We start from the raw sequence: 72089 nt of genomic DNA, 5'->3' as shown, positions 1-72089 counted from the left end.
CCTGTGCAAGAGCACCTCTCTGTTCACGTATGAGAAAACCACTGCTGACCCGCCGACTGGAGGGTGTTAAGGGTCGTTTAAGGGTCGAAACACCCAGAGAAGGTCGGGCACCGTGTGACGACATCAGCTTCAGGCTGAAGGCCACAGTTGTTCTAAAGTGCGACTGAATATTTAGCAGTCTTAGATGTATTAAGCAAGTTATCCATGCAGGGCAACATTTATGCTGTCAGTTAACACACTCACTCCACAAATGTGAAATCATTAAAGCTCCACTAGGTAGGATTGAGATTTTGTGCTCATGGGCTCCCCCTACAGTGGCAGAGTGTAATAAATGTTTCAGGCGGATTAGTTTCTCTTTCTCGTTTTCTGGCTTTCACAGACATATTCGGTCTCTTTCCAGCTTCTGCCAGAGTGTCTGTATGTTAGTTTGTAAAGAATGAACCAGTAGTCCTTGTAGAACTGTTAGAACTAAAGGTTGGAAAGAAGGTCGCAGTTTACAGAGTCTGGTTTGAGCTCAGAGGAGCTCCAGTACAGACACGAGAGGACCGCTATTCCTCCTATTACACCTCAATGCAGCGCTGCAGTGAGTTTAAAGCTGTAATTTCACTTCTTTAAAAAATTCAAAAAGCAAGGAAATTCTACCTAGTGCTACTTCAAAGAACCCTAACTTTAGGCTTAACAAAGTATGACTTTTAATTAAGCATTAAATATTATTAATTAATGCAAAGTTAAATAATCCCAGTTGGCACACAACCGACCTTTAACGTTGAAATGTGGTTGAAATATGTTTAAAGAAACGTATATGGTTGTTTAAACTTTTAAATTTTAATGTTGAATCAACATTTAATTTTTAGTGGTTGTGTTAACGTTGAAATTTTAACGTTGAATCAACATAATGTCCTCAACCTTCTGCCTTTTACATTTCATCACCATATAATTTCTAAAAAGGGTTGGATGGCGGAATGAAAAAGTGTTTTACTTCTATTTGCAGTAACTGGTTTTTAATTTAACATCATGTTCATGTTCTAATAGTTTTACTGTTTTAGTGTTTTTAAGATCAGATGTTCAGTAATCGGATTGGTAGTGGTGGGTAACTTTCGTTATACTCAGATTTACTGCAGTGATGTAAGTTTATTGTTAACACTTTGTTAACCATAGGATTTTCTAGTTTTAGTGAGCTATGGTTTATTAAAGGTTGAATGTACGTTGCTATATCAACATTGATTCACTTTTTTAAATCAACACCAATAACATCAGTTTGAACAACGTTGTTTCAACATTGATTCAATGTTGATTTAGCACTGAAATGACAGCTGGGATGGGATAAGTGGAAGTGTCTCATTATAAATTTAAACAATGACCACACCACAAACTCATACCCAGTCTTGAAAAAAAAAGACTAGTGTGAAAATGGATATATATCAGATTGTTTAGATATTTCTGATGCATCAGCTCATCACTCATCGTTTGTCCTGATAAAAGCTGCAGCTGAACTCTGTTGGCTTTTCTGTTATCAGTATCTGTGCTGAAATCCTCAGGGGTGCTGTTTGTTTCTCCAGCTGGGACTCAGATGTTTAACACACAGAAAGCCACACTTTCGTTTACCTGACGGCTACAGCTGGAACACACCAGCAGGCACTGTGAGTGTCTGAGAGCTGAGGCTATTTTATCTCTTTTATCAGATACTCTTATCCTAAATGTGAGTTACTCTGGAGGAAAGGACATCAGCAGTGTGTGTTTTTGTGTGTTTGTGTGAATCTAATACATTTCAGCTTCTCTGATCTATCCTTTCACCTAACTTCAATCACGAGGCATTCCAGGTGAGATCCAGCATATCCTCCCCATTTCCATATTGTTCATAAAATAAGGATTGATCATATTACAATTGTTGGTAACACTTTATAATAACTTTCATCAATATACTTTAAACTAATGATCAGTAGATGTTAACAAAGCATTAGTTAATCAGAATATGAATATCAACAAATGTTTACACATGAGAATTAGATATTTGCATTAATATTTATAAATGGTAACAAATTATTAGCTCATCAGAAATTGAACATTAATAAATCACTAGTCATTTTTAAAGGTTTAAAGATTTTTAAACCTGACAAATGTTTATCAATTGTAATTAATTTTGCCAATGCATTTCTTAGTATTTACAAATATGCTCATTCCTTAATTTGATCATTCCTTAAAATGTGAAAAGTAATTGTTATTAATCATTAGTTAATGATATATTAATGAAAGTTATTATAAAGTGTTACCCAAAAATCACATATATTTTAAAAGGGCAATGATTATTGATACTACTTACTTATTTTACAGTGTTCATGTTACGTAATATTTATTTACATATTTAATTTTTCTCAAAAATAAGTAGACTGAATTTACACTGTAAATAGAGAAAGGACTTCTTCTTATTTCCTTAGCTGGAGTAAATGGGGTTTCATACAAAACATTATATCCCAAAGAGTACTTTTTTATTGAGTTTTTATACAGAGGTTTTATTTATTAAAACATCTTAGTTCTTAGTAAAAAAATAAATAAATAAAAAGAGAAATAGGTCACACCAGTGCTTTAAGCGGAAAAAAAGTGCCAGTATTCCCACTATTTACGTGCAGAAACCATGTCACACATCCCTTGGGTAATGCAGTTTACATCGTTTATGTAGTTATAGATACTGTATAGTATATATGGGTTTTCAGGTAAGAGGCCACTAGGGTATAAAGGAAGCCCACCACAGTAAGGGGTGTTGTAGTAACACTGATTTAATGACTGATTCAAAACTTAACTTTTTTGATCCTTTCAGATAGTTTGTTAAACATATTAGTGTATTTTTCTTAGAGTTCAGTCCATCAGCATCTCTCGCTCTCTCTGTCTCTGTCTATTTGGAATGGAGACTTACCAATTGCTGATGTAAAGTAGATACATAGTAGATACTGGTACACAAATAGTGTTAGTGAAAAGACTTGGGTGAAGCGTTTTTACACCAGCACTATGTGGTCCAGTTAAACTAGACTCTGGTTCATATATACTGTTAATACAGTTTGTTTCTGCAGGTGTGAAAACAGTAATAACACTTGGGTGTGGACCAAGACAACAACATCAAGACTTGTGAAAGAAGGTGGTCTTCATAGCAGTTCATTTGTGCTGAGAGTGAGAATGTGATCCAGCCATGCTCTAACCTAACTATCAAATGTACTCCTCATTTGGCAGCTAAATGGCTGTTCATGTGCAGTTAAATCTGATATATTAGCCATACAGTATAATCACTACAGCTATGAATAAACACTGTTTCTGTGGCTGCTCCATGCTAAGCTCATATCTGCTCAAATCTATGCAATCTTTTGTACTGACGTGACTGTACAGACAGCTGCGCCAAACATTTAATTGAAAATAGCATGTTTAAAAGCGCAGCGGCACATTTTCTGCGTTCAGTGTGAACACAGCTTTGCTGTGCAAACTTATACGCAGGTCTGAAACACAGGACCTTCTTGCTGTATTTACTTTCTTGCTCCCACCCCACACAGTTCTGGAAAACATGCTCATGGTTTGATGCGGCGCAATTTGATGTGTTTTGGTTCTTGACTCCAATTAAATTAACTCCAATTAACTCAAACGACTTCAATTAAACTAACCCATTAACTGAGTCAGACTAGAAAAGAACAACAGGTGTAAAAACACCTTTAGACAGCTGCTCCTAAAACATGTGAAAATATGCACACAAAATATTGCATGTTTAAATGTATACACACACATTTATTCACAGTTAAGGCTCATCAGTGCAGACAGGCACCGCTGGGGGGTTTGGGTTGTGCCATGGGGGTGGGTCCTGGTTTCCCCTCCTCCTCACTGTTACTAATGACATTATGATCTGGCCAGATCCTGATACAGAGAGGATCAAAAACAACACCAGCAGATTGTGAGAAGTCTCAGTGCCCTGATAAAAGTCATGGTGTAGCTAAGACTAATATGTTATATTGCCTATACCACAGATCATTGCACTAGGCCACTTTCTTGGAGTATTAGTGGCACATTTTAGTGAATCTGCATAGAAATTTGATTATTTGTCATTTATATAATATTCTGTAGCAATTTGATTTGTATTACCCAGAATTATTAATTATGCTAACTTCAGGTATTCATATAATTTTTTCCATCAAATTTATTTATTTATTTATTTTTTTAAAGTTCCTTTGCTACATCATCCAGTACAGTACGCTTTAAGCAAACATAAAGCATATTAAGCAAACATTCCTGACTGTCAACCTTTGTTATAAATAAGGGTATTTTCTAGAGCAAAAGCAATGGTTCTATGGTTCAGATTGCATAGAACTATAGGAAACATAGAACTTAAAGGGTTATGATTGAAAGCCTCATGTTCTGCATATGCTCTCTCCAAAGTTGAGGTTTAAGAAATTCCTTGTAGATGCATCATCAGAAATATTTTCCTAGACCTTTAACCAGAACATTTCACTTTAGAGGCTAACACTGCTTTGCTATAGGAGCGCTGAATGAAGAAGCTTCAAAAGGGCGATCAATATGCAGCTTTTAAAGTTGTAAAGATGACCACCGCCGGTTGTAGTGCAGCACAAAGTGACTCTGCTGTTTGGCCTTGCCTGTGTGAATACCCAGAATAGGGAAAACGTATAACCATTTCATGTTATAAGTACCTCTAAACCATCCATTTAATAGAGAAAAAGAAAGAAAAGTCAAAACATCAATTTTCAACTTTCACTATGTTCAGAAGGTAGGATGAGTGTGTTCTGTTGTTTTCTTTCTCTCCAGAGTCACTCTTTTATACAGACCTTTGGTGTAGAAACGCTTTCATTTCATCTCCATAGCCTCCAGGGTAAAGGTGAGGTTATTTCACCCTTTGATTTACAGTTTGGCACTTTTAGGTGCTTTACAGCTTGCTGTATAATTACACCACCCATAATGTGCTGTATCTTAGCAGAGTAATATTCTTCATTTCTCTGTGTAGAAGCTCCATAACAGTGTAAAACAGGATGAATGTAGATACAGGGACACTAGTTTCACAGTTCTTCTTCAAGTACGTGGCAGACAGGTTCTAGTAAAACCAGAATCAGCAACAGCAGTGGATTGTAGCTGTAGTGTAAATCATGCAGTTCCTTGTTTGGAATATCTGTGCAAATGTTATGACTTTCTTGAGGTACTATTTTAGTTGGAATCTAAAAGATAGCTTAGATAAAGTAGTTGAACAAAGTACACTGACTGGTCAAAAATGTCGGCACCTGGATTTAAGTAAGTAAAAGATGTGGGGTTGATGCTGCAGTTGGTCTGCAGGTCTAGATTCAGCAACAGTATGTGCTGAAAGAATGAGGTCAGCTGACTACATGAGTATACTGAATATACACCAGGTTAGTCCATCAATAGATTTTTTCTTCCCTGATGGCACGGGTATATCCCAAGATGACAATGTCAGGATTCATGGGGCTGGAATTGTGAAAGGGTGATTCAGGGAGCATGAGATCATCATTTACACATGGATTGTTCACCACAGATTCCAGACTTTAACCTCATTGAGAATCTTTGGGATGTGCTGGAGAAGACTTTGTGCAAAGGTCAGACTCTACCAGCATCCATCTTGGTGAAAAATTAATGCAACACTGGATTGAATTAAATCTTGTGACATTGCAGAAGCTTATTGAAACAATGCCACAATGAATGTGTCCACCAATCAAAGCTAAAGGTGGTCCAACCTAATCTTAGAGTGTGTGACCTTTTTTTGTCCATTTTTCAGGCAGTATATATAAGACCCAGATAGCATACAGATGTGGGACACATCTGGCAGTGATACGGCACTATTGGCTCATTCCCCGCATTGGCAAACTTCATATAGCCAAAAGTGGTCCACATGTTTCAAAATGTTTCTGGGCCACTTGTGAAAAATGCATTCTACCACTGATCAACTCTTACATTTGAAGTGAACCAATGGTTAAAGTCATATTATAAAAGATTAATGTGCATTAACCTAAAATAATAATGCCACAATTTGCAAAGAAAATAAAAACTAATACACACTAAGAAAAAAATTATAGATTTGTACTTAAAAGAGTACAATGCAAGTTTTTGGGGGTGTACCTTATATTAAGAGTACCTTTCAGTGAAAGTCTTTTTTGTACTAATTTTTTGTGTAATATTTTTTTGTAAAGATTATTAAGATTAGCGTTAACTAAATATGTGTCAGAAACTTGATGATGCAAAATTGTCTGTCTTTCAAATGAAAAATGGATAGTTAAAAATATTTATATTTTTTTAGTACAGTGATACAGATTAAAGAATGTACATTTTGGCTGGTTGAATGATAAAAATCTGTACTTCCTGCTGTTAGGAAGGAGTTTGTACTTTAGAAGGAACACCTTTGACCCTGTAAAGACTAATATTATACCTTTTAAGGGTACAATTATGAAAAGCGTACCTATGACTACCTCTGTTTTTTAGTGTGTAGTATATAGCTAACACTGACCCAATTCAGATAATAATGAAGAATTAGTATTAATAATGATATTAATAATAATAAAGATATGATAAGTTAATAATAGTGAGTGTTGGTGGTAATTTCTGACATGGTTCATATGTGGCTCTTTCATGGCTGAATCCTGGCTGAGCTCCAGTAATCACATCTGGCCCTCTCCTGTGCCATCATTCCATGTGCTATGTTGGCTGTAAGTAAATTCCAGATGTGGCCCAGGTTTAAGCCAAATCAAATTGGCACTCTGGGGAATAGGATGAGGAAGATGATTGGCACTGGATGGAAATTGCCGCTGCTAGCTATTCTACCACACTACGGTAGTTTGGTAGCTTGGTGGAAAAAGTGTGCAAATTTTAGTTATTTCTATTTGGCACAGCTGGAATCTTAACTGGAAATTACAGCATGTGGTTATGAGGAGCTTTTCTTTGCAGAAAATAAGGGCTCACAATATTACAGATTATTGTTCATGACTCACAGAGTGTTGGATGCATTTGTTTACTATAGTAAACAGGTGTTGGATTCAACAGAACAAATGGAGCCCAGAAGACAACGACAAGATATATTTTGGAGGATCCTTCCATCTAAATGCTGGATGGATGCTCACTGTTCTTCCAGACTGGTAACAGTGATGAAATAAGGAACAGGAGAAGGATGAGTGCCAGAGAGAAGAATAGAGCTGGCTGGCTCTAAAAGGACCCGTTTAGCAGATCTAACAGCGACAGAAAAATTAACCCATCATCATTCAGACTGGAGCTGAGGGGTGAGGATGTGATAATGACAGAGATGTGTGAGGAGAGCAAAAGAACTGGCAGATCCTGAGGAGAAACCATTTCTCACTTCTACTGCAGAGAAAAAGAGAGAGAGAGAGAGAGAGGGGAAGGGGGAGACCATTAGGACAAGGTTGGATGGGGAGAAAAGAGAGAGAGAGTGGGGATAGAACAAGTGAAATAAAAGATAGAAAAAAGAGTAAAAGAACGTGAGAGAGAAGAGTGTTAGACAAATGGATGAGGAATAAACAGAAAAAGAATGAAAATGGCGAACAAGAGGGACAGAGGGCAAATTGTAGGAGGGGGTGAAACAAAGATGGAAGACAGAGTGGAAGAGAGCGAATGAAAAAAAGAGAGAAGGTGGGGAAAGAAGGAGATAAAGTAAGGAAAATAAGTAATGGTAAAAGAGCTTTAGACAGAAATCGAGTAGAAAAGAAAAACAATAGAGAAGGAAATTATTAGAGAGGAGTAGAGAAAGAGAGAGATATATAGAAAGAGAGAGAGCAAGAGAAAGAAAGGATGTAAATTTGGAAAAAGTGGAAGAGAAAAAAAAGAGATAAAAGAAAGATAACAAGATGGGGAAGGGGGGTCAGAAGGCGGAGAGAGAGAGAGAGAGAGAGAGAGAGAGAGAGAGAGAGTAGGTTGGGAAAGTAGGAGATGATAAATAGCTTGAATAGCTTGAGATGATAAAAGAAGGAGAGAGAGGGAGAGCTGTGATCTTCCTCAGCTCTGAAAATGCTAAATATACTTCCCATGAATTTCTTTATTTGTCATACACTCATCCTCCACCTTTACAGAACTCCCGACTACAAGCAAGCAAAGCAAACTCCATCCGCTCGGCTGATTCTTCTCTGATGCAGAGCCGACAAAATTACACACCGGCAGCACGATCCGCTCTCACGCTCAGTCAGGAGCTCAGCGGAAGCAGAAGATTACTGTTCAGGTGTTGGGAGAAACAGAGCTGCATCCTCAAATTGCAGAAAATTGCAAATGTATTTACAATCAAAAAGGTGTCAAAAGTATTTTTATTCATTACTCAGGTAGAGGTATAGATACTAGGTGTTTAAAATACTGTAGATTCTATATAAGTTAAAGTATAAGTTTAAGCTTTTTACTTTTTACAAAGTTCAGGATGTGCCACAGGACCCTACAGTGCACTAACCTCCCCTCTCCAAAACTAGGCTCCCTGTTTTAAGCTGCATATATGCCCATTTAAAATGAATGTATTTTAGTACATTACATTTGGCAGACGCTTTTGTCCAAAGCGTGTCAGAATGGTACATGTTTATACTTCTCTATATAATTCACTCTATCTAAAAGGAGAGATTTATCTGGATGGGTTTTTTTATCGATGGGAATAAAAACAAGACATTTTAAAAATGTTTTAAAGGGTTAGAAAGTTTGTATAATTGTGGGAAAATATAACAAGTAGATAAGTATAAAGTCATCTAATCAATAATTTAAGATAACTTTAAATTAGCCTTCTTAAATAAGGTAACAAAGTATTTCATCAAAGTACTTCATTACTTGACACCTCTCTACAGTTTTAAAAAATGAGCTCTGCATTTTTCCAAAAAACAAATGGTATATTTTTGACATAGAAAAAAACAGGAACAAAGAGTTTTCATGTGGATTTTCATTAGTTTTCATTTTGTCTTAGTCTTAGTCGAGTCTTTTCCAGCTGTCTCAGGTTTAAATGGTACATTCTCCAGAATTCTTGTTTCCAATTTTTCCAAGTGTTCCATAGCTCATGAGAATGGTCCAATTTTTTTGTTTTTTCTTAGTCTTAGAAAAACATTTTTTTCTTTTAGCTGTGTGTCTGTTGGAAAATCTTGGGCCTTTTGATAGAAAAGCACCTTTTGATACTTGGCAATATATTTCACTCTAAAATGCTGTGATAGTCCTAAGATAAGCAGGTAGGATATTCTTTGCAATGCAAGCTTCATTTTTTTTATCATTAAACATGGAGTTATATCTCTATATATCTCTATATATCAATGTAGTCTTATCTGTCCAAAGAACTTTCTCCCTGCAGCATTGATGCTTGTCAATTTGTATTTTAGCATTGTTGGCTATTTTATTTTAGTTGTTGTGGAGTAATTCTGGGTCTTCTTCCCCTGAGCCACCGTGGCTTATAAAGCATTTGGATGGTACAATGACACATTGATTGACCTTGGAGTTCAGCTTGTATCTTTTTGGCATTTTTATTTGGCTCTCTGCCAATTTGCACTATCCTTCTGTTCAGTTTGGGGTCAATTTTCCTCTTGCAGCTTCGTCCAGGAGGTTGGCTACAGTCCCACAGACCTTAAACTACTCAATAGTATTTGCAACTATAGTCCCTCAGACATCAAGCTCCTAGGAGATGGTAATATATTGCTTGCATGCTTGATTTATATGTGAATTTTAATCAAGTAAATTCAGTGTGACACTAAAAAAAACATTCACCATTTTCTTTTTTACTATGGCTCGTTTAAAGACAGTTCACTTTGCTAACAAATCTGAAAAACACAGTGTATCTAACACTCACTTTGACTTTTCTGTAAAACTTTATAATAACTTTCATTAATAAACCATTAACTAATGATTAATAACTGTTATTTTTCACATTTTAAGTTGCTATCACATTTGTAAATACTAATGAACGCACTGGCAACGTGAACTGCAATTGATAAACATTTGCCCGGTTTTAAATTCACATTTACTAGTGATTTATAAATGTTCAAATTCTGATGAGCTAATGATTTGCTAATATTTAATGCTAATATGAATAGCAATGCTGATAAATAAGTGCCTTGTGTGAGTATTTGTTAATATTCAAATTCTGATGAACTACTGCTTTGTTCACATCTACAGATCATTAGTTTATATTCAGTTATATATTAATGAAAGTTATCATAAAGTGTTGCAGACTTTAATATGATTGCAGACGTATGAACCATATATATTTCATGTTTTGGCCACTCAATTTTATTATTATTTTTTTTATATATACACCCATCCCTTTATTTCAGGCCTGCATTACATAAAACAAGGTTGTAATGTGGTAATTTTATGAAAAGTAAGAAGGTGAAACAAAACAAAAAAAACTAAATAGGTATGTGACTTTAAACCGGTGGTGTTACCAGAAGATTACAGTGCTGTGTAAAAGTTTGGGCACCCCTGATACTTCATGATTTTCCTTTTTAAATCATTGGTTGTTTGGATCAGCAATTTCAGTGTAATATATCATATAGCAGATCAACAAAGTGATATTTCAGGAGTGTATAAATTAAGTTTATAGAATTTACAGAAAGTGGTTATTCCAGAACATTGTATGTTGTTCCTCTGCATGAATGCTTTAGTAGATTGTGAGCAGTGTTTAGTGTTTAGAGTTGTTGTCTTGCTGAAGTATCCAGCCCCAACGCTTTAACTTCAACTTTCTCACTGATTCTTAATCATTGTTCTCAGGAATCTGCTGATATTGACTGAAATCCAGGCGACCCTCAACTTTAACAAGATTCCTGTACCTGTAGTACCTGCACTGATCACACAGCCCCACAGCATGATGGACCCACCTCCAGTTTGTACCAGTTATTGACCATTTTAAAAACTATATTGCTCAACAAAAGAAGATTGTCAGGTATTTGAATAATATCATTAAACCATTATGAGCCTTTATACTGTTAAACTGCAGCATTAATGCATAAAAGTACATTGACATCTTAGGGCAACAAATGCTGCCTTCAAGATGGCATCTTTTTCCAGAGATGTCTATAAATACCTCAACAAGACAATATAAAACTATATGCTGCAAACATTACAGAGGCATGCAACACTGTCCTGCCTGCAATCCTGATGTCTTTCCAATAGAGAATGTGTGTAGAACAATGGGACAAAACCTAAAAAAACACCTAAAATATTTAGTAAACGTTTTACTATCCCACCTTTTGGAATGTGTTGCAGGGCTGAAATGCAGAAAGGGATGTACAGAAATCCAACATATATTTAAGAAATCCTGCATTTCCTTATATGCATTTTCCATCCTGCCCCAACTTTATTTCTGATTGTGGTGATTTTGATACGGTGAAATGCTTCCATTGTGAATTCACACTGTCTTCAGTTCCTCCACACCTCTCTATAAAATCTTGGCTGTCATGGCATAGGAGGGTTTAATTAAATGTAATTAGTTGTTTTGTCACACCTAATCAGGCTGGGTAGACCAATAAATAGTGAAAACAAGAGACGAGAATGCCAGCGAATCAGCTAAGATGATTGACAGCCCGGCAGAGAGAGAGGGAGAGAGAGGGAAGGAGAGAGAGAGGGAAGGAGAGAGGAAGGATGGAGAACAAAAGAAGCTTTGGCAGCACAGACCGATCCGAACACTGAGTTCAGAACTGATGGTTACAGCTGCCAAAGCAAGATGGGCCAAAACACACAAACACACACACATACACACACAGTATGCATAGCAGTTGTCCAAAAGTGTGTTGAGATTTCAGTAAATTTACGTCAACATAAACTACCAGGCAAAATTTGGACACACCTCTTCTCATTCAAATGTCCTTTTTTTTTACATTGTAAATGTAATATTGTATACATTGAAGCTATACAGGAAAGTGATAAACAGAGCAGAATATGTTTTATATTTTAGATTCCTCCAAGTATCACATTTATCTTTGAGGAAAGATCTGCACACTCTTGGTATTTTAATCTCAGTGTCTTTATGAGGGAGAGTCACCTGGAATAGTTTTCTCAGCATCTTGAAGGAGTTTCTGGAGGTGCTGAACAATAGTTTCTGCTTTTCCTTCACGCTGTGAAGCTTCAGCCCATCCCAAATCACCTCAAATCACAATCTCAGTTGGGTTTAATTGGCTTAATTGTTTTAATGTCCTTAATATTAATCCCCCAGGTAGAAAATAAATTAAATACAGTATTGTACATGGGAAATGAAGGATTTATTTTTTCCTTTATGGATTACATTATATTTGTAACGCGGGGAACAGACGGGAGGCGGATTTAAACGCGGGTAAGATAGACTTTAATAAATAACAGGTAAACAAATAAACAAACATGGGAATAACGAATATAAATATGTACATAAACAAACAAACAGGGAGTAATGATAAACAGAATATAACTAAACAGATAATAAACAAACAGGGCTAGGGATATATATATATATATATATACAAGGATAAATACGTAAATAAGTACAAAATAAACAAAGAAACAAACAGGAAATAAACGTAACTAGAAATAAACAAAAGCGAGAAAATACAAATAACCAAGGAACGAGAAATGAGCTATAACGTGAACGTGGTGAGACAGACAACACGGGAAGGTGCAAAGACCGACGGATAAACATGGACAAAAGTGTACTATATATAGGAACATGAAACACTGAACACCTGGGGAAGGGGCGGAGCTACAAATTACACACACTTGACGGAAAAGTACTGGAGAAACACACTACGAAAAAGGGGAAAACACAGGAAAACATAGCGAGAGCGTAACACTATTTACAAAATAGTATAAGACAGATACAATGTAATGTTCTGTTTGTGGATGATATGTGAGTTTCTGTATGTATGAATGTAAGCACATATTTATTCATATTTTAGTTACAATGTCTGTGTACATATCTAATCTTTTCATGTCGTTTGACATATTTGTTTTTTAAGCTTATAATTAAAAAATATTTTTGTCTGCATTCTCTATTGTATGTTATTGTTTCATGTATTGGGTCAGTCATTAAAGCATTTTACTCCTAATATTACTATTACTATTCCTATTACTACATATGTGACAAATAAACTTCGAAACTTGTAGTAATAATAATAGACTCTATGTATGTCAGGATCCTCTTGTTGGCCCTGTAGCAGTGCTCCTCTCTCTCTCTCTCTCTCTCTTATTCTCTTTTCTTCCTCCCTCCCTCACACACTCACTCACATCTGCCTGTATAAACTAGTTCTAGTCTTAGATTTAGAACGTATAGCTGCTGCTCAAGTTTTGCAGAAAGGATTATAGTTTATGAAAGACTTTATGAGCGAGGGTTATTTTTAAATCCCGCACTCTGCTACTCTTTCAATTACTGTTTGTGAGCCAGGCGAGGGGATTAGAGAACCGTGGCGTGTTATTGCTCCCCAACATGCTGAAATACATCAGATAACACCCAGCTGGAGAGGCAGTGCTAATTGTTCTTCTGCACCGCTCTCCATCTCTGTAGGCCAGAAGCTTCTGTTTCCTTCATTAGGTCCTTGACCCAGTTAGAGCGGCGATAGGAACAAAGCCAAAGGAAAGCATTCCTTTTGAAGGTTCAACAAACACGCGATTTACTCCACCACTGCGCTCTCCTCCGATCTAAAACAATTCAATTAGAAAACCCCACAGAGACAGCTTAAGTGGATCAGAGAAGGATCTGTGTGTGCATCAGGGATGGGCAGGTAAAGCCCGATAAAGCCAAACTCAATCCCTCAGTAATGTGAATATAAAACAGTTACTGTGTGTAGGAGGAGTCCTAGGAATAAAATAACAGTAATTCACTGACATACGGTATTTATTGCAGAATCATTCAGCTTTACACATCAGCTAAAACACTTTACACATTTTCAATAACTCAACACTTCCAAAATCAAAACGTTGAGACAAAAAGTACAATATTAAAATATTTAGATGCTGTAAGTGCTGACTACCTATCTGTAGAACATTGTAACATGTTGGAAATGCAGACCTTTCTCTTACTAAAAATAAAATACATCTGTTTTCAGGTTAAATCCGCTATATTTGAAAACATTATGTTATGTATAGACCACAATTTAAAGTCTTATTTTAGAAGAAAATCAACGTGTTATGAAACAAAACTACTTGTGTCTTGAAGAACACTTTCAATAGTGATTCACTGGGTATGTTTCAAGTAATACTACTGTAAAAATATAAATGAATGGTACAGCAAATATAGGAAAATTGGTTGCATTTGTTTGTACTTAGATTTTGGAGTTCTATAAAACATGAAAACCAAAGGGTTATGATATCACACCACTTAATGCATTAAGATCTCATTAATATGTACTCATGATTTATGTTTTAAGTGATATTACTGTAGAATTTTGGAGACTGGAAAGTCAAACTTAGAAAAAGTGTCTATTTGCATACACGTATTTGGTTGAAAATCAAACGGTTATCAAATGACACCATGCAACCCTTGACAAAGCCTTTCTATGCCATTGATGATATAAATATCAAGTTATATTCCTGTAGTATTTTGGATTAATCAGAGGCTTGGAGGAGAGTTAGGGGGCACTACAAAGCATTTGTGCTTAGGGTAACAAAATGGCTAGTGATTTATATTATTTTTATTATTATTATTATTATTATTATTATTATTATTATTATTATTATTATTATTATTATTATTATTACTATTAGATTAATATTCCTATTTTAAACAACTAAACCTATTCTAACATTTCTAACAATGTACCTAGTGTACAATATTCCATAATCCAAACCTTAAAGATTCCAAACAGTTACATTTTTTAACCTTTTGAAAACCTCATGATGCTAATATCAGCATTTCAGCAGTGCTGCATTCTTAATATTTCAACAACACAACCTTCCAACCTTCCAGAAAAAAAGTTAAAGTCAAGAGTCAAAGTCAAGTGATAAAACACCCTAAAACCTTGGACATAAGGTGTAAAAATCTCCAGGAGCTGTAATTATAGCTTCTTTTAAGTATTTAATACTGTGGCTTGAAAGACAATATTAATGCACATTAAAGTGTGAAATGTTTTATTAGTTATCTTGAGAACACAGGGGATTTTAACTGATAAACTGACATTTTAATGCTGTAATCCCTCTAATGAATGAATTGTAAATTGATCTTACACCAATTTTTAAAAAGTACCTATGGGAATATGTAACAGGTATCATAAAACAGTACCTGTGGACAGATATGTTCCGGTAAAACAGGGGAGAAATGAAGAGACATCTCTGAACTTGACTCAGTCTTCTTCAGTTCTGATTTATTAAACAATATTCATTTGCACCAAATATCTGTGTCTGTACTCTCTATCATTGCATATACAATGTATCCTATATAAAAAAAGTAATTTACACATTCACAAAAATGCTAAATAAAATTTAACAAATTCACATTACATATTTTTACATGTCCAATTTCACTTTAGTAGGCCACATCCTTCATTACCCCTTAAAACTGGTATACATTTATATCTACATATGTAGTAAATAATATATAATATATAATATCTACATTACAAAGAATACTTGTAGCAATAACTTAGTGTGGAAAATACACTTGGGGAATGTAGCTCTGAAAGCTAAACTAAAATACTGCAGGCTGTATATATAAAACAAATAGAACAATACAATATTACAAGACATTAAATTACTGTAAACAGGTCAGCTTTTAAACAAAACTACCACTTTACTGAGATAACTACATTTAAAAGTGTAGCTAGCTCACCCACTAAACCAACATAGCTACCTCTAGCTAGCTTCCCAAGGTCAAACTCAAACTCACTCAAAACAGTCCCATATTTCACACAAAACACTCTTTCTAGAACTAATAACGAACAAAATTCCTGATTACAACTTTTATTTTGTACTTTCGTTGGGTTATTAACTTCATTTTAGTTCCACAAACCACAAAGCTTTACTCTGAACGCGCTGTGATGCTGCTCTGCAATGCTGCATCAGCAGCAGCTCTAAAAGAAGTGGTGGCTGACTTCACATGTATCGGAGGAAGCATGTGCTAGACTTCACTCTCCTGGTGTGTTGGGGCATCACTAGTGATAGGGGGAGTCCTAGTGAGTGGTTTGGGTAATTGGCTGAGTAACAATTGGGAAGAAAATGGGAGAAATTTGAAATAAAATTATATATATAAAAAAACCCTACCTTAAGTTTCAATGACTATTTTCATCAAATTGATTGAGCAAAATGCTTTAACAAAAGTCTGAGCTGCAATGCATTTTAAGTTTAGTCAGCAAGATTTTTTTTTTCACATTGTAGGCACTTTTCCGCTATGCTGAAGAACAATTTTAGACACATTTGGGTCATTTTCAGAATACTGTGCCTTCTGGCTCTCAAAACTTTCCAAGAAATGACTAAGGATTTTTTATTACTTTGACTTTGCATCATATTTATTAGACTGTAGAGTACACAAAAGTCATATTTTCACAGTTTAATCATGTTTCATTGCTGTAATGCATGTTTCTGTCCTGTCAAGGTAAGCTGCACTACAGGGTAAACAATCTTCAAAACATTAAGAAAATATTAATTAAAATTGTGTTCTTTTAATTTAAATGTTAATTGAAAACATCAGTATTCCTGAATGGAGAGGGGACAACATTTTCTTATAATTGGTAATAAATGGTGTGCTGGCATGACCATCCCTGCAAAGTCTAATAAATTCATTCTGAATACAGGGGGGTCTGCTTGATTTGGCTGTGGCATCTTTTACTGGTTACCTAATACACTGCAGCAAATGAGACTGCACCACAACATAAAATAACTCCACATGCCCACTGCAATCACACTTACAGACTGTTACTGGCTTATCCAAGGCATTGTGAACATGGCCAAAACCCAACCCTACACCAAAAACTGTACCAGTATATACAATCTACTTATTCAGAGTTTATATTGTTGCTGTCCAATTAAAAACAAGTATCTCCATTTTTGTCATTTTTTGTTTAATACATAATTTGAACTAACAGGCTGTTCCTTACACTGTGTAAAACATTTCTTGACTCGATTTCTTAAACTCTTTTTATATTTCTGAATTTATTGTTAAACATGTTGTTACACAGTGTATTGTTAATGTATTGTTGCACAGTATTTGTATAAAAAACAACTATGCTGCAATATTGATATTGACCCATTTTCACTGAGAGAACCAGGACTGATTTAGGATCTTTATAACCTCAAACATAAGAACAATCTTAAAATTATGATCATATCCAATAGTTCTTAGGTTTGTTTTTAATCAAAGATAATTATGATACACTCATATGTGGCACTACATCCATACATACATAAAATCTACAGCTTGAGCTTTGTGGTTTTGTGACTCTGTAAAGGTCCTTAGTTCACTTGTAAACATACATGTATGAATTGTAACATTTTAATCTATGAGAGTGTTATTATTTTAACCCCTGGTTTGACATCAGAATGGCAGAAATATTGTTATTAGTCAGTGTTTCATAATCAACATCTGTGTAGTGATATTCAATGGTACAAGAATGAGAAAGTGTGTATGTAAATGTATGTAAATCAGTGGTTCAGTTTGTGACTGGTGGTGTCTTTTTCCAGTGCAGATGCAGAGGCGGAACTAACTGAGATAGAATTTACACAGGTTTGTAACTTTTTGGGAAGGATTTTGGGGAAAACTGACCTTTCTAAAGTTACATCGTTTTTAAATTCATTTGTAAATTGCTAAGATCATTTGTTATCGAGAAACGCACCCCTTGCTTTATTGCTTTATTGTCTCTGAAGGACTGTTGATTCCAGTTCATTTCCAGGTCTGTTTACAGGATTTGGTTTGTCTCACCTCTCTGACTGGATTGGGAGTTTACGCACACACTTAATTAATTCTCTTTGATAAGAGAAAGATTTTTGCCTGAGGGAGAAATTACGACAGTTTATGCAAGTAGACACAGAATGTTCAAATGTGTGTAAAGCCTGTTTTACACATACTTCCTGAGGCAAAACATATTTATTGATTTATATAAAATTCCAGTAGGAAAGCCAGGACTGATTTAAGATTCCTCGATGTTCTCTTGTGCCTGAAACAACTTTTGGTTCCAGGTACTTGTCTGTGGACGGGGTTGAGTTTGTCACATTTACACCTCTCTGTGTGGAAATCCTGCACATTATAAGACAGTCAAGAGAAGAAAACTTCAATCTTCAAACTGTGCAGTTTTCATTGAGGAACACTCTGGGTCTGGGACTCATCCATAATTCCTCAAGGGGTTGCAGGTTTCTATTTTGGTTATTTTAAAAACCGGTACTGCAGCTTTCAAACAGCAGTGCTCAGTGAAATGTTGTGCCGTTGATGAGACGTTGTCATGGAAACAGTGGAAGAGCGAAACATCTGAGGGATTTCATGCAACACATTTAAGTTATTCTCTCGGGTAACCAAAAATCCCCCCTTAAGGTTTTTACCTAAGGGAACAACTTATGGTGGTTCACGCAACTGGACACATGACCTTGGTGGAATTAAGCCTTATGATATTTAAATGTATCTAAAGCCTGTTTCACACTTACTCTCACTTTTGAGGCATGAAAGATGCAATACATTGTGGGGTTTTTCGTTTCTGAGTCCATGTTTGCTAGTTTGAGCATTTGCCTACATGAGAAGTCTTTAGGCTGTGGAGACAAATCAGATGTTTGCAAATAAAAAAATTAAAAAATGTTAGAAGGGTAGTGCAAAAAGCCAGGCCAGGTCAAAAACGTGAACAGCAAATTCAAATACAGGGCAAAATGTGGTCAAAACAAGCAGGAGTAAAAAAAAAGACATACAGTAGATAAGGCTATTAGGGCAAAAGGGTCAAGTCCAGGAAGGAAATCCAAAAACACAGAAACACACGGCCAAAAACAAATAATTTACATGCTCACAGCAGTGTTTGCAATATATTGCAAGGAGCGAATGCAAACAGACAGGGTTTAATGCACACATAATGTAATTAGGCACAGGTGAAAGGAATCAGTATTTAGTCACAGCTGCAGAGAATCAGAACTCAGGTAAAAGACAGAGCAGGGGAACTGTCCATGATTGGTTAAAAAAAGCCATGTGACTATAGTGTGAGAGGAAGTGGTATTTTCAATTGTGCAGTTACTAGTGCTACAACTAATGGCTATTTTAGTAGTCCAATAGTCTGCTGATTGTTTGTTAGATTAGTTACAATTATTATTTTTTGTCATGCGCTTCATTTGTACTTTCTACTGGTGAGGACAGCTAAACATTTAGGCCGAAAGACCAATTTTGCAGTACATTTTGATAGTTTGACATATCTATATTAAACTAAAATTAAACAAAGTATATTATATGAAATCTATGACAGAAGATTCTAGGATACTTTTATGGATTTTTTTTTTTTCTTCATTTTTTTCTTACACATTAATGCCGCAACAACAACTAATTCTGCATTGACAATTTTTTTAGACACTGTTGTAGATTACAAATTCTCAGTCTTAATGATGGACGCAGTTATCCCACAATGCAATGCAATCGGTCCCAAAACCGTGACACAAAGTAATGGTTGGTGTGGCTGTTATCCAGATTGCCTTTGTTGAGTATAAAATCAAACGAAGACAAGTAAGAACTCTACCTAGTTAAGAATAAAACTAAATAGGACTGAGATCAAGATGAAAAGGAGACCTGAAGAAGAAAATCCCCTTTAAGACCCAGTTTCACTGATTTCTAATGAAATGATGTAGGATATGTACTAAAGTCAATCATGTCACACCTCCTGTAGTGAACTGTATTAATACCCAACATTGTTATTCAGCTGCTGTCCTCTGTGATAATGCAGGTTTCTTCATCTGATTATTTCAAAAGCACACAGTCATGTAAAAAAAACATAAAATGACACTACAGGAAAGCATTTATCTTTTATAACATGTATAAAAGATATGTACAGATGGCCAACTGAAAAAAAGTCTTTCAAAAATAATTTACAAAATACATTGTATGTATCTGATTCTATTACCTATTACTTTTTTTATTTTTTAAATTTGTTAAATTAATTAAGAATACATTTATTAAAAAAGCACAATCTAAACAACAGAATTAGTACTTAAATTACAATTTATAATGTTAAATTAAGTTCAGTTAATCCATACCAATCACTGCACTGGCCACTGTGGGTGGTAATGCCTCCTATGATGTATAACCAGTACACGTGACACTGTGGATTGAGTAATGTTAAATGGTCTCACAATTTCAGAAATGGACAATCCAAAACAGCTGGTACCTGCTATTAAGCCTTGCTGTGTATTTCTCAGATCATCGCCATGTATTTAAATATATTTAAATGTGGCACAGAAAAAAAAAATTGTTGTATTCGATCCTATAACCAATTACGTGATCTTTTCAAACTTTGTTAAAGTTACAATTAAATATACAGTCATCAAAATGTCACAATCCAGACAACAGAATTAGTATCTGAATTACAGCTTTTAAAGTTACTTTTGTTTTGATATAGATTTTACATGATTTTATTAATTTAATAATGATTCAATAAATAGTAATTGTTTTTTTTTGTTGCTGATTTCACCCTCATCTCAAATGTAAAAACTTAAAAAAACAAACAAAAAAAACCAAAAACAATTGGGGTAGTTTGGGAGGGGTACTGGGTGATGTATGGGTTTAGAGGCACGGCAGGAGGGAGAGCTGATTGGTTGAGCAGCAGCAGCAGCAGTGTGCCTCTGATCGTGGTGAGACCCAGATGGTTGGTTGTCAGCAGGTGGTGGTATTTTTATTGATTGACTGATCTGCATATTGTGATGTATCTGCAGACCAAAGGTACTCATCATCCTCGCCTATAGGACAGTTGAACCTGAGAGGGTGCTGCAGAGGAGAAAACGAGAAGAGGAGGTTAGAAAATGTTTATAAAAATTCAAGCAGGACTGGTATATTTAATTGTTTTAAAGAAACACATTTCAGCTATTATTGAAAAAAATATATATGGTTTAGTGTTTAGTGGCTCTTTGAGGATTCTAAAAGGATGCTAAAAGGAATGGATGTATTAATTACAAAACCCTACAGAATGTACAACTGTTCTCCAGACAACATTTTACCATTATCATTACTCCACATAAGAACCTGTAGACCATAGGCTCATGAGCTTCTGCTCCAGATCTTCTCATTCTCCTTTTCTATAAAGATATTCCAAGCTGTGAATAAACACTTGTCAGCAATGGGTGTTGGATTTACATTCTGCACACACTTAAAAACAAGGGTTCTTCAGATGTCTATTAGCAGAGCCAATGACAACTCAAAGAATCATTTGGATACTTAAATTGCAAGTATCAATTTTTTAAAGTGCATCAGGTTTGCGTGTGAATGTCTGGCTGTTTCTGCTTATTTAGTTGTCGGAAAGGAGATACAAAGATGACAAAAGATAAATGTTTTATTTTTCCCCATCAAGAAAAAGAACAAGATTGTTTATTCGATTCCTCTCCTTATAAACCATGAATGTAGGCACTTTCTGATACAGTTTGTTTAATTACACTGAAACACAGACACATCGATTGGGTTTTGAGTGGACTTGAGTCAGCGCTTGTTTATGACAGTTAAAAAAAATCAACAAATATAATACACTGACCTGCCATATGTAATGGGACAGGAAGAACTATGTAATTCTGTCCCATGACTTTTGTCCCATGTCCTATAGAAGGTAAGAAAGGCCTCACTGACCTGTAGGATATGTGTGTGGGGCATTGAGTAAGGGGGGGGGGGTAGGTATGTTGAGTCATATTTATTTGAATTGACAGTTTTAGTGCCTTTAGTCTCGATCCCTACAACTCACTGCACTGTCCACTGTGGGTGGTAATGTCTTCTATGATGTATTGCCGGTACACATGTGACACTGTGGATTAAGGAATATTAAATGCCCACACAACTTCAGAAATGAAATGTCCCATCCATCTGATGTGCTGGCCAGTCTCACTCAGTAGATAACACCTCATAACTTATAACATACTGTTATCCCATGATTTTTGGCATACCAATGTGTTTATATATTTTTAAAGCTATAACAGAAAAAACAAGACAGAAAACAGAGACACAATTCAGTCACTCCAGCAGTCAGTAAAAATTTAAACGTACTGCTGATAAATTTAAACGTACTCATTACTAATTCCATTAAAGCCAGCGAATATTTGACGATATTACTGCTATTATAATATATAAAAAATGTCCTGTTCTATTTTCCACTTTAACAAGATTGAAAGCCTTTTACAGCTGCCCAGAACGGGATTTTGAATGGACTATTCATTTTAGCAGTATTATTGCAGTGTAGTGCTGCAGTAATATTCTGAACTGTTTTTCATTGAACGACAAAATGAACACTCAGCCTCATTGAGTGTGCCTGGTTCATTCCGTTTCCCAATTTTGAAAGTGGAAGTGGGATTTTTAACTGAGAAGCTTTTTGTAAGAGATCAGGCTTTTTTTGTTTCTGAAAAGGCTTGAGGCACGAGAGTGCGTGTGCATTTGACAAAAGAAAATGTGCTGTTTTGACATGTTTTTTTTGTATATTTGTGCACTGAAAAACAGCATTGCACTAAATTTACTTAACATCTTAATCTCTGCAGAACCGCTGGTGACTCCTGGCTTTTTTTCTTCACTGCTATTTGCATTGCTTTGCATGTAATTACTGGATAAGAATTCTTAAGGTGTGAAAAAATACAATTTGATTAATCTGAACACAGAAAACACTTTCCATTTTGTCTCACCTAATTTAAAACCAGCACTGGCTCAGAGGAGACAGCAGAGTTTCTGTGGACGATGTTGACAGATGGCTTCTTTTTGCATGATACAGCTTTAAATTGCAATTGTGAATTGCATGACAAGGATTCCTAGAAGTGTTTTTGAGTCCATGCAATGATTTCCAGTACAGAATCAGTATAGCCTTTTTAATGCAGTGCTGCCTGAGGACCCGAAGATCCATCCACAATACTGACAGCGGTCTTGTCCCTAAACACAGGGATTTCTTCTTTCATTAGATTCTCTATATCTTTTGATGGTATTATGTGCTGTAGATGCAAAGTTGACATTGAATAAATATATGTTCCACAATTTTAAGAAACAGATTATGCTTCTGAGAGATTCTGTCTCTCTAAAAGTTACTTGTAAATCACCATTATTGTAGCTGTTTTTTTTTTGATAGTGTCACTTTATTCCAACCATTTTTGCCCTGTAGAAAAACTTTTTTGAGATGTGTTGCTGCCATCAAGTTCTAAATGATCAGCAGTGCATCCAAGTCATCGCAGATTACAAGATACCCTCTCCTGCCTGTGACAGTAATGCCCTCCCTTCCAGATGTGCTCAGTGACTTCTCCGCTCGGTTTGAAGCCCAGAGCAGCGTGACAGTAAGGAAGATCATCACCCCTCCCAACAAGCAGGCATTCTTCCTGACCACAGCTGATTTAAGGAGGATTCTACATAAAGTCACCATCGATATTTTTTCTTAGCAGTATGGTCACTCCAATAATCTTAAAGACCCCCATTACCATCACTGTGACAAAGAACTCCCCAGTCTCCTGATTAATGACTACCATCCTTTTGCACTCACACCCATCATCATGAAGTACATCGAGAAGCTCATGATGAGGCACATCAAGAACTAGCTGCTCACTTCACTGGAAACACAGTGCAGTTTGAATGTCATTCTAGTCATTCAATGAATGACACCATGTCCATCACAGTACATCCGGCCCTCACCCATCAGGAAAATAAAGATACTTATGTCAAAATCCATCGTTCCTAAGCATCTGATTGGAGAACTGACCCTCTGACCCTACTGAACATCTCCCTATGTTACTGGGAGTTTTTTTTTTTTTTCTGACAGAGCGTTCTTAAACAGTCAGCATCAGTAAGAGCATCTCCAGCACTACGTCTACTGAGCACCGGTGCCCCCCAGGGCTGCGTGCTCAGTCCTCTGCTGTTTACCCTGCTGACTCATGGCTGTACTGCAGAGGACAATGTGAATCACATCACCAAGTTTGCTGATGACACGCCTGCAATAGTAGTGAGTCAGCAAACAGAGAGGAGGTGCTGAACCAACAACCTGTCTTTTTATGTGAACAAAACCTATACGAGAGGGTTGTTGATTTCAGGAAAATACAACATGATCATGCCCTACTGAATATTAATAGCTCTACTATGTTTTTTTCCGTGTTTACATTGCAGAGATCCTCATCTGGTCTCTGAAGACCAACTTCACAGACAAGAGAGCCCAGCAATGTCTCTACTTCCTGCAGAGGCTGAGAATCTGATTCTACATGAGAAAAATGTTCTACATTTTGAGCAGCTTTCTCAAAGTTAACATAAAAAAAATGCGACACTATACCAGACTACAAATGTTTAAATATAGAAAAAAACAGAAAGAATCATAAGAAGTAGTTTATTAAGTTAGGCAGGAGAGCGTGTATAATTGTATACTATAGTCTTATGCAAGTCGTATGTAAGCTATATGTGCTATTCTTCTATGTAGGCTTGGTTATGTAAGTTTATTCACTTGCCACACATGGATCATTTAACTTTAAAATTGGTAGTCCTTATTAATTTGACTTTAAACAATACAATAAATATATCATTACACTATTATCAACATAACGTCATTAACATCATTATATATATAAAAGACCAATTTCCACACCCATTTATTGCACAAAAAAGTTAAGTCAAGCCTAAATAAATCTAAGAATAAATTTGAGTATTTTAACTGCAAAAAAGAGGTAACTTAGTATAACATTATCTAATAAGGAAAAAAAAAACATTGATATTTAACAATCACATTTTAACTACTGAGCCAAAAATAATATAACTGTCACACTTTAGACTTTGGCCTGTGTCTGGCTTTTTGTCTTCTCTTTTCTCTGTGTGCCTCTCAAAGAGTGGGGGGGGGGGGGGTTTGGGGGAAGTTGTCACATCTTAGCCCTTTTGTGTTATTATTATTTTCTTTTCTTGGTTCTTTCTGTTCCTGTATTTTCATTACCTTTTTTATTTGTCTTCCCTAGCATGTTCTTTAGCACATGGATCTGCTTAGTTCTTTTCTTGTCTCTGCCTTAGCAGAGATTTTTTTTTTGTTTTAAAAAGCATTCAGCATGAAATGCACAATTTCAGCAATCACACTCCCTTTCTCCCTCACGTCTTTATTCTGTTGCTGTATATCAAAGGGGTAACGTAATAAAAATGTCTTAATGCATGTCATTGTAATAACTGGTTCTTGAAGGCAGAATGCAAATGCAAGGTGGTTTTAATAGATGCCATATACAAAAGCAACAAACAACAATAAGATGAGATAAAAAATACTCACATTTATTATTTATTCTGTTCTATTGACTTATGTTTATGTTAGTATTTTCTTTATCCCCTCTTCTTTAACCACCCTGCACTTGCATCCTGCCTTCAAGTACCAGTTATTACAATAATACATTTTAGACATTTTTAATTACATGTTACCCCCTTTGATTTAAAGCAATAGAACAAACAATTGAGAAAGAAACTCTGAACAAGAATAATTTTACTTCTAATTTTCCCTGACTCTGTCCATGGTTCTAAACAAAGTAGGCCACCTTCTATAGTGCATAGCTTCAATAAATTGCATCATACATCTATGGTTACAATATGTACGGCTTATGTAATTTGACATTGGTAATTGGGTTTGTCTACTTGCTACTTGTGAATTACTATTAAACAACCCAGAATATCATAAATATATATAGGACTTAGGAATGTTAAAATATAGAATATATTCATTTGAAATGAGCACAATGTATGTTTTAAAGTGGACACACAGCTGTGCTACACACTATAACTAAAAAGTGTACAGTTTTGATAAATTGTGACCTTAGAATTCAGAATGGTGAGATTCTGAATGTGTCATTGTGAGACATTGTGTATGGGTGAGAAAGAAAGAGAGAGAGAGAGAGAGAGAGAGAGAGAGAGAGAGAGAGAGAGAGAGAGAGAGAGAGATGGAGGGAGAGAGCCCACTCTGCAGAAAGAAGAAGAACAGCATGGTTAGATAAGTACAGACAGGCAGGAGGAGACGCTCACCCAGTCTAAAACACACAGCGCTATCATCCGTCAGTGTCAGAGACCACTCTCCACACACACAACTTTACTGAAACTCACTAACTCACTGACATTTGAATATATAAAGCACCCGCACACACACACACACACACACACACATACACTAAGACACAGAGGGAGAGGAGTGTATGTGTGTGTGATGACAGAGTGTGTTAGTGAGTGTCTATGACAGCTCAATTCTCTCTGTGTTACTGCAGAAGTTTTTCTGCCCTACAGCCCCCAGACAAGGACAAACCCCAACACACAGACACGTACACACACACTGTAACAGTGTCTATAAGTGTGTGTGTGAGTGTGTGTGTGGTGTGTGTGTGTGCGCTTGTCTGCTTACGTGAGTCATTACACAATGTGCTAACCTGGTGTTTAAAATATCTGTGAGTCACTAACAGTGTTAATTATCAGTATAATTGGTAGAACTTCTGGTCATACCTGTCAGAAAGACTTTCCACTTTCCTCTAATCAGCTGTTATTCTTAGCATTGCTTGTGCTACTGCTGCTACTCATAGGAGTGCTTAACACACTTTGGCTGAGCTTAACAAGCAAAGGGTTAGAGACACTATGACCTTTCCACCGTTCCAACACCTCCCTCATCATCATCCGTGGTGTGACTGTGACTGATCATTGGTGCACACAGACTGTAGCAAGTTCCAGAAGATCATGTAGAGACATCTAGAAAAGCATTTACACTCACTGTAACCATTAATCAAGTAACTGTCACAAAACATTGCAATGTTATTCAAAGTAAAGATGAAATTGGGCTGTTAAATTGCCTGTCATGAGGACCAATGGTGATCTGGCATTGCACAAAATTGCACTCTCTCATTATTACACGAGGGCTTCTGGATGTGTGATGAGTGACTGGGCTTCCACAGCAGATTTGTTAGTTGTCTCCACCAAAACGAAAGTGGGATGACCCACTTCCACTCTGAAGACCTTTATCGCCTGGTTCAGGTGGGTTGCATTAGGGTTGGAACTAAACTGGACAGTGTGGTAGTTTTGCATGACCAGCATTACACTAAAAACATGATGCGTAAAATTTGCAACTTTCTGCATATGCTTTTTTCAAGTAAATTTAATTTCAGATAAATTTAAGTAACTTCAACTCGGTTTCAACACTTAAATGTTACATACAGTAAATAAGTGATCTAAACTAAATTTATTAAATCCTTTCTTTCAGTAAACTTTACTTAATTTCTGCATACAATATTACCTAATTACAATTACTTAATTTATACAATATTACTATATATAATTTTAGTTAAAACACACATGCAAATATTTACATAATCTCAAAAATGTATTTTGTAAACAGACCAAGTCTCACTGTCTCAACACATGGATGGCATGTAATACATTCTTTTTAGTATACTAAAATTTAAATTAATTTATTTAAATTAATTTATGAAATTTAAATAAAAAATATTTAAATTTCAGGAATTATAATATATTATGTATCATAAATTATTTGAGTAATATTGTATAAATTAAGTAATTGCAATTGGGTAATATTGTATGCAGAACATATGTAAAGGTTACTAAAATAAATTATTGATTCAGTAAAAATAAATTAAGTGAAGGTTACTTAAAGAAAGGGGTAATTCAGCAAAAATAAATTAAGTAAAGTTTACGAAAAGAAAGGATTGATTTAGCAAAAGTGATTAAAAAAGTATTGAAACCGAGTTGAAGTTACTTAAATTTATCTGAAATTAAATTTACAAAAAAAAAAGCAAATGCAGAAAGTTGTAAAACTTTCTGTAGGTAAATTTTACGCATAATTTTTTTTTTCAGTGTATGCACTTTGAAACAACATTAAGTATCAAGCATTGTTAACTTTGGGGGAAGTGCACAGAACAATCAATGTTCATAAGAACTGTGCAACACTGTTAATACATACCCAGGTAAAGACCTGTAACATTACTCTACTGCCTCAGTCCACAAGCTTCTTTCAATTTCAGTGACGTTTCTTTCAGCTTGTCCAGAAATGTATGTGTACAGCATGTCCTTTAGCAGTGTCTCTGTATCAGGACCCCAGGACCATAATGCTGCTTTACTGCTAATGCTTTTGTGGCTAAAAAATTATGCAACTATTTTAATGTTTCATTCTGTGTGCTTCTCCAAAGGCCAGACTTTGCATAAACACTGTAACAGTACTTAGCCAACCAGAAAAATAAGCTTTGACCGAAGGTTTAGGCATGACAAACTGCAACACAGTGCAATTAGGCTGCTGTTGTAAAGCCTCTCTGTAAATTTATGGATGCAACCAAGCTGTTACAATTAGGAAAGACAAGGCCTTCTTCTAATGATGAATTTCATCCATGGTTTCACTCAAGGCCAAGTTCACCCAATATTTCAAGTCCAGAGATAGAGAGAAAGAGAGAGAGAGAGAGAGAGAGAGAGAGAAAGAAAGAAATTCATATCCTTAGAGAAAAATCATGCTGTATTTCATATCACAGTAATAAAAATAGGGAATACTGTCTGCAACCTTACGTTTCTAAGATGATTGAAACAAAAATACTGGTTTTGGCCCAATTAAATTATGTACCTTTTACATTGCACATTGTATGTGCGCTGTTATTTTTAAGTTCTAGTTTATTTAAACTTTCAACTAACCAGCATTTTTAAATACAGTGAATATGGCCTTACAGAACATACACTGTTATACAATAGAACCAGAATATAATAAAATGTACTGTGATAATTAAACATGGACAATTATGTATCTTCATATAAATGTTAAATGTAATGTATATAGCTTCTTTGTTGCCTATTTAGATGTAGCCACAATTATTAATGATGTAGCAGGACACACACCTTCAAAAAGGTTCCATTTTGTCAAGACACTCCAAAGAATATTTTCCCAGTCCTGGGGATAATCAAGATGTGAGATGGGCTGTTGTGTTCATTTTCAACCATTCTATATCTCATTATTGAATTGTTTACACTAATCTTAACTGAGGCAAGAAAAACCTGCAGTTCTTTAAATGTTGTTCTGGGTTCTTTTGTGGCCTCATGGATGAGTTGTCCATGCCCCTTTGGAGTAGTTTTGGTAGGCTGCTCAGTGCTGTGAAGGTTCACCAGTGTTCTATGTTTTCTCTATTTGTAAATAATAGATCTCACTGTGGTTAGTTGGAGTTCTAAAGGCTTAGCAATGACTTTGTAAAGTTTCCCAGACAAACAGATGTCTATGACTTTGTTTTCTCATCTATATTGAATTTCCTCAGGTTATATTTGTCTGATATTAAAGTTTGACAAAAATGCAAAAACGCAAGAAATTTGTAAGGGGCAAATACTTTTTCACGCCACTGTACATTATGCATTATCAGCGTAATAAAACTTTAAACTGTGTTGTTGGAAGCTAGCCAAAACAGCACGTATTCTGTTGCCATGATAGCAAAGTCAGTAGGGCTGAAGTATGATGTGTAGCTGCTTGTGTGTTAAAATGTGGTTAAAAGTTTACTTGGCTAAGCTAAATACATGGACAGTGCTCCTGGAGAGCCCAGTGATTTAAGTCACTTTTGTAGATAAAAGTAGGTGTTTAACAACATGTTAAAAATACACTAGCATGCATGAAATAGCATCGCATTTATTAAAATACCATTTGCTGCCATTTAATAACATAACAGATAGCATAATAAGGAAACCACACATCGTAAGTAATTTGAGTGATTCTGACTAAAGCCTAAAGCCACTTTATTTATTAAAATGCTACTAGTTACACACATTTACATAACAATATTAAAGAGAGAAAAGATGAAACCAACAGTGTGGGAGTGTGTGGAGGATTTAGGATGGCCAATACAATCTCATGTCTTGCGCCAAACTTTCCAGCTGACAAAGGCAACAAACAAACAACAAAATTTTTGCAGTTGATTCAGCTCAAAGATTTTGGTTAAGTATACAAAATAATGTTGGGTTCAAATAAATTGTGGGATTACAGTGTGACTTTTTTATACTGTACAGAAATTAGCTTCCGTAATAAAACAACCGGGTCTAATCGGGGAATCTAATTGTAAAGATTTGGCTTTGTGGGGCAGTTGGTCCCCACAAAGAGCCAAACAAACAAACACACACCCACACACACACCTCCACTCTATCCCAGTTTCCCCTGTTCCGCTGCGTGTGCACTCTGGAAAAAAGCCCTTCGTGCTAAAGATTGCGTCTTGTTTCAGCATCTCTCCCAGTCTGCTGTTTGGATATTGATGCCACCAGGAGAATACAGGCGTTCCACAGCTGCCTCAGCATCAGCTCCATCCTGACGAACTGCTTTATCTGCTGCTCGGAGCTATTCTCACCCTGAGCCGGGGAAGGTCATCCGTGGTCGCCAGCGCAGCGTCGATACACAATTAGACGTTTACTGGAATCTCCTCCCTACAGCTAATTAGAATCTGGTGATTAGCTGCTCCCAAATGAAGCATCACACAGCCACTTATACAGAGACACTCAGCGGCTCTTCCGGCTGCTCAGAGCTCAGCTGCTCTGGGTCAAGCCTTTAATCCTTCTGCTGGCTTTACATGGTGAAACTCTCATGCAACTTTCATGCAATACTCAACTGCAACTGTTACATCCATCTCATATTAGCAAAACATCAGTAAGGTGCATAAAACACAGGGACGATACTACTACACATTAGAAATCAGTCTGGTTTAACTTCACATTTGCATAACTAGCTGTAGGAGCTTCCTGATAATGTATTTATCTTTGCATAATATATAGCGGTTATCCACATAAAATAATTGACCTAGAATTTACATAACTTATGTAACATTTGCATTTTATTTTATGTCGCATTCAAATTATTATTAGATTAAGCCCCTTAAGCGCTGTGATGTTTATAACACCCTTAGGATTACTAATTAGCAAATACTGTACATGCAAAGCAAAACAAATTGGCTTAGTTGTTTGTAATGCCAGGTTCACACTACACAACATTTTCACTGGTCAGTCGTCATGCTGTTCACACTACACTACTTGCTTGTGCTGTAATCACGAGTCCTTCAGTTGTTGAGACGTTTACATGACTACATGACTGATTGGCGATACGGGGTCACAAATTACACAGTTTTTTTCCACTGTGGGAAATCCTGTGGTTTTCTCTTTCTCCAAAATTCCAATGTAGCCGCTGCTCCTGACTCCCAGTCACTGACTGGGTCAGATATCTAGCATGCCAAATATTTGCCAGGCGTCTGCAAGTGCGAAGATCACCCATTAGCCTCCGGGCAGAGTTTTTGTCGGCAATCAACAAAAAACTGTCGGCGACTAAAAAACTGGGCTAAAATCAAGTAGTGTGACCCTGGAATGAGATATAACAGCCCTGCTTAGAAATCCAGCTCAAGACCAGCTGGTCATCCATTAAAAACAAACCCCCAGCTGTTTGGCTATGTCTTCTTTGGATGGTCTTGAGGTGGATTTTTAGCAGGGATTAAAGACACCAAAAGCCAGTAACCACCACTGAGTTTAGGGGTTATTCCACACCTCTAGTTTGTTTCTCTGGTTCAAATCAGTTATTTTCTGGTCTATATCACTTATTTGAATCGTGTTCCTCTTTGGTTTGGTTTTTACACAACAAAAATCGCTAGTGGAATAAACATGTGTCACAACAAACCACATAGGCATGTTTTCTCCTCTAAGAGGTTATGGATAAATATAATAGCAAACAGCTATATAAACAGCTACTGTAAAACAACATTCAACCTCCACTATGTAAATCATGGCAGTGAACTCACACTATTGATTAAAGGCAGTAAGAACACCTCAGCCACCTCAGCACCCAGAGAGGGGGGTAGGTACCTTAATCAAGGGCACCACAACTGTAAGATTTTTTTTTCAGTCCAAGCTAAAAGAATTCTAAACCATTCTGAAAAACGTTTTTGTGATGCAACCATTGGATGACACAAATAACAGCACAACAATGCAATAAACATTGCCAAGTGATTACAAACTGTGTTAAGATATTGAAACTAATTAAAACAATATTAAACATTACTACATTTTAATGTTTAAGAATATTTAATAGTGTAATATTGTGATCAAATTTAAATTTTACAGCACAAGAAAACAAGCTTGGATCTGTGTGTTTTTGTGTGTCTATGAGGTAAGATATCAAGCAGAAGTATATCTCCTGTAGTGTGCTTCTTCTGTAATTTGGCACGGTACAGAATGTTCCATTTTGTATTGTTTTGATTTCAAGGTTGTCCGATGACTAAGTTGCAGCTCATCGCTTATTTATTTATTTATATATTTATTTATGTAACCCAGCTTTATAACCTGCCGAGCCTGCTGTGATCATGAGCACAGAACACAGACAAATAACACCACAAGCTCACACATCTAACATGCTTTAAGATCATCACACAAAACCTGAGAAAACATGACAAATGTTAATCTTACAGCCCTCACACACAACTATACACAACTTTATCACGAGAGAAGTGTAGACCAGTGTGTGATAGTTTGGTCTTTGGAATTCAAGGACCTTGAATCTCATTTCTCTGTTGTACCCTTACCCCTTGCTTTCGAGTTAACCCTTCTACTTGAAACTAAGTTACAAGAGGAGGAGGTAAAATCCTCCCCCTAAGAATTGAAACAACACTTTATTCACCCAGTACAGATATAGTTAGCTACCTAACTGCTGGTTAACTGGTCAACTTTAGGGCACTGTTTGTCTTCAGAAAGGGGGCAGGTGGTTTAAGCAATTAATTATTATTGTCCATGTCTTAATTCTTCTGTGATGGGGAGCTGAAACTAGCTTTTGTTAGATTTTATTGTAATTTTTGTTCCATCTTAAATGCAGCAGCCTTTGCCTTCTGTTGCACCATTTAAGTCGGAAAGGAAAAGATAAGCAGCTACTGAGATAAACTCTTAGCAATTTTTGTATGCTTGTTATGAACAAAATGGTGACTATCATAATTCTTAACAATGAAAATGATCAAATTTGTGGTTTTCTTTGTTCGCTTGTGCCGCCATCTTGCAAGTACTTCTCATAACCCTCTGTTTGAAGTGTGCCCTTAAAAAAAAATCTGTGTTTGAAGGGTCACATAGTCCTAACACCCCCCCCCCCCCCCCCCCCCCCTCCAGCCTAACAAGAATCAGGACGCCCTTCCCCAGGCATCCAAAAATAAAGTGCGGTACTCCCTCTATAACATAGAGTATTTAATTGAAAATGGTCCACCTTTCATTAGCTGTACAAAACACTACACAAAACCCATCTAACAATCACAAATTCACAAATTCATCTATGGCATAGAGTGGGTCTACAGCCTCATCCCATTACTCACACTTGTACCTTAGCACCCCTGATTTTGAAGTGCAAAGCTGCAGGATGTTAATTTTTTTCATTTTCTCTAGCAAGGGTGCACACAAGTGCCTCCAATGCGTACTTCATGTGCCCCTCTCATAAGATCAGATTGCACCTCTGTGAAGGCAAATAAGCATGTTACACTGTGATCCTGTGAAGATCATTACATAAACCAAGTGAAAATGGAGAAAAAAGAAAATGTGTGAGTGAAACCTATTATTTTGTCTTTATCAGGATGCAAATGATTCTGAGGGTCATATACTCAATAAAAATGAAGTTGGGAGAACTTTAACTTTTGAACCCCTTATCAGGCCTACAAATGTAGATGATACAAAATCTTTTTTTTTTTCTACAGTAAAAAAAGTTATTTACATTCTGAAAACCTCAAGGGCTTTAAAGCCTCTTACAGGAGTCTTGAAGAAGCTGTCTGTCCACTCTCTACTCCACTTAATAATTTAAGATCAGTAACAGAAATTAACCCTAATAAGAGAAAAACTAGAAAATCATAATGAAACTAAGGTTTGGAATTTAAATATTTTTATTAATGATATTTTGAGAGTTGCAGATTCACTTTGCAATTTTAAATATTTTCTATTACAATTAAAATGAGTATTTTCAGTTGTGTTTTTTTTACCAAAACTTTACCAAAATTATGTAATAATAGAAAATAAAAAATCCTTTAAAATATAGGCGCGTAATATCATGCAGAAAATTTACTAAAATGTCCACCTGTTAAGCGGTTTATCATTGTCACACCTTAGCCCATGTCTCTCTTATGTTTTTCCTTGTTTTTCTATTCTCTGTTTTCCTGTTTTGTTTTCCCACCCCTTTGTGCTCCACTAGCACATGGCCCTGTGTTTTTGTCCTGTCTCTGGCCTAGACCCACCCTGTCATTATAGTCCCCTCTTGTCTTGTTTGTTACCCCGCCCCCTTGTTACCGTAGCCAGGTGTTCCTCACCCTTTTCGTGTATATAAGCCTGTTTGTTTCAGCGTTTCTTGTGAGTCTTTTGTTGTTGTTTTTTGTATCCACAGCATTTTTGTGTGATTTGTGTGCTTTGTTAGTTTTGTGTGCTTTAAGTCTGGTCTGTATGTTTATGTTTTCTCAGTTTTATATATCTTTTACATTACATTACATTACATTACATTACATTTGGCACACACTTTTGTCCAAAGCGACTTACAATAGTCAAGTACAATAAGAGGAGGACAAAGGGGAATAATAGGATAGAGGAGTGAAGGAGAGGAAGAAGGAAATGAGGTTAGAAGTAGTTAGTGTGTTAGAGGTGTTAAGAGAGTAAGTGCTCTTTGAAGAGCTCTGTCTTCAGGAGTTTCTTAAAGATAGCGAGAGATTCTCCTGATCTGGTAGTGGAAGGTAGTTTGTTCCACCATTGGGGAACTCTGTATGAGAACAGTCTGGATTGCTTTGTGTGAATGTTTGGCAAAGCGAGGCGATGTTCATTGGAGGAGCGCAGCGGCCGGGAGGTAGCGTAAGCCTTCAGGAGTGAGTGCAGGTAGGAAGGAGCCTGTTCTGTCATCACCTTGTAGGCGATTGTAAGAGCTTTGAATTTGATGCGAGCATCAACTGGTAGCCAATGGAGCTCAATGAGCAGCGGGGTGACATGTGCCCGTTTTGGCTGGTTGAAGACCAGACGTGCTGCTGCGTTCTGGATCATCTGGAGTGGTTTTACTACACAGGCCGGGAGGCCAGTTAGCAGGGCATTGCAGTAGTCGAGGCGTGAGATGACGACCGCTTGCACCAGGAGTTGGGTGGCCTGTTGCGTCAGGAACGGTCTAATTTTTCGGATGTTATAGAGCGCAAAGCGGCAGGACCGAGCAACTGAGGCCACATGGTGCGTGAAGGAGAGTTGGTCATCAACCATAACACCCAGGTTCCTAGCAACCTTTGTCGGTGAGAGAGAGAGAGAGTCGATACTTATAGAGAATTTGTGTTGAAAAGATGGTTTTGCTGGTATAACCAGAAGTTCAGTCTTTGAGAGATTTAATTGAAGGTGATGCTCCCTCATCCATGAGGATATGTCAGAGAGACACTGCGATATCCATGCAGAGATTGAGTGATCTTCAGGTGAGAACGACAGGTATAGCTGGGTGTCATCAGCAAAGCAATGGTAGGAAAATCCGTGGGAGCGGATAACCTGACCAAGAGAGGTGGTGTATATGGAGAAGAGAAGGGGTCCCAGTACCGAACCTTGGGGAACCCCAGTGGATAAGGAGCGGGCTGAGGACAGCTGTCCTTGCCACGACACCTTGAACGAGCGCCCAGTGAGGTACGATCTGAACCATGACAGCACATTATCTGCGATCCCCATGTTTGAGAGTATAGTTAGGAGGAAGTCATGGTTGACTGTGTCAAATGCGGCCGAGAGGTCCAGCAGAATGAGCACTGAGGACTGACCTGCAGCTCTGGCAGTTTTCAACGCTTCAGTCACAGACAACAGAGCCGTCTCGGTAGAATGTCCTTTTTTGAACCCAGATTGGTTCTGGTCCAGAAGGTCATTCTGGGAGAGGAAGCCAGAGACCTGATTTAAAACTGCTCTTTCTAGTGTTTTAGAGAGAAAGGGTAGCAGTGAGACCGGTCTGTAGTTGTCAACCTGGGCGGGGTTGAGAGAAGGCTTTTTAAGCAGTGGTGTCACATGTGCTTGTTTGAAAGCAGTGGGGAATACACCAGAAGTTAAAGAGGCATTGATCGTGTGAGTGATAGCCGGAATGATTGCAGGTGCGATAGTTTGCAGTAGGTTTGAAGGAATTGGGTCAAGCGGACACGTAGTAGGACGGCTACGTGTTAGGAGAGCCAGTGTCTCGTTCTCAGTGAGAGGAGTGAACGAGGAGAAAGCAACGCCTTCGGTGGAGGGACACCGGGCAGTAGAGGATGTAGTAGGACTGCTACATTGTGCATCAGTAAACTGGTTGCTGATGGCCGCCACTTTGCCAGTAAAGAATGAGGCAAGTGTTTCAGCCGTAAGGCTTGTAGCCGGAGGAGGAGGCGGAGGGTGGAGTAGTGATTTAAATGTAGCAAATAGTTTCCGGGAGTCTGTGAGAGAGCAGAATTTATTGTGATAAAATTCAGCTTTAGCAGTAGTGAGGTTGGCTGAGAAAGAAGCCAGGAGCAGTTGGTAATTTTTTAGGTCTGCTTGTTTTTGGGTTTTTTGCCATTTTCTTTCGGCAGCTCTGAGTTTGGAACGTAGTTCCCTGAGTGTGTCATTTTTAAGCCATGGCTGCGGTTTGTTTGAGCTAATGGCTCGAGATGTAAGAGGACAGAAGTTGTCCAAACAGGAGCTTAGTGTGGAGCAGAGAGTGTCAGTGGCATCATTTACATTGAGTGATGAAAATGAGCCTGGTGGAGGCATATTGTCAGTCACCAGCGAGGAGTACTGGTCTGCTGAGAGATCTCGAAGATTTCGGCGGAACGAGACCATAGTAGGAGTAGCTGTGGGTTTATTTGAAATATGAACATTGAGTTTCATAAAGTAGTGATCTGAGACGTGCAAAGGAGTGACAGTTAGAGAGTCGGTGTCACAGTTACGAGTGAAGATCAGGTCTAGTTGTTTGCCAGCTTTATGTGTTGGAGGGCTGGGGACCTGCTCCAGTTCGAAAGACTGCATGAGGGATAGGAAGTCTGTGAAGCTGGTACTGTCATGGTGGATGTTCATATCCCCTAGAATGAGCATGGGACAATCTTGCTCAGGGATAGAAGACAGTAGCATGTCAAGTTCATGTGTGAATTCGCCCATTTGTCCAGGAGGACGGTAGAGAACAATAATGGCAAGTTTTGCTGGAGTATTAACCAGTGTGGCATGATACTCAAATGTATTGAATGTGTTTGCCGGTAATAGTGGAGTATGTTTTAAGCCATTAGCGATTAATAGGCCCGTTCCACCTCCTCGTCCAGAGAGATGAGAAGTGTGGGAGAAGGAATAATAATTGGAAAGAGCCGCCGGAGTAGCAGTATTTTCAGGTTTGATCCAAGTTTCAGTCAGTGCCAGCAGTTGTAATGACTGATGATTCGCATAAGAGGCGATAAAGTCTGCTTTATTAACAGCCGACTGGCAGTTCCATAGCCCAACAGAGAATGAGGTAGTAGTGGGCGTGGTTTGTTTTAGTGGACGCAGGTTAGTATGATCCTGGCGCCTGTTTGTGTTTTTACGCCTTCTGTGCGTGCCGGAAATAACTGAGATGTGTTGGGAGCACATTTTAGGAGGCAGTAGGACGGGCTGCCTTGTCAGTGTCCTTGCTCGGTGGACTCGCGCAGGTAGACTCGCAGGTCTTTACCCGCGTTGGTCTTCACACGAGAGGGTCCCAACAGCTGACGCCTTCGGCTGACGCCTCGGCGAGTGTGAGTGATGTAATAGGATTCTAGATTGCGCACAGCTGCGGGCGATATAGGAAATCAGCGCCACCAGACTGTCTTTTAAAGCCGTGAGTAACGCCCCCGAGGTCCGCAAACAGAGAGAGTGTGAAAGAGGGGGTTTGCCACGCCCCGCTCAAGTGAGAATCGCCCAACCTTGTCCGAAAAAAGCGCGCTGAAAAGCGCGTTTGCTGTTGCTGCTACAGCGTATCTGAAGTGAAAGTAAAGTAAAAAAGTAAAAAGAGCAGTCTGGTGTAGCTTGAAGTTCCTGCTAGCCCTGCTAGTGTGCCCTTGTCTTATATCTAGTCTTGTTATGTTTTGTATTCTTGGTCTAGCTTTCTTAGTTTGATTTGATTTGTCTGATTGTCATAGTCCAGTTTTCTTAAGTCTATTTGATTCATGTTTTTGCATCATTCCTACCTGTGTTTGCATTCTTTTTTGCTTTTGTTCATCTAGTTTAGATTTATTAAAGTTACCTACATTTAAATCTGCCTCCGTCTGCACCAGTCATAGTGATGTTGCTGTTTTAATAGCCTTCACTTGAACTTATTTTCTACCAGAGACTACCTAAACTTTTTTAACGACTGCACTGTAAACATATCAGCAACTGTTAAATCCAGCAAACTTTAAGCTATTAGTTATTTAAGCAGCAGGGTTATTTACAGGTTAAGAAATATGGAGTAAAGTGTCCAATTTCTGCTCTAAACGCTTTGAGCGCTCAAACTCATTTTACCTGCAAACTTCGACAACTTTCTAAACCTGCATATCCAGAAGGAGCTTAGGGCTTGGGGTGAGAATTAGGACAGGGCCTCTCCCTCCTCCTTTCGCTCTCTATGTGCTGGGAAAGAGGGTGGGAAGCAAGTTTTTTTCTTTCTCTACTCATGCAGCAGCGTGGGTGGAGGCCATTATTTATTCACAGCTCTTTTTATGATTCCTATTATGCCTGCAGTCCGCTGTTCAGAGTTGTGTGTGTGTGTGTGTGTGTGTGTGTGTGTGTGTGTGTGTGTGTGTGTGTGTGTGTGAGGCATGCGCCGGATCTGGACAATGAAATATTCATTCATTCTTCTTCTCCGACCTGTAGAGACTGAGGTATTACACACACACACACACACACACACACACACAAAATAATCATGAATATTATATATGTGTAAGCATTATCACTGAAGTAAACAGCACTTGCGGGCACTTGCATATCAATGCAGTGTGTGCAAACTGCAAATACAAACTTTTTCACATTAGTATTCAGCAGAGGCCGGCTGAACAAACATGTCTTAATGAACGGGACATTAATTGCTTAACTGACAGCAGCAGGGATACATTTTTAAAAAGGTGTTCCACCCATTGCATCAACTGAACTTTAACTTATTCATGTAACTGGTGCTTGATGTTTATTTAAAGGAAGACTTCATTTAATAAAAATCTAATGAGCTTGACTGATCACTGAACCCCAGGACTAGACTGGAAATAAATTCAGCCCAGGACTTTCTTTCAAGACCAGCCCAGCCCCATCATAGCCATTACCCAGTTTCCCTCCAACAACTCCAAGTAACAAGCAACTAAATAAATAACTTACAATAGGTGATTTCTGTACGCTTTTTACAACAGATGTTTTTACAAATCAGCTTTACAGAGAAATGGGTCCAAGCCTCTTATGAGCAGCACCACAGTCATGCCAACAGTGGCGAGGAAAACCTTACAAGGAATCTAAGAAATTCATCCCCTCTGGTCCACCTGAACAGTACAAACATATAACAGAACAAAAACAACAGTACAGAGAGGCAATGTGGAGCTGAGTTTGAAAGAGTCTGAATAGGTGATGGGCACATGCTCAGTATTAAGGTTAAAGAGATAATGGAGAGCTATAGCTAATGGAGGAACAGGTAATTAGAATAAATTAATTAACAGTACTCATTTCTCTACTAATTATTATTTGACATTATTTAGTTATGTTACGGGCCAATTTGCCACGTTTTAAAGTTTGAAAATCTAGGAAAAATAGTTAAAAGTATTTTTTTCAGTATAAAACTTCTTCTGCTTGCCTTAATTAGTGTAATCAACCTATAATATTAAAATGGTTCATTTCACATATTTGAAACCACCCCCTGCAACAACAAATTAAAAGAAATTGCAATGTTATGTTTCAATATTATGTAAAACTATTGTTTTATATATTGGTATTTCAAAAGTAATAAAATTAAATAAAAAAAGTTTGAACATGTATTTTTTATTGCAAAAACGAGTCAATTATCATAATTGAACTATTACCTGTTAGAGGTGAGGAACACCATTACACTATATATTGATAGAATAAATAGTAATGGAGTTAGTAAAAAATATTCACACTGCTTGTTAGGATTTTTTGGGGTTTCAGACATCTTTTGGATTATTAAAAATAAACTGGTTCAAAATGACCCTGGAACACCATTGCTGTTCCTGAAAAATGAACATAATAGAAGGGTTAATCATTACACTTTTGTTAGCTAATGTCTGAATTTGTTATTTACAACATTCTTAAGCATGAACATGTTGTAATGTTTAATAATGGCTTAACTAGTGACAATTAAACATTTATTCAAAAATTAACTTTACACAATTTAACCATGTTTATTGCTGTCATAAGTACTGTTATATGTGACCCTTAGACCCTTAAAGTGTTGCTAAATTTTGATCCCAACTCTTACAACCCAATTCAGTCTAGTTTACCACTGAAATTATCAGAATAGCCAGATACCGTATTACAAATAAAGTAACTTTTCTTCACTTTAGAATCAGAATGAGATCGTCTTCAAAGCTTCTTCTCGGAGTTGGCAGAAAGAATAAACCTTTAATCAGTATTGTGTGCACTGAAATATGTGTTTTATGAGCGTGGTCTATGCATCTTAACAGACAGACACTTATGAGGCCTGTTTTAACCCTTTGAACCCTAGGCTGTTTTGGTGTGTTTTTTTCTCAGTTTTTGTCAGTTCCTCTTTCAGGTCTTATAAAACAGTAATTATATCAGACAGACACATGCCATGAGCTCTTGTACTACAGAAGACATACGGCTGCTCTAAAATGTAATCATTTAAATTGTAAAAGGTAGCAGAATTGTTATATTTTCGTAGAGCTGGCCATGTTTTGGTCAAAATGTTAGCAAGCGCTAATTTTTTTTTTTACTTATTATTATTATTATTATTATTATTTTTTTTTTTTTTTTACTTACAAGGAACTTACAAGGAGATCTTAGTTTTTAGGTGTTTTTCCCCGTGGATTTCTTACAGATGTTTTATCACACTGGGATGAAACTATATTAAGCTATTTTTAGAAAGAGTAAGTTCTGCACTTTCTAACCATACATGGTTTGTGCCTGAAGGCATTCCTGAGTAATTAAGCTGAGAACACAAGGTGTGATTTTGGGTGTAAAATCTATCCGTAGGGTTCTAAGGGTTAAGATTAGAGCAGGTTAATCTAACAAGTTGGGACCAGTCATCACTGGTACATGTATACCTACTCTCTAGGGTCCTGACCATACCTGTCAAGTTTTGGACTTAAAAATAAGGGAAATTTTCCGTCACCTGCTTCGAGTCGCCCACCAACCCAACCGAGGTTCAGAATCCCTTACATTTTAAGACAGGTTTACAATAAATCTAAAATAACCACCTGGGAACATTTTACAAACTACAATTAGATTATCAGAATCTTTTCTCTCTCTCCAGATCAACCATCTCTTCTGCCCCTTCTAAATATTAAATTACACCACAATACTCTTAAACTAGCCCTGAACTAATAAAATAAATACAGTTTCGTTCATTATAGCTTACAGTAGGCCTGCAAACCTAAATTAATAAACACAGTTTGAAAATGAAATAGTTATTGGCTGATCAGGGCAGGTAGAACATCTAATTGTAAAGTTAAGCTAACTGAGTCACAAGCTGTATTTTCTTAAGCACACAGTCGGTTTGATCTGTCTGTTTCAGAAACAGCGTCATCATAGTTTACATGTTTAGCTCCGTTACCTCGCTGTATATCCAGATATGCTTTACCGTCAGCTGCTCCGACTAGCTCTCACAGCGAGGGGGGCGGGGCTTTCCTACATTGCGCTCCGCGAAACCAGGAACCTGATTGGCTGTTTCACCTGAAAGGCGGGACTTTCTCCTTGAACCGGCACTACCATTGGTTAAGAGACACCAGTGCCCTGTCGCCTCAATAGTAAAGTTTTTTTTTTTTTTTTAATATAATACGGGAAATTTACGGGAAAATACTAATACGGGAGGACGGCGGGAAAGAGGAGTAAAATACGGTAGTTTCCCGGCCAAAATGGGAGACTTGACAGGTATGGTCCTGACCACTGAATAATGTTTAAAAGGAGGACAATGATGTATGCAGAGAAGCAGATGGAATACAGTCTTCAATTACAGATTTACAAAGTGCTCCTACAGAAACAAGGATAGGGTGATGACTGAACAGTGCAAGGTGGAAAAAATATAAAGAAATAGTTTAAAGGTTCAAAATAGTTTAAATTTAAGTTTTATTTTCAATACTGCATATGTACAGGACATACAGAGGACTGAAATGGTGTTGCTCTATGACCCAAAGTTAAAAATATTCATTAAATGATAGATAAACTAAATACAATTACACAAAGTTAAATTGAACATCAAATGAACTGTCCAATGAAAGTCAAGTTTCTCCATTTATGGCTAAATTAGTTTACTACATTTACTAGTTTACAGTCCCTTACACCGTGCCAAATTTTCTTGATAAACAAACTCAAATCAAATCAAATTCATTGCTATAGCACTTTTTACAACTGATGTTGTCACAAAGCAGCTTTACAGAAATGTGAACACAGGACAGAGCTTTTTTTTTTTATTTTATACATCCACATAAGTCTTATATATTCATGAGTATAGCAGCGCCACTAAAGGAAGCAGTTAGAGTTCATGTAAGCTTGGATGTAATCACTAGTGGAGAGTAAGATGGATGATGAGCAGCTGATCTGTGGTGGGTGATCAGTCTGGGGGAATGAGATCCTGACCTAAAGTAAACTCTTTTTTACACTGCCTTCCATTTCAAATTTAGAAAGTTTTTTCTCTCTCCTGTAAAGTTGCTGTTTTGGAGATGTTGGTTTTTCATTAAAAAGCAAAGATATATGAATGTGGTAAGCACTAAATGTGCAGTAGACAAATGTTAGACATGCAATACAGCAAGGGGCCTGATACAGACATACATAAGGCAATAAGGCATTTAAAACATGGTAAAAACATGTATGTAACATGTGCACTAGCAGAATAAGAAAGTAGGATAAAGTATAAAGCTTGGAGGCTGATTAAATGAATGAGCATACCAGTTATTAAAAATTCTATATTGATGGGGGGATTAAATTGGGAATAAAGGGAACCAGTAAAAAACAGCACCAGTATAAACAGTAGTGGATAAAGCGAAACTGATGAGATGAAAGACTATAAAAGCTATAGATACAGAACTGAAAGCTAGCATTGTCTGAGCCAAGTGTAAAAATAGCACAGCAATAAGGCACCGTATGTGCAATTACAACTGTGAAAATTAGAAGGACCATTATGCAGATGTCATTGAAGTCAGCTTTATGGAAAAAAAACAGCAACCCTATAGCTTCACTATAAAGATATACAGCTTTAGAATGTATTCCATCTGTTTCTGCACAGTTTATCAGCCTCCCTCGGCTCCATTCATCACTGTTCAGATTCTGACCACAGGACCACTGCTGTCCAGATATTATTAGGATAGTGCTCCACTCTTAGCACCGCAGTGACACTGACATGGTCATTTTAATGATAATGTGTGCGGTGCTGGCACCAGTGCATGGGGCACAGCAGTATATCTGGGTTTTTATACATGTCAGTGTCACTGCTATGTTCAGAGTGGCTTCACAATCCAAAAATATCCTGCTAAGAGCAGCTCTGAGGTCAGAAACTGACCACTGATGAAGGGCTAGAGGATGACTAACACACACTGGGTAGCAACAGATGAGATACAGTCTCTGCTGAATACCACATAGCAGAGAGAAAAGAGAGGGCTTTTTATTTATATTGGTGAATTCATCATTGAGTTCCAGGGTTTGTATCATGCAGAGACCATATCTTCACTGTCTGTCCAGAGAAAAACAATTTTGTCTGTTTTTAGTTTGATACGTCACTCAAACTGAAAGAATATGGAGGAGTTTTGTCTTAAAGTATATTAAATTTGTTATTTTCGATTAAATAAATAATTAGTATTCTATCTTAATACAGTTTTACTTTATGATCTCTGGTTAATTATTTTTAGTCATTCATATGTAACCATGGTAAAAAAAAAAATCATATGTGCTGTGTTTACTTTTGTTTTACTTTACAACAATTGTTTTGTTTACAGCTACCACACAATTGTTGTGATATTGGTAATGTGGTATTAAGACACAGGAGCACAAGCTAAATTAAAAAAAATAAAGTCAGCAATATATATATATATATGAAAAAGTGTGGCAATCATGTTCCTCATTCTGCTTTTAAGTATTCATTAAACACAAAAGTGGGCAAGACTGCACACTAACGATGTGAAAGGGGTGGGGAAAACAAACATTATGCAAATAAATGATGCCAGGAACCAATACAAAATATGAAAAAGAAATGTTAAGTAAACTTTACCATATTTTACTGTCCAATTTCACTAATAGTTACTCAAAATAGTGCCTCTAGACAATATTTGTGTATATATGTTTTGTACTTCCTGTTTACACAGGAAGCAGGAACTAGGAAGCCATATGTAGAAACGTTCACATGTAGATCTGTTAGGAGAGCTGGAGACAATCAGTAGCCATCCTGTAGATACTCCAGTAGATGCATAGCTTGTAAGGTTAAATTGTGTTGTTTGATATGTAATCTAGAGACATATAGACATATGTAATTGTTAGGAGAGGAAAAAAACAGTCTTAAGTTTGAGCCTTAATTGCATGCTCGCTGTGTTGGCTTTTTGCATGTGGCTGCCTGGATAAAACATATACTAGATGTGTGTCAGTAATACTCTTTAATGCGTATGTCTCTGAAACATCTTATTTTGGAAACTGTTTTAAGAATCTTTTATTTGTTGTTCTTTTAGTTTCACTCTTGTGACACATCTTCACGTTCTGTGAGTCTGCAGTAAAATAAAGGAGCTAAAGTCTGTTCCCTGACTCTGGTGTCATGAGTATGGAGTTTGACTGACTGTCTACCTGAAGTTATAACACATTAGTAAGGAGGGAAATTGTTACCTTATTTTTATTTTTAAGTTACCAGTGAATTGGTTTATTTTTATTTTCATACTGGAATGAATTATGGTGATATTATGGAGTCTCTTGCAGTGAGACATGGCATAATTCTGAGTAAAAGAAACTTAATTCTTATGCTAAAAGCTGATTGGCTCAGACACAGACATTATGCAGACCCATTTACCTTCTTTGTTTAACTTACCTTCTTGGCTGTGAAACAAAAGGACCTTTTGGCCATGCCTTAATGGCTTTGATTTAATTAACTCGTTCCCACACCTTAATAAGTCATGGCTGCGTCTTAATTATCTTTTTCCCATGCATTACTATGTCGTTCCCATGCCTTAATAAGGTGTGGCCACGCATTTTTTTTTTGTTTACATTATGTCACCTTGGGGGCATGGTATGGTATGGTAGGGAATGTTTTTTTTTTTTTTTTTACCACAGTGTATGTGCTAAAACAAAAACGCAACAAAAATATCAAGAATGCATACTCAATTACCCTCTGCATGCAACAAAACCAAAGAATATTGCTTCCACTAGTCCAGGTCTAGTGTTGGAACACAACCTCTTGTAGGAAGAAAGGGAAGGGCCTGTATTAAAGGAAGCATTTTATAAGCAGACATGACTGTGCTGGTTGGTGCAGCTGTGAGAGATGGTTAGTTGTGCTGTTTTGAGCACTTGTGTCTGGTACTGTAGAAAGGGATGAGAAAAAAAAGAAATCCAGGGATCCATAAAGAGCAGAAACGCAACTGCGAGTCACTCACTGCTGTTCAGTTCAAACGCTCTCCAAGCGTTCAGCAGCCCTCACGCCCGGCACAGTGAAGGAGAAAGAGTGTATTCCTTTCACTTATTATCCTCTCCATCACTCTCACTGCCCCCCCTCCCTCATCCCTCCTTATCATTCCTCTCCATTCCCTCCCATTCTCCACTCACGTCTTTTTATACACTCTTAGAGACAGATGCCCTCTTAGAAATGCTGCCCATTTCCTGTAAAGCCGAGCCTTATCTCTGTGTGTGTGTTCAGCATATAGAGGATGATGAACAACCTACACACAGTTGAATGACATAAATTTGGACAGTGACCAGTTCTTATTAAATATCACAAAATAAAAATCTGCTGTATATCTTAGTGATTCCACTTCATTTTTTTACAGGCTGTGACAAAAGACAAAGACAGTAAAGCACAGATTTTTTTAAATGTCAATATATTAATTTTGTTCCTGATTAAACAGATACCAGTAATATGATTATACAAGGTGGGTCAAGAGTAAGGAAGCACCCAAATAAAATTAAAATAGTGATAATTTTACATGCAAGTTGTTATACGACTGGTTGTGCTGTAATTACATCCTTAAGTTATTGTGGTGTTTACACTACATGACTGCTCAAAGTCACAAATTACAACATTTTACATCAAGGGAAATCACAGACTCCATAAACACATGTGGACATGTGGTTCTCTCTCTGTGCATTGGCTATATGTTTTTGCAGCTCTTGACTCACAGTTGTCAACTAGTTTAGATATTAAACCTGCTAGATGGCTATTTTTTAATTTATTCTTTATTTAACCAGGCAAGTCATTAAGAACACCTTCTTACTTACAACAGAAGCCTGACAAGAGGCACAACGACTCTTGAAGAAAATACAAACGCACAAGTACAACATACAATGACAAACATCAGACAATACCAGACCTGTGACGACAGCATTTCTCATAAAAAATTTATGTGATAGATTTCTTAAAAGTCGACTTATTAAAGAAATAAAATTATCCAATATTAATTTTTTTAAAGCAAGTTCTAATCTTTGGCTGCAGCAGCTTGAAATGCCAACAGACCAAGTACTGTATTCGTCTTGTGGACCTGTAGCATGATGCGCTGAGCATTAAGGAGTGTTATAGGCAATAGATAAATAATATATTAAGCTACATAGATACTGAGGAGACAAACCAAGAAGAGATTTATAAATAAGCATGTACTAGAGGATCAAACGGCGAGTATGGTGCGATGGCCAACTTACAGTAGAGTAAAGGGAGCAATAAAATGTTTTAAAAGAAGCATTTATGGCAAACCGAATGGCTGAGTGATAAAGAACGTCAATGTAGCACCACAGATATATAGACCCAATTACACAACCACTACAATGAGTGTTACTTGATAAAATAATTAGGATAGTTCTAGGACCAGTTAGGTTCGCTCTAGGAGCAATACACATGGAAGAAATGAGACCAGAATTTGTGCAGCAATAAAGTGTATTAAAATGTCAATCAATGCCAGTAGGTAAATAAAACAATGTAACAAAATAAATTCTGTAAATAAATAAATAAAAAACAATTCAGTTACTCAGTTTCCAAAAGAATTCACCCTTCAATAACCTTGGTCAACAATGAAAATGGTAAGTATACCCTTTGTATTTCAGTATTTGTATATTTAATATTATATTAATTACTATTATTTCTCTAATCACCTGTGTTCTCTATTTTAGAGGTATTTATGCAGTTTAAGGTAAGTATTATTTTATTATTTTAATCTATTTATAGGTATTTTATAACTAATTAATTATTTCTTTCTTCTAGGTCTAATGGATTATTGATTAAAGGTAAGTATTATTATAATTACTGTTATCCAATTAAACCTCTAGGTTATTTTACACCAATAGTATACCCTTTAACAAACAACCAGAAATAAAAAATAACAATTCTCTGTAGCAAAAACAATAAATGAATATCAAAACCACTTAGAAATTATCAAAATCAAATAACAGTAATCCAACCAATTAAAATTTAACCCTTTTCAGTATCTTTGTAGAGTGTCCTGTCTTTCAAAAAAAAATAAAATAAAATAAAAGTGTCCTTTTTACTCAAATAATCTTAAAGTCCACAAATTTTCTTTAATGTTCACTATCAAGTGTTTGAAAATGTGAATGAAGTGTAATGAAGTCACTTGGGTCCTCGGGCTTGGCTCGCCATCCTAGCACCGCGCACTGCACCGGCCGTGTGCAGCTGAACGACACGAGGAGTGTTCGGGAAGATCCATTTCCAATCCATTTCACCCAACAAAAAAACTGGCCGAATCCTATCCAAGGTTTTCACACACCACCCCAGGGCACATGGACACCAGGTTCTACCTCCACCTGGAGATTACCGGAGCGTGTAACTGGCAAAGTTTCACGAGGCACAATAAGTGAGCCTTTCCCCCTTTCTCCACTCTGCAGCCTCAACTCTAACAGCGGTCAGCTTGGTAGTGATTTACTCACTAACCACAACGCTGAATTCTAGCGTTTTCTAGTATTTTTTTTAATACTTTAAGCAGAGAACTTCTTGCATGACCTGTCTCTTCTCCTCCCGCAGAACTTTCTGGGTAAAACAGCCAGGGATTGACGTCCACTAACCAACAGGCTCCGCCTCTGTCTCTTAGAGGATTATTATGATTGGCTGCTGTTTAGCACCTTGGATCATCTGAAGAACTGATTGGCTGCTGTTTAGCGCCTAAAAGTTTTATTTCATTTATTATCTAAAATAAATAAAAACGATTTCCTTTTCATTTTAAACACTGTTTGGGAGTTTTTTTTTTCTTTTTTTCTATTAATTAATTTATACTGTTTCAGAATAATTAAAGAAATAATAAAAATATATATTCATTATTTACTTTCTGCAGTTATCTAATTTATCTGTCTTTGTGACCCATTTAAGACCTGGGTTACACCCTCCCGTCTTTAACTGCATGCACATCCCTGTGCATTGGACTAGTGGGATGTCTCACAGCAGGATTGGCATATTCCATAGAGGCAGCTTCTATAAGAGACTGAGTGAGGGCTGTAGTCATACCTTGGAATAGGGACTGGACAATGGATATCAGAGGATTGCCTAGCTCTGGATAGGTTAGTCTCTTGGCTTTTTCTCTGTGTCTTGTGGAGCGTCTCACTGATGCTGGAGTTTCTTCATCCTCAGATTCCTCTGTGGAAGGCTGTAGGTGTTCTGCGTTTTCTGGTACCTCTTCAGCAGGTGTAGCAGAATGCAGCATTTCAGAATTTAGAGCTGGATCGTCGACATGGTCTGTAGGTAAGTATTCATTTTCTGCTAATCTTTCAGGTAGGTTTTCTTTTACAGGGATCTTCTCAGGTAAGTTTTCTCTTTCAGGAATCTCAGGTTCAGCAGACGGGTTCTTTACAGCTGGTTCAAGCTGGATTCTGAAGTTAGAGTCAACTGGTATTCTTTCATCCTCATGGATCTGAACAATTTCAACAGGTTCAAGCCTTAAGGGAACTGAAGAATAGTAGATTGGGTAGTCATCAAAATCAGAGTTAGAATCAGACTCTTCTGAATTCTCTTTGGGTGACATCTGTCTTGTTCTTGGTCTCCTAACCTTAGAAATAGGAAGGTCAGCTTCTTCTGGTGATAGGAAGTTGCACGGTCGGAGCAAATCTCTGTGCAATGTACGTAGGGGCCCAGCCTTGTTCTCAGGCTTTACTGTGTACACTGGGAGTTCTCCTGCTCTGCCCACAACAACATACACAACAGATTCCCATTTATCTGACAATTTATGTTTTCCCCTCAGTTTCACATTCCTCACTAACACACGATCACCCTTCTCTAGGGTTGATTCAGTGACTCTTTTGTCAAATTGTGCCTTGTTTCTTTCAGCAGATTTTGCAGCATTCTCGGTAGCCAATCTATAGCTCTCTTCCAGTTGAGTTCTCAGATGGCTCACATACTGAGAGTGAGTCTTCTCATGTTGCTTGTTCACAGAGATGTTGAAAGCGAGGTCAATTGGCAGTCTTGGTTTCCTTCCGAACATTAGCTCGTAAGGGGTAAACCCTGTACTGTCATGCTTCGTACAGTTATAAGCATGTACTAATGGCTTAACAAAATCTCGCCAACACGACTTCTCTTTCTCTTGCAAAGTCCCAATCATGCTCAGTAGTGTCCGATTAAATCGTTCCACCGGATTACCACGTGGATGATATGGTGTAGTCCTTACTTTATGAATTCCCATGACTTCACACAGCTCCTTGATAGTTTTGGACTCAAAGTCAGGACCTTGGTCACTGTGCAGCTTTTCAGGAACACCATAATGAATTATGAAGTTCTCCCATAAGCACTTCGCCACAGTCCTGGCCTTCTGATTGGGAGTAGGTATTGCCACAGCATATTTGGTGAAATAATCTGTGATCACCAGGATGTCTTTGGTGTTGCTGCGATCTGGTTCTAATGACAGGAAGTCCATACACACCAATTCTAGGGGTCTTGTTGCTTTGATGTTAACTAATGGTGCGGCTCTTTCAGCTGGTGCTTTCCTGAGTACACAGCGACTGCATGTCTTTAGCTTCCTCTCCACATCTGATGCCATTTGGGGCCAATAAAAGCGTGCTCTTAAAAGATCTAGGGTACGCTCCAACCCTAGGTGGCCCATGTCATCATGGAGGCTCTTCATTACCATCTCTCTTAGTTCTTCTGGTAGAACTAGCTGGAAATTGACATCTTGTCCTAGTTGTCTTCTTCTGTACAAAATTCCGTCCTTCATTTGTAACCGATTCCACTCTCGGCACATCAGAGAAAGTTTTGGCATCTCCCTTCTTGCAGATGGGGTTGGCACCTCTCCCCTTTCAAAAGATGAGATTACTTCTCTGATAACAGGGTCTGACCTCTGTTTCTGTTGTAACTCAACTTCAGTTATCATTGGGATGACTGGAAACCCTTCAAAGTGTTCGCCCAACACAAAAGCATCAGGTAAAGAATCAGGATGAGTAGACAGGGATCCGACTAAGGGAATGGGTTCGACTTCTGATGCACTCAAGGATGGCTGGCATACTAACCGAGCTTCGCAGATTGCCTGGACCACTTCGGTGCTCACTTCTGCATTAGTGGTAAGCTCTGGTAAGTGTTGCAGCGTAAACTGTCTAATTCGGTCTTGTTCTTTCTGAGAAGAAGGGTCATCAATTTTAGTATTCATGGGATGTCGTGAGAGGGCATCTGCATCGAGGTTATGTTTGCCAGGTCTATATTGCAACTTAAAGGAAAATGTTGACAATGCTGACAACCACCTGTAGCTTGCAGCATCCAACTTCGCTGAAGTGAGGATGTACGTCAGAGGATTGCTGTCAGTTATCACTGTGAATGAATTGCCATATAGATAGTCAGAAAATTTGTCTGTTACAGCCCACTTGAGGGCCAAGAATTCAAGCTTATGCGCTGGGTATCGCGCTTCACTTTTTGAAAGACCACGACTGGCATATGCTATTACACGTTGATGCCCGTCCTGCTCCTGGTATAAGGCAGCTCCAAGGCCAACGGTGCTGGCGTCGGTGTGCAAGATGTATGGCAGACTGGGGTTGGCAAATCCCAGGACAGGGGCTGAAGTGAGTTTAGCGATGACAGTGTCAAAAGCTTCCTGACAGTTTTCCGTCCAGCGGTCTCCAAACAGTTCTTTTGGCTTGTAGTACTGGTTCTGACTTTTGGTCAGCTTGCATCCTTTCCTCTTAGGAGCATATCCAGCAGTTAGCTCATTCAGGGGTTTGACTATCTTCGAGAAGTCTCTGATGAACCTTCGATAGTACCCTGCAAATCCTAAAAAGGAACGGAGTTCTTTGAGGTTCTTGGGACTCGGCCAGTTCTTCAGGACTGCAATTTTCTCTGGGTCAGTTTTCACTCCATCACTGGATACAATGTGTCCAAGGTATCGGACGGACTTCTGGAAAAATTTACATTTCTCAGGGGATAGCTTGAGACCATACTCCTTGAGTCGTTGGAGGACTTTGAAAAGGCGCTCCTCATGCTCTTCTAAGGTTTCTGAGAAGATAATGAGGTCGTCCAGAAAGACAATGACTTCTCGGAGGTTGAGGTCTGACATACACTTCTCCATGAGTCTTTGAAATGTACTTGGGGCGTTAGTGATCCCCTGCGGCATACGATTCCATTCCCAGAATCCAAGTGGGCATACAAAAGCTGTTTTATGTTTATCTGCTTCTTCCAGCTCAATCTGATAATACCCTGACTTCAGATCAAGAACTGAGAACCATTTGGATCCTGTCAGCACAGAAAAGGTTTCCTCCAAATGAGGTAGGGCATATGCATCTTTCACAGTTTGCAGATTGAGTTTCCGGTAATCTACACAGAGTCTTACTTCACCGTTTTTCTTCCTGACTACAACAATAGGGGATGAAAAGGAGGATTCAGACTCTCTGATTACTCCAGACTCTAACAACTCTTCTAGATGTCTTTTTACTGCATCAAAGTCCTGAGGATGTATTGGTCTAGCTCGCTGTTTGAAAGGAGTTTCATCAGACAACTTGATGCGATGTTTCACTTGGTTTGTGTGTCCAAAGTCCAGGTCGTGGTGAGCAAAGACTTCAGGCATAGCTCTCAGTTTGCACTCTATCCTTTCTCTCCACTCCGCTGGGATAGGTGAATCAGCAAAGTCAAACTTGATACTTGCATCTGTGACAGAAGCTGTCATAGGTGAGGTGTCAATGGAGTTTTTATTCAATGCATCACTGGGCAGGATTTGTTGCAGTGCATGCAATTCAGCAAGGACTCGATTAGGAGTTAGGGTAATATCATGGTCTGTCTCGTTCCTCAGTACCACAGGCAGCTTAGCGTGAAACTTGTCAGGTAGAGTAATCAGGCTGTTGGTCACAATGAGACCACCAGGAAGAGAAGCTGTTGAGGGTGACTCCAGAACAACCCATCGGTCAGCACCTCTGTGGTTCACGGATCCTTCTAAAATAGAACACTGGCCTGCTGGAATGATTTTGGGTGCATTACTATGAAGCCTTACCGTGCCTACTGTGCAGTTTTCAGTTTGCTTATGTCTCATTTCTAGTGTTTTCAGGACCATTTTATAGCCATGATGTGGTGACTGATGTTTCAACTGATTCTTCTCAAAATGTTTCTCATACAGGACATCCAAAGTATTGGTTCCTATCAGCAAGGTGGGTCGTGCTGCTTCGCTGATGTCTGCAACAACTAATGCTAAGGTAGGAACTTCCACAACTGTACCTAGAAACTCTTTTGGAAATGTGATGTTTAATTCTACATAACCTGAATACGGAACAGGCTGTCCATTAGCTGCTTCTACTTCTAGTAGATCACCAATAGGTTTACAGCTCAGGGCTGGCTGATGTGTCTCATGAAAGGATTTGGAAACAGTTGTCACCTGTGACCCTGTGTCAAGCAAGCAGTTGTATTTCTGTCCATCAATGATCACTTCAGAAATACACTTGGTCCCTACTAGACCTCTTGGTAAGCTACCGTATGTTATGGTCTGAGTAGTTTGGTTGTTTACACTGGCCCTGGTAACATTAGGGTTCTTAGTTCTCTGTGAGATTGTCTGGTTCACTGTACTGTGTTCACGGTCCCAAGCATGCTGCTTCTCAATTAACTGCTTCTTTTTAGCAGCCACTAAGGAAGGGTTGGGATCAGCTGGACAGGATACAGCAGTATGTCCGTCTTCTCCACAGCAGAAACAGTACCATGGTCTCGGCCTTTGACTGGACTCTTTGGTAGCACTGGTCTGTGTTTCTTGTGTCACTGTTCTGTCTCTTTTCTTGTTTCTCATTTCAGACAGCACTGCAATGGGTTTCTGTGGCTCTGGAACCATCATGTTGGCAACTTGACTCTGCAGGTGGGCTACTTGTTGTCTCAGCTCTAAAATAGCACCTTCTGAGTACTCAGGGCATTTTGGCTTTGGCTTTGACACTTTAAGTTGCCCTTGCAAGTCTTTGACTTGTTTTCTTAGGCTGTCAACCTCAGCACTAAGGGTTTCTTCTTCTTGGCTAACATAAGTCTCAGCCCTGACAGCATGGGAGCTGGCACGAAACTTTGCATTACCAAGATGCTTTTTCATTCTCATCTCTTTGGCAATGTGCTTATCTTCTTCCATACGCAGATGGAACAATAGCTCAGAAAATGAGGGTGGGTTATTCTTCTTCTGCTCCAGCTGGAGGTCAGCAAGTAACCCATTATCCCAACATCCACGACTAAACTGGCGTAACAGGTGCCTGTTCTCCTCACTGGTGGGTAGACTGCCTTGTTTGATCACTTTACTTAAAACAATGTAGAGCCTTTGGAGGTATTCGGACGGCTTTTCACCAGCATCCTGTAGAGTATTCAGAAATCTTGCGAAGAGCTCATCACCGTCTTCAACAGTGGCGAAAGCTGAGTCAAGTAGGTCTAGATAAGCTCTTGGAGTAGCCTGTGGACTCAGATGCTTTACTAGATTAGCTGCTGGAGGCAAAAGACTATCAAGAACTCTTCTGGATCGACACAAGTCTGACACTGCAGGGTCTTGCAACAGTAGTTCAACGTTGTTTCTCCATGTCTCATAGTCAACCTCATTATTAGGATGGGGTTTCTTCCCTGAAAAGACTCTAAGCCTTACTGGGGCATTTGCATGTGCTGCAGTTTCTCCACTCCTTACAACATGTTCAACAACAACGCGTTGAATAGCAGGAGGGTTCAATTCCTCTGGTGTGAGCACCACATTATGTTCAGATCGTCTCTCTGAGTTAATCGCTGGGAAGCTCTGAGCATTCGTCGGTGACTGCGGATAAGCTGAAGACACTTGATTTGTAGGTTCTGCCTCCCATGAACTGGAACTGTCTTGGATTCGGCCAGTTTGGTTGTCTTCTTGACATGTCATTGTTTCACGACACAGAAGGAGTTGCTCTTGTAGAAGTTCTGTTAACGGCTTCCTGCTTTGTGCTGCTAGCTTTTGGAATTCGGCTAGGAACCAGTTTGCATCAGTTTTTGTGGCTGAAGGCATGTATACGCTTGCCAAAGCAGTTATCTTGTAGGAGACATCTTTTTGCCTTGAACTATGGTAAGTATATGGCAGTAAGGGTTTGAGAGTACCGAGAGCTAAAGAACTTTTAAACTCCACTATTGCATTTTTGTGAAAGGCTGACGTGGGGTTATCAATACGCAGTACCCTTGCAATGTAGCCATGCTGCTCTAAATAGTCAGTTAGTTCTGTATCTGTTTCTGTCTCAGTTAACCCACTAACAAGAACTGAGTTAGCAACATTAACTTCTTCCTGTTCTACAATTTCCATGGTGAGTATACACTTGGAGTGCTATTTTAGATCTAGATTTTGTTTAGCTTATTTATATAGTTTTTAGGTGTGTGTTCTAATTATTTGGTCTCACTGCTTCCAGTTTTATTACTCCTGGCTGGCTCGCCAAGTTCTGTAGCACCACAGATATATAGACCCAATTACACAACCACTACAATGAGTGTTACTTGATAAAATAATTAGGATAGTTCTAGGACCAGTTAGGTTCGCTCTAGGAGCAATACACATGGAAGAAATGAGACCAGAATTTGTGCAGCAATAAAGTGTATTAAAATGTCAATCAATGCCAGTAGGTAAATAAAACAATGTAACAAAATAAATTCTGTAAATAAATAAATAAAAAACAATTCAGTTACTCAGTTTCCAAAAGAATTCACCCTTCAATAACCTTGGTCAACAATGAAAATGGTAAGTATACCCTTTGTATTTCAGTATTTGTATATTTAATATTATATTAATTACTATTATTTCTCTAATCACCTGTGTTCTCTATTTTAGAGGTATTTATGCAGTTTAAGGTAAGTATTATTTTATTATTTTAATCTATTTATAGGTATTTTATAACTAATTAATTATTTCTTTCTTCTAGGTCTAATGGATTATTGATTAAAGGTAAGTATTATTATAATTACTGTTATCCAATTAAACCTCTAGGTTATTTTACACCAATAGTATACCCTTTAACAAACAACCAGAAATAAAAAATAACAATTCTCTGTAGCAAAAACAATAAATGAATATCAAAACCACTTAGAAATTATCAAAATCAAATAACAGTAATCCAACCAATTAAAATTTAACCCTTTTCAGTATCTTTGTAGAGTGTCCTGTCTTTCAAAAAAAAATAAAATAAAATAAAAGTGTCCTTTTTACTCAAATAATCTTAAAGTCCACAAATTTTCTTTAATGTTCACTATCAAGTGTTTGAAAATGTGAATGAAGTGTAATGAAGTCACTTGGGTCCTCGGGCTTGGCTCGCCATCCTAGCACCGCGCACTGCACCGGCCGTGTGCAGCTGAACGACACGAGGAGTGTTCGGGAAGATCCATTTCCAATCCATTTCACCCAACAAAAAAACTGGCCGAATCCTATCCAAGGTTTTCACACACCACCCCAGGGCACATGGACACCAGGTTCTACCTCCACCTGGAGATTACCGGAGCGTGTAACTGGCAAAGTTTCACGAGGCACAATAAGTGAGCCTTTCCCCCTTTCTCCACTCTGCAGCCTCAACTCTAACAGCGGTCAGCTTGGTAGTGATTTCCCAGCAAACAAGGAACGTCCCGGGGACGTTCGCGGACGTCCCTGTTTGGGCATTTTTGTAACGTTCTCTATAGGACGTTTGTAGGACCAAACTGACGTCCGCATCAGGTCCTATTACCGTCCAAATGGAACGTTCCCTAACACCCCTTTAGAGGACGTTCGGTAACGTTCGCAGCAGGTCCTATTCTCGTCCATACATAACGTTCCCCAAACACCCCTTTATAGGACGTTCGGTAACGTTCGCAGCAGGTCCTATTCTCGTCCATACATAACGTTCCCAAACACCCCTTTATAGGACGTTCGGTAACGTCCGCAGCAGGTCCTATTCTCGTCCATACATAACGTTCCCTAACACCCCTTTATAGGACGTTCGGTAACGTCCGCAGCAGGTCCTGTTCTCGTCCATACATAACGTTCCCAAACACCCCTTTATACGACGTTCGGTAACGTTCGCAGCAGGTCCTATTCTCGCCCAAACAGAACGTACACAGGACGTTACCTTAGAACGATTAGATGTGGTTTTCTCCATGGAGCAGGTGCAGCTGATTAAAACACTGTTGATTTTCACATTACAGAGTGGTTGGGGAGCAGCCCATCACACAGACTAGACGTGGGTATTTTCCTTTGCCTTTCCATATCTTTCCTTTCTCAGAAATGGAATGGGGCTGCTCCTTTTCAAGCCCCAAAACAGGCTAGATTTAGATTTAATTACGCTACAAACCAAATGACATTACTTGTGAGTTTAATGCTAGTCAATGTTTTTTTTTTTTTTTTTTACAATTTATCATGTGAATATTGATATTAAGTGTTTTCACTGTGCAAGCATCACATTTTCATTGCCTAAATTGTAACATCTTGTACCATCACCAATAGCTTATCAAAACTATACAAATACTGCACTTATAAAAATGGCATTAAGCCAACCTGAGGTCAAAACTGTTCAAGTGTATCTTGTGTGTATCATAGCAGGAATTACAAAAAAGTATTTCACTTTTGCTTGCCAGAAAAAAAAAAAAAGAAAAACCCATAAAGGTTTGGTCAGAAGTGTCAAATATATTTCACAGATAACAAAACACACATTGCATAAAACATTCTATTCTTAGAAATTTCTAAGTTTTTAAGTTAGGCTTTTTCCTCAACTTAATAAATACATTCAGTACTGACCAACTTATAGAAACAGCCAAAAATAACAGCAGTACTTGTTTTAAAACATATTATGGTTACAGGTTAGCTGCTCTTTGGGGAGACAAAAAACTACTAAACATAGTTTATTGGGTGATAGTTTTTATTGTCATTAAAACATTAAACATGAGACATACTGCTTTGTTATTATCTTTACAAAGACAATCAGTGCATTTCAGCTGTACATTTAGAGAATCAAACTTATCTTTTTAAAAATGCAGATTGTGTTAATCATTTTATAATCCTTGATCAGTGGACAGTTTCCTCACCTTAAAAGCAACACAGACACTTGTACAACTCTCAATAGTACATTTCTATTATGAAGGACCAATATTTTATAAGATTAGTAGCTGTCCTGTGATTGAATGAAACTAAGGGTGCTTTCATACCTGAAAGTCCGGACCATGGTCTGAACTAACGTTCATGTGTTTGATACACTGTACCTTTTGGTCCGGTTAGGTTTCATTTCACACTGCAGTTTAGTAAGCGGACAAAAGAACTTTACTATGTCCTCTCATCATCAGCTACGTGGGCTGCGTCTCTCTATACTCTATATTAATTGGTTTATAGAATGATAGGTGTTCGGCGAGTTGCTGTGATGTGATAAATCTGCCGCAGCAGAATGAGTGTAACAAATTCTCATTAGATTTATTTTATTTCTGTGTATAAGTAAGACTTAGTATATTGTTACAGTTATTAAATTATATCCCAGTGTAAGTGCTTGTGTCCTATAATGTTGCGTGACGCGCCTGCACGCCGAGGGGAGTCAGATTTCAGTACAGCACCAATCCTTTCTTCCTCTGGTTTGTTTTCTGCCTCTGCTTCCTGTAATTGGTCCAAATATCTGAACCATCTAGAAAAGTGCTTTCACACTGCAGGCGAATGTTTAAGGACTCCATGGTGATCTAACCAGGAACCAGCTAAAAAAAAAGGAAGAAGAAGAAGAAAGACAGTACACATTATTCTTGACATGACATACATACAAGGCAAAGTGCAAGCAGAGGCAGTGTTTGCACTGGGGGCTTCTGGAAATATTGTCCCATCAGTAATTACCCATGTTCATGACTACCATATATGCAATTATTTTCTAATGAATAAAAAACAACACATGAATCTAAACAGAGAGCGAGTGTATCTTTACCTATAGACTGTCAAAATAAATATATTGCTAAATGTAATCTAATGCTACTACACACTGAATCAACATCTTTGGACTGCAGCACAGTAAGCAGGGCACATTGTCATTGCAGTCGAATGGTATTAGCATGTTTAATTCGAAAAGTAGATGGTTGTCCACACTATGTGTTCTTTGATGAAACTGGTCAACCACCTTGACCATCAAACACCATCTTAAATAAAACATTTTTCTCAATCTTTTAACAGGGAACGAATGTAGGTTACAGTGCAGTTATCTGTTCTTCATATAGCTTGTTAATACTACACCACAGCCTTCCCTACTTACCTTTCCTTCACAAGCAGTAGCAGTAGGTCCAAGACGAATGAAGAATAATCGCTCAGTGAGGTGAGGAGCACATAGTGGTCTCCAACAATGACATTTCACTGGAAAAAGAAATAGGAGGTAATTAGCTACTACACAGGTGCACCATGAGGAGGATGGATTAGTTTCTATCAATCACCCTCTCTCTCTCATCCCCGCCCCTCTCTCTGTGTAATTCCATTTGAGTTTGTTTTTAAATGCTATCTTTTGATAAGTTTTTATTACACAATACTTACTCTGACCTTTTTGACTCCTGCCTCTAACAAATAACACAAAGTGCAAAAAAAAAAACTAAAACTAATAAAACTAAACTAAAACTAAGCTTTAAAAAATATATAAAAACGAATAAAAACTACAAAACCTTAGCATCAACACAGAGATCGAGACAGTGTATCTTTATCTGTATATTGAGGTAATATGGTTTTATCAAGTGAATAATTAAAATACATTGTCAAAACTAATGTACAGAGGTAAGAGTGCATTTGCCAGTAAGTGTTTTTGTGAGAAAATATAATCACACCTACAATTAGAGTGCTATGTCCTCCTAGTGGTAAAGACTTATTGTAGTCTGCACAGCTGAGAAGTCATTAGACACATTCCAATCATGGTGAATGAAGTAGGCAGTGAAGCTTATATATGGTTCAGATATATGATTTGGACACAGAAGTAAGAACAAACTCCTGCACCTTTTCAACACTCTCTTTACATTTGTGTATAGATGGAGATGGGGGGATTCTATGATTCTAGTACACAGTGCTAACTAGCTAACAAACTAGCCTGCCTCTCACTCTTGTCTGGGCTGGTATTTGCTGTAAAGCAGGACTGACTGTTGAATTGCCTGAGACACGTGATCCCATGGGGGCGTGTGCAGTGCTGCTTAACTTACAAGCGTGTTTTTCCCTACAGACCACAATCTCAAAAAGACATATTTTGAGACTATATTAAATGTTCCTTAGAAAAAATATATATATTTTTACTTACCTGGGTAAAACCCAGTCTGAAGATCCAGACTTCTGCCTGCTGGGTCCATGAGGGTCCAGGGGACTTGGGCCTATGTGAAGAAAATGTGCAAATATAAAACAGAAATGTGAATATTGGAGTTGCTGAATGTTAGAAGAAAGCCCTGTACGCACAATGTGGATTTTTCTCTGTTGACTAATTACTATGGCTACTAATGTCTTCCTAAATGGCAAAGCGTTCAAAAGTAGAGGCGGTACTGAACTATGAGAATGTATACCAGCTTGTTTTTCTGACTTAATTTCACCATTCAAAACAAGCCAGTCATAGGGATTTTTTTTGCAATATGAAGGAAATGTTAATACATTGTTTTGTTCAGGTTACAATTGTGGTCTGGTATGTTACAGGTCAAATTTATTTCAATATATTTGGACTGTGAGGGAACAGGGAGAATGTGCCAACTCCACACAGAAAGACCTGGGTCACTCCATGTAAATATGCGTGTATGTATATATATATATATATATATATATATATATATATATATATATATGTGTGTGTGTATATATATATATATATATATATATATATATATATATATATATATATATATATATATATATATATAAATATATATGTATACGTATATATATACACACACACACACACAAACTCTGTTTTTCTCTGACAACAAGAATATCCTTACCTTATTACAAGAGAAGATTGTAAACTTGCAGCTTTCCGTCCATAAAATAGGGAATGGTGGTTTAGATAGGTGCAGCACAGCAGTCTCCAAATAGGATGGTGTGCAGCAGATCAAATGAAAAAAAGGAAGATGAACACAGCTCACTGGAGACAAAGAAAATTAACAGGTAATCAACTTATTGAAAGAACCAACTAAATACAACAATGCCACTGCCACACTCTATATATATTTAAAATGTATCTAACAGACATGAAACATTTCACATTATTAAAATTTTGGAAAATAATAACAATAAAAATATCTATGCTATATATAAAGAAAGGTTTTATGCAATTTATAAATATGTTTCATTCTTATAAATAAAAAAAATATTGTAAAAAGTTTAATGGAAGGTGACTGACTAGTAGCGCACGCGGCGCACAGCTGTGGGCGCACGAGCCAGTTTTGGTCTCGTGAGGTTTCTGACAGTAACGGTTATTTTACCTCAGCTCCGCTAGTTTGTGGTCTGACAACACTTTTTGACGGTATAACATACAATATTTACAGTTTCCATAGTTAATTTGATTCATTTTTCATTATTGGTATTGTTGTAACTTTTATTACATGTAAATAGTGTTAATTTAAATCGGTGTGTACCTTATATATCTGCTAGCTTGCAAGTTGCTATTTCAAATCTTCGTAAATCAGGGGGAGTGTCAATTAGATAGTTTAGCAAAGGACGCTACATTTTATGGTTAGTTAACGTAATAATAATAATAATAATAATAATAATAATAATAATAATAATAATACGATGCGCGAATTACGAACAAGATGAGTTTCAGTCAACCCTCAATAATACGTTCATTATGTAACCCTAGCTAACTTAGCTAGTTAGCCAGCTAGTTAGGCTAACGAAACGCTAATCAAAGTCAATGCCATAAAGAGAATCTCTGCCTGGTGAGTTTGAGACTATTTCTAAAGTATACGGTCAAGGCAATTAATTATGTTACCAAATGTAATTTTAGTGTTAAATAAATGATCTATGGCTCGGCTCAGCCGACGCTAACGTTAACATACATTAGCTTGCAAGCTAACTAGCTAACTCTAACATTATCAAGCTAGCTAGGTTTGAGTAGTGGCTAGCTGTCCTACAAGCAAAATATTTAGTTAATGTACGCTTATTGTATGCTTTTACAACCTAATAATAAGCACTGTTGTACAATTTACAATAAAATGTAGTAAAACAACTATAAATCTCTATAAGTTATATAAAACAAACTTACCTCTCAGCCCGAAGCCTGCTCATATCACATAGAAACTCGACCCCAAATGAAATGATGCAACGATTTCTGCCAGTGCAGAGCAGCAAGGGCAGGAGATAAAACACGGATAAGAATATCTCATTCCCCAGACACGCAAAAATCACTATTTGTTATTTAAGGCATGCTTATAATGTATTTAATGTATTCATGCAAAATATGGCTATTGACAGTTTTGTTTATCTTTTTTTCTCTAGCCCTATTCATCTGGCAGCATGTTCCCTAAAACGGTAAGTCCAATGATCTAGAACGACCCACATTATACTTAATGTTTTATTACTATACAATAATTATAGTTAATTTTATATTTTTAAGTGTTCAATAAACTGGATTTTTTTTAAAGATAGACAAATATAACCACATTTAATAGACATTACAAGTAATTTAACATTTTACTTTTTGGCATTTGGCATTGCTGGACTTGTGGCTCCGTACCGGGACTTCACTCAAGCTGCTGGAATACAATTCCCGTCTTATCCCGATACTATTGGTTTATATGAACATATATTTACATATCATGTGACAGCGGCCTCCGACTAACATTTAACATCATTAAGCTCTGATTTATCAAACAAGCTTCTGATATGATGACAATAAATAATATCTCACATGAGGACCGCTTTGGAGGTGTTTCAATGAACAAACTCATGTAAAATAACTATTTTCGATATATGTTTTTTGTATTTATCTTGGTATTAGTGTTTTAGTCGACAAATAAGCACATACCCTATGCTGGTTACTCTTTAATTTGCGAGCGAGTTCATAAGTCATAAAATAAAGGTATATTATTATTATTATTATTATTATTATTATTATTATTATTATTATTATTATTATTATTATTATTGTTGTTGTTGTTGTTGTTGTTGTTGTATTGACCCTCCTGTTGTTTTCATTCTTTGTTAGCTGTTTTTTTGTCTCAATATACAATTAAAAATCCATTATTTGAGCTCATAAAATTCAGTTTATGTTAAAAAAATACCAAAGGAAATAACAAAGAAGCTGAATTAATCCTTGGCAGAGCTTAGTGTGCTCGGAGTGGCCCTTATCTAATCTTATTCTTGCATTCATTTACATTCAACTATGTATGCATTCTCTATTCATCAGCCACTACTTCGCAGTAGATTAGATGTGTTTAACCTTCTGAGGGAATTCTCCTCTCCCAAATGTTTGAGTTGGTTGCGCCCACGAGTTTTCTTTTCTGGAGCGATAAAATTAAATACAGCAATAGAATAGGACGAAGCGTCACTGGCTGTGATGGAGGTAAAAAGAGGCCAGGTGGAGCCGAAAAGGCCAGATAAAAAAAAAATAAAGAAGATGGAAGAAGAAGCTGCCAAATGTTTAAAATTAACAAGCTTGTTTTCCAGAGGACAGACTCTAGTTGCAGCCGGTAAACAGAGATATGGAAATAATCTTGAATTGTCAGCTATTGCGCAACGTTTGCAATGTCGACTTAGTGTAGTTTATTTTGTAGAGCCCAATACACATCATTAACCTCTTAACACGCCCTGGCCCGCCGGCGGCCCAGAAATATGTCATAATTAATATCTGGCTGTGTTTATTAAAATAATTATAGGCACCCAATATGCCATTTTAAAGATTAGAATCTCTGCTTTTCAGTTATCTAGCCTATTTAGCTGTATATCCTTTCAGAAAATAAACATTTAAAGCGAAATATGTCTTGTTTATTAGAATTATTATTCATAATTACCATATTTGCGTTTTTTGTACGTTATATTCAGTGTTGGGCACGTTACTTTGAAAAAGTAACTAGTCCTCCAAAAATAGTTACTCCACTATAAAAGTAACCAGCTACAACTGTACCGTAACTGTAACCGTAAAAGTAAATTATGTAATTACTATTATTATTAGAAAAATAACAAGCGAAAATAAACCCAAAATGTTGACAAAAATATAGTCTAACGAATTTCAAAAAAAAGAAACGAAAAACTCCACACAACCAAAGAAAATTACTAAGACTTGTAATACTGAAAAAAAAAAACGGAAAAAGCAAATTCGCGTCTGGGGATGAAATTAAACAAATTAGACAGGCACTTGTGCGTGTAAAATAAGTAAAGAACGAAATTAATACTAATAAAAAATAAACTATTATTATTATTATTATTATTATTATTATTATTATTATTATTATTATTATTATTATTATTATTATTATTGGCAGTGGTAGTAGAATAATTAAAACTTGACGCTATTATTAATACCAATTCTTTTTCAAATTATAAAAAAAGGTTTTATTGTTAGAATTCTTATGTTTAATATTATTGAGGCTGTTGCTGGAACAACAATAACAACAACAACAACAATAATAATAATAATAATAATAATAATAATAATAATAATAATAATACATGCTATTAAAATGCCACTTTTTATCATAATCATTTTCATTGCAGTTCCTACAACATAAGCTTTTATATTTGTATCCAGTTGATCTGCATAAATTCATATTCATTTTTTTTTACTTCCCCCTCTTGTAAATCGTCACTACCAGTTACTATGATTCTAACAATAATATAACCAGACACTTTGCACTACATTTATAATATTTAATGTGGTTCTATTTGTTTTATAAGTTACATCGGAAGCCATTTCCCTGTGGTTTATTTTTTGCGCTCGGTGTGCAACACGCGTTAATATTTAAAATAATAATTGTAATGAATTAGAAAAAATAATCACTGTTTTTCATTTTTGTAATAATTCAGTCAGTTTATTTAGTCAGTATTTAGTATTGCACTTGCCGTGGTATAGCTGTATTAAACCATCATACTGCATGTCCAGTCCGTGGATTTTCATTATATATTAATTAATATATGTTGTATGAAGAGATCACAAAATTGAAAATGAACAAAATACTTCTTTGTTTATTCTCTTAGGCTTCATCCCAGGGAGAGGAGGCTTGAGACGCTGACAGCGAGCACACCACACATTTTCAAGATCAGTTCATGTTCACAGTTTATTATTGTTACAATAAAGGTTTTTGCATCATCACTTTTTGTCTCTAATTTTACGCTACAAGCATTTACTGTCCCATCATAGTCTGTGTTACCAGGAGGTCCTACAAACGTCCTAAGTATGTTGTATAAACGTCTCCTCAGAGTCCCCTGGATGTTATTTCGGGGTCCTATGAACGTCCTAAGAACGTTAAACAAAACCATTAAAACACATCCCATAAGCGTCCCCTCGGAGTCCTCAGGTGGTTCTAGAAACGTCCTAAGAACGTTACTAACGACGTTTAGAGGACTTTCCATCAACGTCCCCTGGACGTCCCGTGAAGGTTCCCTGGTGGTCCTACAAACGTCCTATGAGGACGTCCGCTGCAACATTTTGGCGACCCTACAAAATGCCCGTCCTGGGGACGTTCGCGGTGTTGGTTCGGGGGACGTCCTCCGGACGTGTTTTTGTTAGCTGGGTTACTCACTAACCACAACGCTGAATTCTAGCGTTTTCTAGTATTTTTTTTAATACTTTAAGCAGAGAACTTCTTGCATGACCTGTCTCTTCTCCTCCCGCAGAACTTTCTGGGTAAAACAGCCAGGGATTGACGTCCACTAACCAACAGGCTCCGCCTCTGTCTCTTAGAGGATTATTATGATTGGCTGCTGTTTAGCACCTTGGATCATCTGAAGAACTGATTGGCTGCTGTTTAGCGCCTAAAAGTTTTATTTCATTTATTATCTAAAATAAATAAAAACGATTTCCTTTTCATTTTAAACACTGTTTGGGAGTTTTTTTTCTTTTTTTCTATTAATTAATTTATACTGTTTCAGAATAATTAAAGAAATAATAAAAATATATATTCATTATTTACTTTCTGCAGTTATCTAATTTATCTATCTTTGTGACCCATTTAAGACCTGGGTTACATCAAGTTTCTGGAGAAACTGTGACTCAGTGAGCATCTTTCAGAAGTTCACACTGCATGACTGTGTGAGTGTGGTGTAATCACCAATTTGCCTCTGAGCAGAGGCTTTTGTCTGTGATCTACAAAAAACTGCACGTGACTGGAAAACCAGGCTAAAATTATGTATTTGAACTTGGCATTAGATTATGTCATTTACATGGTTGATATCTTAAATGCCGACAACTTCAGTTTTTCCACGCCTAAATTTTACTGTTCATTTACAGTGCAACTCTTTATACTGTACAGCTAGTTATAATTTACAGTACTTCATTGGCAACAAAAGACCCCAAACAAATTAAAGTACACATGTGAAGCATGAATATAATATTGTATAATGTATTCATTTATGCCAAAACATACTCTAGAAAAGCCACTCTGTGATTTATTTACAGTAAATTACTATTATTATTATTATTGTTGTTTTTATTATTATTATTATTATTATTATTATTATTATTATTATTGTTGTTGTTGTTGTTGTTGTTGTTGTTTTATTATTATTATTATTATTATTATTATTGTTGTTGTTGTTGTTGTTGTTTTATTATTATTATTATTATTATTATTATTATTACTACATTATTATCATACAAAAAATGGTGTAATGTTTCTTTACAGTGAATTACTATAATTTTACAATCCTTGCTTAGCAACCTTCATGATTTTAATTTACTGTAACATTTGAATCTCTCTGTAACTAAATCATGAAGGTAAACGATATGTACTGATGTTGCTAAAGTAGAAAGTAAATTACAGATCTTGAATTCAGACATGACTGGTTGCCTTTGTGCCTCAGAATCCAGTTTGAGTAGGCAGCATTTCTTACATTCTATACAAAGCCATAAACTCACCCCACATACAAAATATGTAATCTGAAAACATAGTGGCCACTTTGGGGGAATATGCTGTTGCTGGCTTGGTGACACTTGTAACAGAGAAGAGCAGAATATCACCTCCAGACCTGGTCTGGGAATCAGGCTATATATGTGAATATGGGTCACTATGTGAACCAGTTCTCCTGAACGCGGCTTCTGAGTGAGCGTCTGCAGAAGAGGAGCTCAAACTTGAGATTCAACAAAGGCTATATTTCACACAGCATCTGTCATTTTCAATTCCGATTTGGGTCACTTCAATATGTGGTACTGAGATCCAATACATATCCCATTTACAGCAATGCAGAATTCATGTGACTTTTATGTCTAAGAGAAGAAGGAAAAAAAAGTGTTCCAAATGATTTGGGCAAAGGTAGCAGCAGATCATGGCTGCAGCATCAAAGAAAAAATCAATAAAAAATAAAAACTTGACCCTGACTAAATAACGTCTTTTTCAGTGAACTTGAGTTAATGTGGCGATAAACTCAACAGCAGTCTGGACTCACTTATAGCTATTGAGATTCTGACATGGTTAAAGTGAAACTTAACGTGAAGCATTGCTCTGTTGTGCAGGTGTGCCACTTATAAGAAGCTCAAAGCATTCAGATAGATATGGGTCACATTAAAACGATTGTGTGAACAGCCTAAACTACATATTTATTACATTTACATGCTAATGGTAGCCAACCAAACATGAGCTAAACTCACATTATAAGTGAAAATACTGGCTTATTGATTTACTGTAAGCCAGCCCTTGGTGAGTGAGTGGAATAAGGCTAAAAGCTAACCAGCTACAATGTATTCAGGCAACAGTATATATTATTTGTTTCATTCTTTTGGTTGTTGTGTTAAACTGTGCCATTATTTGCTTATTTGTAGTGATGCACACTAGCCAATTAAAGCAGAGTGTATTGTTTCTTTTAATGTTTCATTAACAGTCAAATAACATTTTTATTTATTGCTTAGTAGTAGTAGTATCAGTAGTAGTAGTAGTAGTAGTAGAGGTACTAATAGTAATAGTACATTTTGTTCACTGATTAATTTCTCATTCAATGTTTTTCTTTTTTTATTTATTTCACTTATTTTCTACATTGAATATTAATATTAAAGACATGAAAACAAGAAAGGGTTACATATAAAATTAGATATTAGACAGAAAAATGTTTGTCCTCCACTATTCCCTGATCAAAACCTGATCAACTGAGATGGTGATTAAGGATGAGCTGGAGCTTCACAGCATGAAGGACAAGTAGCAACTATTGTTCAGCACCTCCAGAAACTCCTCCTAGATACTGAGAAAACTATTCAGGTGACTCTCCCTCATGAAGACACTGAGATTAAATTACCATGATTGTGCAGCTCTGTCCTCAAAGATAAATGTGGCTAATTAGAAGTATAAAACATATTCTGGATTGTTTAACACTTTTTTTGTTAAGGAAATAATTGCATGTGTTCTTGTAAAGCTTTAAATAATAAATTGATATTTTTATGAACAAAAAAAATCATAAAAAGAAAGAAAACATGTTGAATGAGAAGAGGTGTGTCCAAACCTTTTGGACACTGTATTTGGATTGGTACTGTATACAGTATCTGTATTTATATCTACTGTACCACTTTCCCATATATTTATACTGTCACATACAAATATCTCTCCATCCATCTTCCTCTCTACTGCTTTCTCCCGACCTCTCTCTCTCTCCTGTCTCCTTCTTTCTGCTTATCTTTTCAGTCACTCCTCCACCCCCCCCCCCCCCCCCCATTCCTCTGCCTCGGCAGTGCTGACTCTGCGGGTGGGTGAGAGCCGAGATGGTTTCTTCATGACCATCCACTAATAATCTAACAGATTCACACACATACACACACACATAGCATACAAAACACGCTCACACACACACTTAGGAATCTATAAAGAGCAGGCGTTCTCTATAAGTGCTTTAGCATCAGCAACAGTAACAAGTCATACAGAGTCCTCCTCTCACTACAGTTCAGTTCGCATTGCTACTATTTTACACACAAACACACGCATACATGTGATAAACTTTTTCAGCCTCATTAAAGAAGTTCATATTTTATGTGTAAAAGGCTCCCTTAACATTAAAAGTAATTCTGTGAAAATTACATATACATTAAGAAACAAACACAATAAGAAAATGAAACCCATTTTTAAGGTGTTTAATATCCCAGTGAACACTGAAAGCACTGGAGAACTGGAAAGTAAAGACCCAGGCACTTCTTATTAGACAAGACTGTTCATTAAATTTCAGCATTTTCAGAAACCAAAGAGAGACCAACAATCACTTTAAAGGAGCTGTTGAGCTATTTACTTTTTCCCCCACAACTTAGTTCTTTGCTGTAATAATTAAAGTACCATAACTATTAATATTAGTTTTATAGGAACTACAATAGAACCCTGTGGTACCCCATGATCCTCTACATAGGCTTATTGCATTGACCAAAAACAAGAAGCAATAATTTGCAGAGAAAATGAAGCAAATTAAGCATAATAAACAGTTTTTTTTTTATTTTACCCCATTTTCTTCCAATTTACAAGGCCAATTACCCAACCCAGTGAACACTGAAAGCACTGGAGAACTGAAAATTAAAGACCCAGGCGCTGCTTATTAGACAAGACTGTCCGTTAAATTTCACCATCAGAGCAAGAACAGGACTACAAACGAAAACCAAAGAGAGACCAACACTCACTTTAAAGGAGCTGTAGAGCTATTTACTTTTTTTCCCAATCTAACCAAGACATATTTAAACCTTTACTGTAAGAGCCAATTGGTTTATTTAGACATTATGTAAATCTAGCTGCATTTTTTTTTTACAAATTAGCTATGAATGAAACAAATAGAAATGCTCCAAAATATTTTTTTTTTACATTGACTTCCATCAAAAGCTAAGGTTTTTCCTTTTCCTGTAATTAAGTAAGTATTGCACAATTGTTATATTGTTTGCATGAATATTTATGTTTTTATCATAAATAAATAAATAATGTCTCCCTTTCAGTCTTTCTCTCTCTCCTCCTGAGGTAAAGCTATCATACTGTCAGCAGGTACAATAGTTGGCAACTGCATGTCAGCAGCTGTTACCATGGCAACTGGGCATCATCTTGTTACCAGAGTGTTGTGTGCACCCCTTCACCCCACCGCTGAGAGCGTGATTAGCACCGGCTACCCGGTTCAGAGAGAGACTGACCAGAACCCACCTGCACATTCTGACCATTGACACACTGACCACCACACACACACACACATGCACACACTCTAAAAATAAAAGGACCACTGGTCAACTTACACACCAGTAGCTAATCAAACATAAAGCACATTACTTCAGTTAAACCTGTACAAAGACACTGTTTATCACAAAAATAAATGCATGATAGAAATGGAATTAATTACTGTGAGTGAATCTCAAACTGGGGTGTCACATGTACCACTGGTGGCATGAGTGAATCCCAGTACACCAGATCAGTGTTTCTCAACCAGTTTCTTCATCGGGGGTGCCGTCAAAATATTGCGCATCACCTGCATATTTCCTTTCCAGAGTCAGCGCGTGTCGGGGTGTGTCCCAATTCACAGGCAGCATACTCTGGAGGATGCGACCCACAGAGATAGGCGGTGTATTACTGCGCAGCTGTGACGCAATCTGTCTTCGAATACAGCCTCCGAAGGATGCGGCCCCTAAATTGGGACACACTGTAAAGTTTTTCCCCCACGCGATGCACTGCGAGAGTAGTGTGAAGCGCTCAAGCTCGCATGGAACGTTTTTTTAAAAGAAGACTGCAGTGGTAGTTCAGCAGTGAGTGTAGCAGAGTATTTCACTCGTTTGAAAAGTCAGCAGGTTTCGCGCTAATTGTAAATAACCCCCCCACCCCCCCTTCTCACCTGAAATAAAATATTCCGCCAGCAACTCTCCTCGTTCTCACCTGAAGTATTGCGCCAGCAATCCCCCCCCCCCCCCCCCCGCCCCCCATTTGTAAACTGGGGTGCCTTGAGATTTTGCATACTTTTAAAGGGTGTCGTGATAGAAAAAAGGTTGAGAAACGCTGCACCAGATGACCAGATATACTTGTGATTTTCATAACATACACATAAACATGCATTTGTTTTCAGGTTACTGCTTAACCCATGTTTAACTATCCATGTAAGCCCACACCTTTGCTCTAATATTTAAAGTACCATCATTTTTAATATCAGTTTTATAGGAACTACAATAGAACCCTGTGGTATCCCATGATCCTCTACATAGACTTATTGCATTGACCAAAAACAAGAAGCAATAATTTGCAGAGAAAATGAAGCAAATTAAGCATAATAAAACAAAGCTAAAACAGTAGTGCATGTAGAGGGTACTTTTTTAAATAATATATATATATTTTTCTTCAAATTTTTATCCCATTTTCCCATCCCATCCAAGTTACATGGCCAATTACCCAACCCACTCATTAGCACTCGCCCTATCACTAGTGATACCCCAACACCAGGACTGTGAAGACTGGCACATGTCTCCTCCGATACATGTGTATTGCTGAGTAGCCAGCGCATTTGGAGGAAAGCGCAGCGACTCGGTAAATAGGCTTTAGATATCAGCTCACAGACACCTTGTGCTGATCAACAGCACCCTTTGGAGTGGTGTGAGGAGAGAGCAAGGCCAATTGTGCAAACTACAAGAACAGGAAAAGGGTACTTTTTGATGTTTTAGTTTGATCAAGGGTGATACATGGTTTACAAGTTTGAAAACCACTGAGCTAAAATGGTTTCAATTCCTGTAGTTTTTTCTTCACTCTTCTTTGCAGAACTTGTCTTCTTCTGATACATTACGGCTTGTCGTCATGCACTGCTTGTCCCAAGTCTGTTTATACATTTACTATAATTAGGTCAAAGGACTGTGAGGGCCATTTCCAAAGCTTCAGTACCAGCTTTGTACCTCTTCCTTGGTGGTATGTCTTGAATCATTATATTGTCAATTCTCTTTTCAGCTTCAGCCTTTTAACTGATGGTTTAATATTTGCATCTAGGAAGTGATGGTATTTTGAGAAAAGCCTTCTTCCCTCCACCCATGTAATACCACCAATTGCACTAATGGCAGCAACACAACCCTAAAGCATTATTGATCTTTACGCATGCTTTACAGCTGGCAGGGTGTTCTTTTCATGAAATGCAGTTCCCTTTATTCTTCGAAAGTACATTTGCTAATTGTGGCCAGAGAGTCTTATTTTTAATTCATTAGTCAACTGCACTTGTTACAAAAAATTGTTGTGTAAGGCTTGTTAGGCATTGTGCAGCTTTCAGTAGCATACTTCCATTTACAGCACTGAACATCACTC

The 72089-nt window shown here is 37.3% G+C and overlaps 3 long non-coding RNA genes across 3 annotated transcripts; 1 reads left to right on the top strand and 2 right to left on the bottom strand.

Moving 5' to 3' along the window:
• Positions 1 to 47222: 47222 nt before the first annotated feature.
• Positions 47223 to 56316, bottom strand: LOC125804954 (uncharacterized). The gene is made up of 2 exons (XR_007441175.1): positions 55933 to 56316; positions 47223 to 47847 (listed from the first exon to the last, which is right to left on the bottom strand). It is a non-coding gene; the product is annotated as an uncharacterized LOC125804954 (long non-coding RNA).
• A 1279-nt stretch (positions 56317 to 57595) lies between these two features.
• On the bottom strand, positions 57596 to 61992 carry LOC111191733 (uncharacterized). The gene is made up of 5 exons (XR_007441173.1): positions 61931 to 61992; positions 60666 to 60808; positions 59984 to 60053; positions 58967 to 59064; positions 57596 to 58424 (listed from the first exon to the last, which is right to left on the bottom strand). It is a non-coding gene; the product is annotated as an uncharacterized LOC111191733 (long non-coding RNA).
• Positions 61023 to 64975, top strand: LOC125804953 (uncharacterized). The gene is made up of 3 exons (XR_007441174.1): positions 61023 to 61189; positions 62164 to 62196; positions 64861 to 64975. It is a non-coding gene; the product is annotated as an uncharacterized LOC125804953 (long non-coding RNA).
• The last annotated feature ends 7114 nt before the right edge of the window (positions 64976 to 72089 follow it).

The sequence above is a fragment of the Astyanax mexicanus genome, chromosome 1 (assembly GCF_023375975.1).
Source record: "Astyanax mexicanus isolate ESR-SI-001 chromosome 1, AstMex3_surface, whole genome shotgun sequence".
Lineage (NCBI taxonomy): Eukaryota > Metazoa > Chordata > Actinopteri > Characiformes > Acestrorhamphidae > Astyanax > Astyanax mexicanus.
Note: the sequence above shows the minus strand (reverse complement) of the source record. Positions and strands in the feature narration are given on the sequence as shown.